This window comes from Notolepis coatsorum, assembly GCF_963971535.1.
Source record: "Notolepis coatsorum genome assembly, chromosome: 12".
Classification (NCBI taxonomy): domain Eukaryota; kingdom Metazoa; phylum Chordata; class Actinopteri; order Aulopiformes; family Paralepididae; genus Notolepis; species Notolepis coatsorum.
Window position 1 is genome coordinate 119958694 of NC_140176.1, and position 72089 is coordinate 120030782.

The 72089-nt window shown below is 44.5% G+C and overlaps 1 long non-coding RNA gene and 1 pseudogene across 2 annotated transcripts; both read right to left on the bottom strand.

The window, feature by feature from the left end:
- Window positions 1-1705: 1705 nt before the first annotated feature.
- Window positions 1706-29342, bottom strand: LOC311238477. The gene is made up of 3 exons (XR_014620368.1): window positions 29281-29342; window positions 4908-5000; window positions 1706-1818 (listed from the first exon to the last, which is right to left on the bottom strand). It is a non-coding gene; the product is annotated as an uncharacterized lncRNA (long non-coding RNA).
- Window positions 29343-38304: 8962 nt separating this feature from the next.
- On the bottom strand, window positions 38305-52764 carry LOC311238030 (heat shock protein 30-like; annotated as a pseudogene). The gene is made up of 4 exons: window positions 52384-52764; window positions 45498-45750; window positions 38991-39088; window positions 38305-38533 (listed from the first exon to the last, which is right to left on the bottom strand). The product of its transcript is annotated as a heat shock protein 30-like (transcript).
- Between the last annotated feature and the right edge of the window lie 19325 nt (window positions 52765-72089).

Consider the following 72089-nt stretch of genomic DNA (forward strand, 5'->3'; position numbering starts at 1 on the left):
AAAAACCCACCTACAACAACAACTGTTTTACAAGATGGCGCCCCCGTGGCTGAGGTCTTTGGGTCGTCCTCCTGACAACAACTTAGTTTTTTTTATTTATTAGCGTCTTAATTTGCATCCTAAATGCAAAGATATTGAATGCAACTCAACTCCTTGACATGAGGAGACAGTGGCTCAGGAGGTAGATCGGTCATCTGGTATTCGGAAGGCTCCCGGTTCGATTCCCACTCCTCCCGGGCAGCATGTCGAAGTGTTCTTGAGCAAGAAAACGTAACCCCTAATTGCTCCCAATGAGCAGGTTGGCACCTTGCACAGTCAGTGTGTGAAGGAATGGGTGAATGTGAGGAAAGAAATCATAAAGCGCTTTGGATAAAAGCACTATATAAATGCACCATTTACCATTTAACACACATAAGAAAGAGACATAAATAGATGAAGTAACACTCTTATCCGACCCATATTTTACCGTTGGGCTTTAAAGATAAAACCGCTGATTTTCTAATTCTCTCAGACACAAAAGTCAAAACACCACTTCAGAACCCTGACTTGTATTGTTATTAAAAGTAGAAGTGTTTACACTCACCAGAACATATATTATGGCTAGATGATGCTGAGGCATGACAGGGGGGGCCTTGAGATAAAAAAAAATTTGGATTACAGAAAATTATCACTAAAGTGCTATCTGTTGCAGCTGCACTGTTCTCCATGAAAATACCATATTTGGATAAGTTTGACCATTTCTCAAAATCTGAAAATCATTATTTAATAACAAAAGATTACCAAGTTACTCTGGATAAAAAAAAACTTTACAGACAACATTGAGACAAAGCTTCCCGACACATCTCCATCCAAACTCTAGGAAGAACTCATTGAAATCTCATCTGATACCACCTGGAGAGCTAGTTTCAGAGTGTGGTGCTGAGTACCAAGTATCTCATGATGCAGCAGTTAAGGTGTTGCCAAGTGGCCAAGTTGAGCCTTGAGGATGACATGCGTGTTGCCTTGTCAAAGACTGACAGCAATAAAGACTGTTTGCTTATTTCCTATGTTCGCTTTGTAAATTCCCAGTCACTGAGTGAAGATCTGCTGTTTTGAAAATATGTCAAAAACAGAGCGACAGCTGATGATCATCTAGATGATTTATTTGGATGTATCTTAGCTAACTGACTAATGGTCCAAGAATCAGGAATAATCCAACACCAATCTCTCTGAGCAGGGTTTTTACTCACACTAGTCTGAGCAGGGTTTTGGTCTGAGATTTGTTAAAAAGGGTACACAACAGGGGTACATTGTACATCCCACTATCAAAGTCTGCTGCGCAAACTAAACTGAGTGTGTTTGGTTAGTGTCTCTCTCTCTCCACACCTCTCTCTCACCAAGAGACAGTAGGCTACAGACAGACACCCAGCCAAGCCCAACTCAGTCAGGAACAAGACATGGCAAGCCTAGTTAAGCAAGACCCAGCAGAGAACAAGACATGGCAAGCGTAGTTAAGCAAGACGCAGCCAAGAACAAGACATGGCAAGCCTAGTTAAGCAAGACCCAGCAGAGAACAAGACATGGCAAGCGTAGTTAAGCAAGACCCAGCCAAGAACAAGACATGGCAAGCCTAGTTAAGCAAGACCCAGCAGAGAACAAGACATGGCAAGCCTAGTTAAGCATGGATTATGCTAATCAACTCCCAATGTAATTTTCTTCCCCATCTTACCGCTGACAATCTCTTGAGCGGGATTTCCAAGAGTCTCGTCTGTAGTTTAGCTCCACTTTTCTCTCCAAACTCCTCATAACCTTGGATTACAAACCAGTCTGTGTGCTTTTCTGAAACCGAGAGAACCATCTTATTTGTATTTGTTTATTAAAAAGGATCCTCATTAGCTGATGCCAATGGCACCAGCTAGTCTTCCTGGGGTCCGAAGTCCCACATATCAATATATACACATACAAATATACATATATACATACATACACACTATATACATACATATTCAGTATATAAACAAAACAACAACCTAACTTATTATTACAATCATACAAAAAAAGATATAAAAAAAACAATATTGCACATGAAAGATGAAGAGATAATGCTTGCCTGTAAATAAGAAAATAATAAGAACAAATCATTCAAAACAAAAATAAATAACCACTGGACTACTGCTCACTAGCTAAGTTAAGATAAAACATTCTGAATTTATGTTTAAATGATGATTTGCTATTTAATTGACGTATGTGTTCTGGGCAGCTATTCCAATAAGTAATGGCTAGATAAATTACAGATTTTCGTATGACATTCAATTGTGGGCGAGGTAACATGGTTTTACCTTCTCCTGCCATTCTAGTTAAATGATTGTGTAAGTGACTGCATCTGATAATTTGACTATATAAAAACTCAGGCTTAGAGGCATGGATGCTGTTATTGTAGATAGGGATGTCCGATATTATCGGCCTACCGATATTGGCATAAAAATGTGATATCAGAAAATACCGGTATCGTTTAAAAAAATAAAAAGATATATATATTAGTGCTGTCAAACGATTAAAATATTTAACTCGATTAATCGCATGATTGTCCATAGTTAACTCGCGATTAATCGCAAATTAATCGCATTTTTTTTTTTAATTTTTTTTTTACCTTAAACAGATCTTTTTCAAGTTCCAAGTTTTAATACTCTTATCAACATGCGAGTCAACAAATGCTTGCTTTGTGCAGCCATTTAACACAAAAGGATGACCCTCATGCATTGCAAATTTGCATCAAATTCAAAACAGAGTGATGCACAAAATAACTTAAAAGAAAATAATAATTTAAAACAATGAATAAAGTGTGCATGAAATAATAGGGGAAAGAAAACGTTAGGAACTTGTTACATTCACACACACAAGGGCTGATTAATCACACACCCCCCTCTCTCCCTCACACACACTCTCCCAGCTCTCTCTCTTTTGCCCCTTCCTCATCTCTCTCACCCCCCTCTCTCTCTATATCTCACACACACGCACACACACACACACTTCAGAAACAAACATAGTATCAATGAGAGCATCAATAATACACCCGAGTGAAGTCTAGTAAAAGAAAAAAAATAAAAATAAAATGTTAGTTAATCTTGAGTTAAAAAAATTAGTGGCATTAATAGAATCGGGAGTTAACGCGATATTAACGCGATATATTTGACAGCCTTAATATATATATATATATATTTTTTACATTTATTTAACCTATATTTACCCAGGCAAGCAAGTAAGAACAAATTATTATTTTATGTATTGTCAAAGTATGCATAATGTTGTGTTAATTACACAACGAGATATGTAATGTTAATTACCTGAAATTATTCCGTTTTTGGGGGGGGGGGAACCCTGCATATATCGGTATCGGTTGATATCGGTATCGGAAATTAAGAGTTGGACAGTATCGGTATAGGTAAAAAAGCCAATATCGAGCATCCCTTGACTGTATTTAAGACAAGCCTTTTATCTACCGATAACCACAAGAGTTACCTATGCATACTGTTTATGTCCGTTGTTATGGGGCAATGTAAGACTAGTCTGGCAGCTTTGTTCTAGTCAGATGCAGAGGACAAAACAGGTGAGCAGTAGTACAGGTGGCTTAAAACGCATGACTTAAACGACCTGTCCCAGAATATGTGCTGGAACATAAAGATGGCATTTTCTTGCCATATAAATGCCATTACCCATTTTCTTAGCCACTGTGTCAATGTGCTCTACCCATGTCAGTCGACTATCTATTATGACTCCCAGTAATTTAACCTTATCAACCTGTTGTATGCAGACTCAGTGTAGTATTGGCTAATAGTTTGTGACAGTGTGGAATCGTCCACGTACATTTGTATACTTGCTTTACACAAAGCAGATGGTAAGTCATTTGTGAATATAGAATACAGGAGTGGTCCAAGACAGCTGCCCTGTGGCAAGCCTCAATCTAGCCCTTTGCAGTTAGACACATGCTGCCATTGTAATACACTTTGTCTTCTAACATCTTGGAAATATATGTTGAGGAAAATACTAAATCTATGTTGAGGAAAATACTATATCCATGTTGAGGAAAATACTATATGTTGGGGGAAATATTATATCTATGTTGGGGAAATTAATATATCTATGTTGGGGAAAATACTATATCTATGTTGGGGAAAATACTATATCCATGTTGGGGAAAATGCTATATCCATGTTGGGGAAAATACTATATCCATGTTGGGGAAAATACTATATCCATGTTGGGGAAAATACTATATCTATGTTGGAGAAAATACTACATCTATGTTGAGGAAAATACTGATTCTATGTTCCTTCAGTAAGATTAGTACAGTATGTGTACAGATGTAGTAAAGATGTCTCTGTTCTCTCAGTTAGTTTACTATGTATACAGATGTATTGAAGATATATCTGTTCTCTTAGTTAGTTTACTATGTGTACAGATGTAGTGAAGATATATCTGTTCAGAGAATATTGTACTACACTCTATACTGCACTCAAACTACAAATTATAATGTCACGATAATATTACTTAAGAGGGCTAGATGGTGTAGTGCAAGTAAGATGTTTGTGTTGACTGCAGGACTTCCATCCCAAGCTGTTTTAAGAAATCTTATGTAAAAATGTATTTGCCAGGTAAATGACTGTAAATTAGATCTTGGTTTTGTCCTTCAATCCCAGGAAACACTAAGACAGTTGTCTTTATGCAAGACTCTGGATTTTATTTTCTTATCTTTTAAACTGTTTTTTATGGTGCTTTTATATGTAATTTATTCTATGTATCGTCTTTTGTATGGACCCTGAGTCCGTAATAAAATGTAGATTGATTGATATCCATGAGGTGTTTAGGAATGATAGAAATTAAGAACAAAATTACTTTAAAGAATGTAAATGAAGTGGTAAAATGATCACCTCTGGCAAGCTTGTCTATGTCCAGCAGACCATCCTTGTTGCCACGGGTGATGGGAAGCGTGTGGACGTCTGGACAATCCATTAGGGGTTTCTCTAGACGTCGACACAAAGATGCACAAAACAAATTCATCATGGTGGGCACAGTGGATTATTTGCCAAAAAAACTAAAGGCTAACTTACAGCAGGTTAAGAGAAAAAGATACCTTTGTGTCATGGTTCATAATGTACCAACAATGGCCTACATCTGCCAAACTTTCTTCTTGTACTGTATAATGACAGATAATCTAAATGAGAAGAAGAAGAAGAAGAAGAAGAAGAAGAAGAAGAAGAAGAAGAAGAAGAAGAAGAAGAAGAAGAAGAAGAAGAAGAAGAAGAAGAAGAAGAAGAAGAAGAAGAAGAAGAAGAAGAAGAAGAAGAAGAAGAAGAAGAAGAAGAAGAAGAAGAAGAAGAAGAAGAAGAAGAAGAAGAAGAAGAAGAAGAAGAAGAAGAAGAAGAAGAAGAAGAAGAAGAAGAAGAAGAAGAAGAAGAAGAAGAAGAAGAAGAACACTCAGGCTCAACAATGCTTCACCCACGGAAAGGTTGTTGATTTGATTTGATTTTTATTTGTCTCGAACATAGAAACATAAAACAAGTTTAAAAAAGAAAAAGGTAAATAGTCAAAGACTATTTCCATACAATAAGTGTTCGAGAAGGAACAGGGGGAAGTAAAACAACTTATCAAGCCCTGCCCCTTCCTTACAATGTTTGACATTATAATTTAATAAAAATTAAAATAATATAACAAATAAAATAAAAGTACAGTTTTTTATATATTCAAATGAGAAATAATAATAGGCAGTCACATTACTGCTCAAGCTCCTCTCTCTTATATGTGTCCATAAGTGCTTGTTTGTTCCAAGTTGGTTTGTTCCAATAAGTGCCACATTGGTTCCACACGGACATTATATGTTGTTGCACTTGCTTCCAGAAGGCTCCGTTTAGGTCAGCTAGTACTGTAGCAGAGGCTCTGCCTCAGACTCTTATCATTTGGCACTAAAAGCTAAACATCGTCATTTGTCACCGGTATGGCTGTCCGCAACATGTCATTAATTGTGTGCGAGAGGTCGATCAGTTAGCCACATTAGCGTGAGCTATAGGTTAGCCACTAGCTAACGTAAGCTAGATGGAAATACAAACAATGTAACGTTACTGGTGAAAAAGTGATTTACCTTGGAATACTCCTTTGCCAACTTGCTGTACTTTGGTTGCAGGTCAGTAGCTGGATTATGAATAGTCCCAATGTAGGTGCCTAAATGCCTAGTCTGATAATTAAGAGTAATTCCAGTTAATAGAAAAGCATTTTGGACCTGTATTTCATGGTGTTTAAATAGATGGATAAATAGATATTATTACAGAAGTTAAAATGTTAAGACAATCCAGGTCTATCGGTAAGAATGATTTCTTTGTAGTTAGTTTGTTTCTTACGTGATATTTGGCTGATAGGCAGAGGGACTTTAGTTTGACAGGATAACGGTGATGTCATTGATTACTGTCAGCTGCGGCAGGGGACAGTTTTTATTTAGAAAGAAAGTAACGCAGATTGTACCGGTGGTCAGGCCAAGTGGAGCCAGACAGTTTTTAGACCTCTCTCTCTCTTTACCTATAATAAACATTGTTAATCTCGCTCTATAGATAATTAGGAAACAAGAAAGTGTAACCCGAGTTGGACATTAAATAGTTAATACTACGTCGTGGTCAGTGCTTTCTTGTGCGTGGATGTGGAACGGGAGGATTCAAAGTTTGAGAGCGTCTGAAGCTTATGGCATCAACAAGTTTTGGATACTACATTTTGTCTAAAAACTTGCTCATTAAAAACGGAACTTGGATTTGGACTGGCCTGACTGAAAGAAGGAACTTTTCGCGGAACGAAAGAAAAAAGAAGACGTCAACCAGTAAGCTGTATCTTGTATGATTTGCCTGAAAGAAGATATCAACCAGTAAGCTGTACTACTGTATCTTGTGTAATTTGCCCGAAAGTGCAGTATCCCATTGGAGCTACAACTAACGTTACAGAATATGGTCAATGGAAAAACGCATAGTAGCTTGCGTCTGGATTGAAAGTAAAAGTAATTAAACGCGCGTCTGGGTTGCGCGCTCTCCCCAGGTGATTGACATTTTACTAATTGTGGAAAGCCCGACTGCCGACTGGTGATTCAATAACTGTATCAATATGAATGGAAGTCAGTGGCAAAAGGATAGTAAAATTGACGGAGAAAGCCATGCAGGAGCAAGCTGCTAAACGTGAAAAGGCACACAAACACACATTATCAGCGCTAAATAACATGATGAAAGAAATTGTGACATTAAAGGAAGATGATGCAAACGTCAGCATTGTCAATAACAAAATGCGTGTTGATTTCAGTAATTTGCAACAAGAGCTAATAAAAGTCAACACTGAACTGGGTCGTTTTATGTCAGAGGAAGAATATGAAGATGATCAGAAGAATTTTGAGCCTAAAATTGAATCACTGAATTTATTCTTCTGGAAATGTGAGGAATGGATGAAAGAGGTCACAAAACGATCTGAACAGGCTGAAGAGGGTAACAATCAGGAAAAACCTATGGATACTAAATCTAAGTCTGGAACAGTAATAAGTAGATGCTCATCAGGCTCTCGCTCAACAAATGCAATCAGACTGAGTGCAGAGATGGAGCACGCGGCTCTACAAGTAAAGGCCACCGCTTTAAATGAAAGGTTAGCTCTTGAGCAGGAAGAAGCAGACTGGTTAGCACAAAAACGATGCAAGGAGGCTCAACTACAAGCTGAAGAAATTAGGTTTGAAGCAGAACAAAAAAGAAAGCTAGAAATACATGCAATGAAGACGGCTCTCGCTGAGTCAGATGCAAAAATGGGAGTTCTGGAAAATTATGAATGTACTCTATCAAATGACAGGACTGTCTTAGACATTGAAAAGGCAGATGAAACAGAAGAGAGGAACTCCCAACCGCTATATCAGCGTGCCTCACCACCTCCCCCCAGTAAACCAGAGGACGTGCAGCTTCCAGCAGCACCACTAACGGCCAACAAAAAGGGAATTCAATGAAGGATGGGAGCTTCATAGCCTAAGCAAGGCTATCTCCCAACAGGCGAATGTCACAGAATACCTCGTGAAGAATCACAAAGCTTCATTAGTTCCTGAGCTCACCATTCCAACATTCACTGGTGACCCTCTAGAATACAAGACATTCATCAGATCTATGGAACATGGAGTTGAAGACCGCACCAGTGACAATCGTGACCGTCTACAGTTTCTGTTGCAGTACACAAGTGGACAACCACATGAGCTGGTCAAAAGCTGCATTCACATGGAGCCTACTGCAGGCTATACCAAAGCAAAACAAATGCTGAAACAGTTCTTCTGCGACGACTTCAAGATAGCGGAAGCCTACATCAAAGAGGCTCTGGAGTGGCAGACAATCAAGCCTGAAGACGGTGCAGCATTGCAGTCATTTGCATTGTACCTCACAGGCTGCTCCAACACAATGACGGATATAAGCTACATGGAGGACTTGGAAAACGCATTCAACATAAGAGAACGATCCTAGGCTGGACAGTTAATGGACCGCTCAAAGGCGGAAGTGACGGAAGCCAGAAGAGCAAGCGGACAGCAGTGACCGCAAATCGGATCTCAGTCGCCAGGCTAGACGAGCTTTGGCAGCAGCAGTTCAAAGTAGACTTTCCGGACGCCGGACAAGATGAAGACATCGAGATGTCAAAGGACGATCACCAGTTCATGAATATGGTGTCACAACCCTCAAAACTTGTGGATGGACATTACAGTGTTTGCCTGCCAGTCAAGAACAAGACACTGTGCTTGCCCAACAGCAGATCAGTCGCCGAACAACGTGCGCTGAACCTACGAAAAAGATTGTCGAAAGACGACAAGTTTCGCACAGAGTACGTGGCGTACATGGATAATATCCTCAAGAAGGGCTACGCCGTGAGACTTGACAACGCTGATCAGGAGTCAGCAAAAGGAAGTAAGTGGTATCTGCCTCACCACGGAATCAGACATCCAGTTAAAAAGAATCTACGTGTCGTCTTCGACTGCGCAGCAAGCTTTCAAGGAACATCACTGAACCAGCAGCTTCTGCAGGGACCGGACCTGACAAGCTCCCTAATAGGGGTCCTGACAAGGTTCAGACAAGAGACCGTGGCGGTCATGGCCGACGTGGAGGCTATGTTCCACCAGGTCAGAGTCAGCAGATGAAGACACCGATCTCTTCAGATTCCTCTGGTGGCCTGAAGGGAACTACGAAAAGAAACTTGTCGAACACAAGATGTTAGTCCACATCTTCGGTGCAACATCATCGCCAAGTGTTGCACTGCAGAAATGTGCAACGGATCACGAGGAAGAGTTTGGCCCTGAAGCAGCCAAAACAGTCAAGAAGAAGTTTTACGTAGACGACCGTCTTAAGTCGACCGCCGACGAAGAGACAGCCATCACTCTTTGTGCTGGCTTAAGAAAGATGTTGGCAAAAGGTGGATTTCGCTTAACGAAATGGTCAAGCAATAGCCAAATGTTGCTCAACTCGATCCCCGAAGAAGAAAGAGCCCAAGGGTTTCAAGACCTGGACTTAGACAACCTGCCGGTGGAGAGAGCATTGGGGATCCAGTGGTGCGCCGAATCAGACCAGTTCAGGTTCAAGATCAACCTCAAAGATCGCCCGCACACTAGGAGAGGCCTGCTTTCCCTCGTCAGCTCCATCTTCGACCCTTTGGGGTTTCTCGCTCCAGTGGTGCTGCCCGCCAAGATACTCCTACAGGATATCTGCAGGCAGAAGTATGGCTGGGACGAGGAGCTACCAGACAACGTCATCCAGACATGGGAAAAATGGATCTCAGGACTGCAAAGGCTTGAGAACTTCGGAGTGGACAGATACATCAAGACGAAGCAGTTTGGAGCTCCAGTCTCCGCACAGCTCCACCACTTTGCCGACGCAAGTCTAGAGGCTTATGGAACAACAAGCTACCTGCTACTGCGCGACGCAACTGGCATAGTTCAAACTCCCCTGATGATGGCAAAGGTGAGGGTCGCACCCTTAAAATCTCCAACCATACCAAGGATGGAGTTGACCGCGGCCGTAGCTGCCGTTAAGAAGTTTCTCAAGAAAGAGCTTGAACTCGAGCTGCAAGATTCTATCTTTTGGACAGACAGCACAGCTGTGCTGAAGTACTTGAACAGCGAAAGCACAAGATTCAAGACATTTGTGGCTAATAGTCATAGCTATCCTGGAGCATTCTCAGACCTCACAGTGGAGGTATATCAATACCACTGTGAACCCCGCAGATCTCGTCTCAAGAGGACAGACTGTCGATGCATTCCTGAAAGAACAAAGCTGGCTGTCAGGACCAAGTTTCCTGCACTGTTCACAAGACCAGTGTCCCAAGAACCCAGATCGTGGAATGCTGGACGTCGATGATCTGGAGATCAAAGGAGTAGCTCAAGTGCATATCATTCAGGCGGAAGAGCCGAAAGACGCAACGGGACAGTTGATGAACCATTTCTCATCCTGGACAAGGCTTAAACGCGCTGTTGCCTGGTTTCTGAAGCTGAAGGTCCTGCTTAAAGAGCTGAAAGAAGAGAGAAAGGCACCAGATGGAAAAAGCAAAGTGAGTCGGTTCAAAAGGGCTTTCCAAGGAACAGGCCTCACCTGCAAAGATCTAGCCGTGGCGGAAAAAGAAATTGTCAAGCACACTCAGAAACGAACATTCAAAGAAGATTTGACAATGCTACTGGAACAAGGAAGGGGGAAGAAAAGTAGCTCACTCTTCAAGTTGAATCCAATACTGGAGGATGGAATCATGAAAGTAGGAGGAAGGCTGAGCCAAACGGCAATGCCTGACGAAGCCAAGGAGCAAGTAATCTTGCCCAAAGACTCGCACATCACAAGGCTTGTGCTGAGACATATTCACGACAACACAGCTCACGCAGGAAGAAATCACATGTTGGCTCAGCTGCGTCAAAGGTTCTGGATACCTGGAGCAAATGGAGCCATCAGACGTTTTTTGCATAAGTGCGTCACCTGCAAAAGGCTACATGGAACAACTGGACAACAACTCATGGCAGACCTACCTACCTGCAGGGTCCTGCCAGACGACCCCCCCTTTACAAGAGTCGGCGTTGATTACTTCGGCCCGTTCCTAGTGAAAAGAGGAAGACGGGAGGCAAAAAGATACGGAGTCATCTTTACGTGTCTCGCTATACGAGCCGTGCATCTAGAGGTAGCATCTTCACTCGACACAGATGCATGCCTGAATGCAATCAGGAGATTCCTTGCGAGAAGAGGACAAGTAAGAGAGATGTACTCGGATAATGGAACCAACCTCAGGTCAGCTGACACTGAGTTGAAGAAAGCGTTGAAGACGTGGAATACCAGAGAGATCGAGAAAACTTTGCAGCAGAAAGGTATCCAATGGCACTTCAACCCGCCAGCAGGCTCTCATCACAGAGGGAGCTGGGAAAGGATGATCCGTTCCGTGCGGAAAGTTCTGAATACAACAGTGAAGGAACAAACCTTGGATGAGGAGGGGCTTCACACTCTGTTGTGTGAAGCCGAAGCCATCATAAACAGCAGACCCATCACAAAGGCATCGACGGATCTCAACGACCTGGAGGCTTTAATGCCCAACCACTTGTTGCTACTCAAGGTCAAGCCCCAATTACCACCTGGAGTATTCAATAAAGACGATCAGTACGCTAGACGCAGATGGCGACAAGTTCAGTACATCAGACGTTTTCTGGAAACGCTGGTGCAAGGAGTACCTCACACAGCTCCAAGAACGACAAAGGTGGTCCACACCAAGAAGAAACTTCAGTGAAGGTGATGTGGTGCTGATCGTGGACGATACTTCGCCCAGAAATTCATGGCCACTTGGGAGGATCGTGGAGACCTTTCCTGACAAGAAAGGTTGTGTTTGCCAAGTGACAGTCAAGACCAAGACCAACGAGCTTCGTCGCCCAATAACAAAGCTTGTCCTTCTTCATGAGTCTGAGGACTTTTGATGAACTTTATTCCGAAGGCAAAGCCTCACCTCGGGTGGGGAGAAAAAGATGATGAACCGAAGTCAAGTCTCTGTCATGGGCAGAGCGAAGATCAAGAGCTTCACTTCTTCAGTCTAGTTTAATTTTGAGACTTTAGATTGTGATATTTAAGTTAAATGACATTTAGACGCCTTAAGTTTATATTTTGGGTAATTGTTTCAGGGCTGTTGATAACAATTAGGGGCCGGGATTGTAGGTGCCTAAATGCCTAGTCTGATAATTAAGAGTAATTCCAGTTAATAGAAAAGCATTTTGGACCTGTATTTCATGGTGTTTAAATAGATGGATAAATAGATATTATTATTACAGAAGTTAAAATGTTAAGACAATCCAGGTCTATCGGTAAGAATGATTTCTTTGTAGTTAGTTCGTTTCTTACGTGATATTTGGCCGATAGGCCGAGGGACTTTTAGTTTGACAGGATAACGGTGATGTCATTGATTACTGTCAGCTGCGGCAGGGGACAGTTTTTGTTTAGAAAGAAAGTAACGCAGATTGTACCGGTGGTCAGGCCAAGTGATGAGAGAGTGGAGCCAGACAGTTTTTAGACCTCTCTCTCTCTTTACCTATAATAAACTTTGTTAATCTCGCTCTATAGATAATTAGGAAACAAGAAAGTGTAACCCGAGTTGGACATTAAATAGTTAATACTACGTCGTGGTCAGTGCTTTCTTGTGCGTGGATGTGGAACGGGAGGATTCAAAGTTTGAGAGTGCCTGAAGCTTATGGCATCAACGAGTTTTGGATACTACACCCAACTTTAGCCAAGGTAACGTTAAGCTGTATTCCTTATATGCAGCTTATATTATTATTAAAAATTTAATAATCTACTGTAAGACAATTTATATAAAAACTCTTGGGTGTCTTAGACTTTTGCACAGTACTGTTTTCTATCCACTTTAGCTAAAAACACACACACACAATGTATATATTATATATACACACTACTGTGAGACAATAATAATCACACACAAAGGGATAATGGCTTATAGCTAGGGATGCCCCCCGGACCCCGGTTTTAAACGGGAACCGGTACTATATTAGAAAATACCGGAGTATTTATAAGCTCCGACGTCCTCGGTACTGCTATCGATACTCTAGAGAAATTATTATTATTATTATTATTATTATTATTATTATTTAAAAGTTGCAAACGATCTATCCTCTCTCTGTCTCTGCACGAGAAGCGAGCCACAGCGAGTCATTATTACACACACTCCTCGCGAGTCGCTCGCTAGTAGTGCTACATACGGGTACTCCTTAATGAAAGTTCTCCGTGCTGAAGCGCTCTGCACACAGACACAGACAGCTCTGAGTCTGCATGCACCGTGACTCGTGATGGCGGATAGAGCGAAGCGTTCTAAAGAAAGTATGGATATACAACGCACGTTGCCACAAGTGCAACAAAACATTTGCCAGTAAGGGTGGCAATACGAGCAATTTATCAAAACATCTGTTGGCAAAACATGATATTAGTGTGCAGAAATGCGCGTATTCGACTGCCTTGCGCGCAGTGTTCCATCTGCATCCACGTCCACTGCCGCCGGTAAGCCAAGATACGGAGTTTCCTAGGCTAATAACGAATTATTACAAATAGGCTAATAAACAAAATAATTGTTTAGCTACAAATACTACAATCTAAACTTTTTATAGATCGTCAAGCTGAGGCGTCAGCCACCAATGTGTCCCAGGCCAGTGAGCCCAGGGCCACCACACATCCTTCCCTCTACCTCCCTCCACCACCCAAAGTCCTTTCACCCTAGCAGCTAGAGGAAGGATGACAGAGGATAGGGTGAACGAGTGTCACAGTTCTGTTAGCCTTTTGCATTTGTTGTTTATTATAAAAAGTCTATAATTCAGAGTCAGACACATTTAAAACATTGTTGCTGCTGTTGCTGAAGAAATTATATTCATTTATTATATTTATTTATAAAGTTATATAAAAGAACATTGCTGCTGCTGTTGCTGAAGAAATTATATTTATTTATAATACTTATTTATAAAGTTGTATTTATAAATAATAAAGCAATGTTGATTCTGTTCTTAATTAATTGTCTTTTTTTCTTGCAAAAAAAGAACCAAAAAGAACCGATAAGAGTATCGATAAAGTACCGAACCGTTAAGCAGTATCGATAAGAGTAGTAGTATCGATAAAATCCTAACGATACCCATCCCTACTTATAGCAGACTTAATGATTTTATAATATTTCAGATAATGAAATTAAATGTTTATCATCAACTATCCAGTTAGTATTCATATTGTAACGTTTGGCCACTTTAAATCATTGAACGTGGAGAGAGAGAGAGAGAGAGAGAGACTTTTGATGTTCTTTATTAAAACATGTCAACTAAAAACAGTCAGTAGAGACACAAAAATATCACGGCATCTTGATAAAAACACACACCCACGCACACACACACGCACGCACACACACCCACAAACACCCCAACAAACCCCAAAAACTTCCTTCAGCACATAAAAAAACACTTGACATTCAAATGCATATGTTCAGCCCCTCCTCCCCCACAGTTAGGGATGGGTACCTTTCACATTTGAACCGATACCGGTACCTGTGAATCAGGGTTTCCGTTAGAATTTTTTTTTGCAGGTCTGAGTGTCCGGTAGATTTCAATCTACCGGACAAATGGGATAAATTCCGGTCAGAGTTTATTGAGCTTAAAAACAATTGATAGGCCTATATAAAGAATGACATCATCAAGGCATTTATAATATTTTAACTTAAAACTATGCTACTTTTGCGTATATACAGTCATTAATATATTCCAAATAAAATAAGTCCCTCGAGACTGCGTGCTGCTGCCGACTTGAGGTGTCGGTGGGCAGTCTGCCCGACCTTAATAAACAGCAGTCTGTTATAATCACATGTTTATGAGCTAACGAATTCCGTTATATTGGACATTTGTATTAATTATATCAAGCGAAGAACTGAGAAATTTGGCAGAGACGGCAACATTATCGTGGGTTTGCGCCGTGATGTATATCTCCACCTCCCAACGACTTGGTGCTGCTCATAATGTCCGGTGAAAATAATTCCCTCTAAGCACAATTTGATTATTTGAATTGTATTAAAATAGGCTAAAATTAAATAGCCTATGCGATGATCGAAACAATCATTACATTTGTCGTTGCTTCACCAAGCAGCCGGTCAATGACATCCTGTGTCAGCGAGCTGGCAGCTGATATATTTACGTGAAGCATGGAGCACTGGAGCAGGCAGAGCAGAGCAGCGGTGTCAGCAGCGCCCCCACCCAACAGCTGAATTGCCAATGGCTGAATTGGAGTACTGCACCCTGCCAAGCCATGCTTCACGTAAATATATCAGCTGCCAGCTCGCTGACACAGGATGTCATTGACCGGCTGCTTGGTGAAGCAACGACAAATGTAATGATTGTTTCGTTCATCGCATAGGCTATTTAATTTTAGCCTATTTTAGTACAATTCAAATAATCTAATTGTGTTTAGAGGGAATTATTTTCACCGGACATTATGACCGGAGAGATTAGATATGTCGGACTTCAAGAGATTTTGCCGGTCAAAAACCGGTAATTACCGGCTAACGGAAACGCTGCTGTGAATTGATACCGGTACCCAACGGTACCTTTTTTCGGTACTTTATTCTCAAGAAATGTAATTTACCTACCTCAGTCGTAAAAAAAGAATCCAAACTTCAAATAACTACAATTTCGACAGTTTTCGGCTTGTCATTGCTCCGACTGCTTTGTTGTTGAATCAAGTCAAATCCTAGGTAAGCATATATTGTGCGTGTGAACGTTGACATGGAGAAAAAAAAAAAAAAAACGGTTTCTCACTTGCTTCGATACTCTGTAGTACCGACGTGTTTTGGTTCAGTGCCTCAAAAGTACCGAATTCGGTACCCATCCCTACCCACAGTACACATTGCATTCCCCAGTCCCCAAGCATTCACGAACGTATCAACATTATGTCTCAGTGAGAAATACATGAACTCTAATCTAAGGGGTGAAGAAATCATACCCCTCAGCATAGGCACCGATTCTGTAGGACCAACGCCCCTGATCCTATTCCTACGGGTCAGCCAAATGGCTAACTTAACCTGCCCGTAAATAAAGTTCAGTAAAACGCTCACAGCCTTGTTACGTAATGAAATATGTTTGGCCGAGGATGAAACTCTCCACACAGAACATCACCCCCAGCTTCACACACAACCCTTTTAGGAACCACAACACCTTTGATCCTTTGACACTTTAGGAAAACATGGGTTACAGTCTCAGATACTCCGCAAAAGGGGCACCCATCACCCACCCACGGATCCACCCGAGCCAGGAACCGATTCGTTGCCAACACCCCATGCGCCAAGGTTAGAAATTAACGGGGGCTTGGGGCAAAATGCCCTCGAAAATTGACCAAATGCCCTCGAAAATCAGTTAAGGGGGGCAATAAAAGCCCCTGACAGTTTACTAATTATATATATAATTATATATATGCTCTACAGTGCGAGCATTTCCCCCGTATTTGCCCCTAATAATATGTGTGTGTGCGCGAACCGGAAAAATCATTTACTTGCAGAGTGAAGATTACAAAACAGCTCCGCTGTTAATAGTTAAGAAACTGGACTGAAATTCAGTTTTTGGGTGGAATGCAAAGAGGGAGGGAGGCGGGGCCCGCTGCGTGTTACAGGGTGTTTGAGAGGTGCGAACACAGACAGACAGACAGAGAGCTCTGCTCTGCTTTCAGCAAGCATGCATAGTGCTGTGTAACATTAAGTTACACTGCTATCTTAACGTTAGCAAGCTAAGCATCTGCATAGCGCGACCTGTGTAACGTTAAGTAAGTTGTGTTCGGCGGGGAAAGACCGTTCCATTTGTAACACAACTCCAAAGAATAACATCCAAATGATCCCGATGCGCATTTCCTTCATTCCACAGCACTGAGCGCGCAACGTATTTCATTGATCGATCTGACAACAACACAACTTGCCCTCAGGGACAATCATATTTAATCTATTTAGATAGAGTATGTATGTATTATTTACAGATAATTGAAGGTACCTCAAAACATGAAACCAAGCCATGTCACACATCGTGTGTGTGTGTGTTACTTGAACAATTGTCACTCTGCTCCTAAATTTCTGTGTGCTCCTAAATTTGTATTTAGATTTTATTTATTAACATTTTATTTAGGAGCACATGTGCTCCTTGGGAAAAAGGTTAGCGTAGAGCCCTATATATGGAGACATTAACATTACGTTATCAAACATAGGGACGAAGACTGTAAAAAAAAGTGTCAACAATGTTTTATAATCTTTATGTTAATTTTCATTATAAAAATTGTGTGCCCCCGAAATACAAAAAAAAGCCCCCGAAAATCAATTAACACTATGGGTGCCGGAGGTTAAATTCATGCTATACCATGGGTTGCCAGCTCTATTTGTCTATGGATAAGTACCCCTTCTTTGCATGGCTATAACTTTTTTAAATTCTATTGCTACATTGCCATTATTAGGGCCCATTCAAAGTCCTATATGTATTGTTCATTGTGTAGCAACGTTAAACTTTTTCATTCACATATTCATAGTAAAGTATGGTCTAATGTATAAGTGTTTTCAGCTCTTTCTGCAGCTTTCTCCAGAACGTGATCTATAGCCCCAAATGCATTATATTGATGATGAAATACAGTTTGATGGCAATCGGGGCGATATAAAAAATTTCAATTGGACGTACTTCTAGAATGATCTACGTATGATCTGATGATGACCGGATGGGCGGGGGATCGTTTATAATTCCGTGGGCAGCGTTATATCATTCATCTAGTGTGGGTCATATGTTCATCATAACAGTTTATATGGAACACGTTCAAGAATACCGCTGAATCTCACCGGATCTTCCTCGCGCCGTTGGACGATCAGCGTGGTGTAGACCGTTTTCGATTATGGGATGTTTATCCTGATGAACCATTTCCAGCTTGTATAATACTATATACGTCCAAATCATGTTGTTTATCGAGTTATTGGCAATGGATCGCTATTATATTGTGACGAGCCAGAGTGCCGGCAGCCAAACCGAGTGCCCGGAAGTAATATGGCACTTCCTGTTTGGCGATTGCGCTGATCGGCCACCAGATGGCGCTCCTGAACCGCCAGAGAGCTCAGTGGGTCCTCCTGGTGGATCTCAGGCCAGCGGAGGGGAAATATGAATCCGATCACAGATTTTTGAAATATTGATATTAAAGACGCTGTAAAGCGTCCTTCGGCAACTTGAGCATGGCCGGGAATGACGCTGTAAAGCGTTTCCCGGCAGTTAAAGTGTTAACAGTCTGGAATTAATGTATGCATTCAAAAGTGCTGAATAAATGTTTTATGGGCCCATAATAGTGATTATTAATATTATTTAAGTTAAGTTTAGCCATAATCATGTCTTTTGCCATAATCAGGTAGCTAAAAATATATATATATATTTATATTAATCATTTTCGGCATTCGGTTTTCGGCCAACTGTTTCCTATTTTCGGTATGGGTTTCGGCCAAGAATTTCTCATTCGGTGCATCCCTATTTATAATCTTTGTTAATTTTCATCATAAAAATTCGGTGCCCCCGAAATACAAAAAAAAGCCCCCGAAAATCAAGGGGGAAAAAAAGGCCCTTGGAAAAAAATGTTAATTTCTAACCCTGGTTGTTACAGAGCAGTGCCAACGAAAGGTGCAAACACCACAAATTTGGCAAAACACCTGAAGAACCGGCACGCGGATCTCCATAAAGAAATTAAAGAGGTTCGTGACAGCTGCTCTTTCAACGTCACGGTGACTGAAGCATTAAACCATTAATGATAGGTTATGTATATAACCTAGTTATATGAGTACTGGCTGAGCGTCCTGCTCTTCGCCATCGAGATATACCTCATCTCCAGTACCTACTGTACTTCATAAACGAACAAACAAATGCACCCAGCATCTGACCAGGCCCCGCCCCAGTGGCCTACTACAAGACACCGGGCGTGGCCACCACTCACCCTTCCTCGGAAAACAGTTTCCATCAGAAAAGTTCCCCAAGGGACCTCAGGGCGCACTAAGAGCAGGACGCTCAGCCAGTACTCATATAGTCGTACTGGCAAATCGCGTCCTGCTCTTCGCCATCGAGATATGGGGACAGAGCAGACGCGAGGACCGACAAATGCACCCCGAGGACCCGAAAGCCCACATCAGGGGGGAGGGGAGTCCCGTCACCCCTCCTTCCTAGCGAAGAGGGGGCGAGGTCCCCCAGTACTGACACGGGAACCTTAGCCGCTTCCACTTGCCTCTCACCGGGTCTATTTCCATTCTGGAAAAAAAACCACCTCCGCAACCTCCTCCTGGGGTGAAGAAGAGGCCAAGAGGGACCACGGAATGAGCAGATGCACGGACAGCGCCATAACCGTCCTAGGACGGAAGCTCCCGAGCGTGTCGACAACACGCTCTGAGAGGGATGCCCATAGCATTCCACCCGTTGACTGGGAAGAGGAGTACTCTACTTCCAGTCTACAGCAAACCCCAGGCTGGTAGGAAACCTGCCTGGTATGAGACCTGACGATCCACCTTGACCGCCTAGGACCAGAACGTCGTCAGGGCAGAATACACTTCGTAACCCCTGACGACGCAGAGGCCCCAGTGCGGCCTCCACGCACTTGGTGAAGATGCGGGGAGCCAGAGAAAAGCCGAACGGCAGCCTCTGGTACTCATACGCTAAACCCTGCAAAGGAAGTGTAGGTAAGCCCTAGGATGGAAGATCAGGATGCGAATACGCATCCTACAGGTCTATGGAGGAGAACCAGACCCCCACCTGACAGTGTTCAACAGGTAGGAGACGATCCAAAAAATGCTGAACATTCCCATGGGACAGGTCCAGCATGGGTCTGACACCCCCCCTTCCCGATTTCTCGGGCACCAGAGAATACCGGGAGGAAAACGCCACGACGATGGCTTGCTTCGTCCGCAGAGATTGGATCTCGTTGACCAGAGCCGTCACTGCTGGTGACCCTGACAATAGGGTCTGTACCAAACCCGAAAACGGGTGGGGTTGTGTAAACACAAGTCCCCACCTCAGCGTTCTCCCCATCCACCTCGACATATGGTACTGCTGTAGCCATATGTGATGATACTCCCAACGCACCCGCCGCCATTTGGCGCAGGTCCGCTAGGTACTGTAGATAGGCGGCCCGGTCCCACCCACTGTGCGTAGCCAACCCTGGACCTGTGCGTTCCGTGGAGTCGGGACATCCTGACCCTGACACTACCCACGAGGCAATCGCACCCAAGGGGGAACCCCGACAGAAAGGGCCGGCGTGATACAGGGGAAGCTGACATCAGTCTAGGTGACAAAAGTTCCCCCACTGAACACCCCTCCAGAACATGCTGAGGAGTTGTTCTGCAGCCGGACATGCAAGGTGTGAGGCCCCCATGGGTTCCTACACACCGTAGCCCTGCAGTGATATTACTACCACCCAAATCACGTGCACCTGCGAGACCACTGCCAATCTTTCAGGAGTGGGAGGCACCAACATGATACCCGACCTGGCAAAGGCAAGGTCGGGGAAGCCTGCACTGTGTGCCTCAAAAAGGTCTCGAGCCCCCCTGCTGACAACACTTGTAGTTGACAGACGTAACACCAGACTCAACCAAACACAGCTTATGGTGTGGGAGCCGCTTGACAGCACAACATTCTCACGGACAGACCCAGGCTCAGCCATCAACTGGGTGTCAGCCCCTGTCCCCATGAGAAGCGAAACATGGGGCTGCATGCGCTTCAACGAAGGCTCGCGGCCCGCAGCCAAAGGAAAACGATCAGAGCCCCTTTTCCGCTGGTGTTGGGGAAGGGAGTGATCGGGGAGCGGGCTGCTCGCGGCAGGACGGCGACGGCTTGTATATTCCAAGCCAAGCTCATCCAACATGGCCGATCCCTCGGCCGCCAAGGCTGTCGGCCTTGTGGACACCTGTTGACTCAACGCCCAGGATACCTCTGGCGGGGAAACATGGCCGCCTGTCGAGGGCCTCGCCATAGCCGCTGACGAGGCCGTGCTCTCACCTCTGGCTGTGCGGCGTGAGGCGGTGTGGGGCCTAGGACAAATACCGCCCGCGCTCCAGCAGAAGACCAGGTCAGATGCTGGGTGCATTTGTTTGTTCGTTTATGAAGTACAGTAGGTACTGGAGATGAGGTATATCTCGATGGCGAAGAGCAGGACGCGATTCGCCAGTACGACTATATAACTTTAGTTTAATACATGAGACGTTGTCTACTGATGGCTCATAATATCAACAGCTGATTCATTGTTAGTAACGTTACAGCTATTAGCTAACGTTAACTAGTCGTTCCTCCGTTAGCTTATGCTAGCTAGCTGGCCACCTTTATAATTCACAATATAATTACTTCATGGAAACGGAGTAACGTTAACGTTATGTCGAGTTCATACTACACTAGTACACGTATGAACTCGACATAACGTTAACGTTACCCCGTTTCCACGTTTCCATGAAGTGTTTAATTAGCAGCAATCTTGTTGAAAATGTAACGTTAATAAATGCTCCGAGCATAGCTCCGGAAACTGGAAGCAGTCATGAAAATTGTTGTAGTCATATATTGTAGTCTTTTAGTCTTATTAACTAAAATATTTTAACCAAATAAAAAGCAGCAGCACTATTGCATAACTGAGTCATGTTTGCTATGTATTTCTCTCTTTAGGGGAGTTTGTTTCACAGTTTTAGCATGATGTTTTATAGATGGCTAGATTAAAAAGGTTTTTGTTTTTAAGAGGGGGCCGGGTTTGATTTAGATTAGATAATTTAGTTATTTTTAAATGTCTGATCTAAAGAGAAACAAAGGGTTTTAAAAGTGTTATATTTCTCTTCTCTTATAGTACCAGAGAGAAGCTGAGGAGAATCGACCAGCAACATCACAGCCTACCCTACCAGCATTACTTGAACAACAAAGAAAGTATCATGCAAACTCAAAGGAAGCCAAGAAACTGAACAGGGCTGTAGCAGAGTACATATGCATGGATCAGGTCCCTGTCTATACTGTTGAGAAACCTGGGTTCAGACAACTGCTTGGACAGTTAAATAACAAGTATTCCCTTCCTTCACGGAACCACTTCATGTCAACTGAAATCCCCGCCCTATATAATGAAACAAAAGATAAAATCATGGAGAGCCTTAGGGGGAAACCCTTATTTTCAGCAGGGCCACATCCACATTCATGGCAGTAACTCTGCAGTTTATCACAGAATCCTGGGACATGCAGAGCTGGTGTTTGGGCTGTGTTGGGCTGCACTCAGAGCACACAGGGGACAGTTTGAGAGAGGCGTTGGAGGAGACGATACATGAACCATGGAAGCTGGACATGTCAAATATGGCTGGCATCACCACTGATAATGCCTCAAATAACAAGAAAGCATTTCAGCATGACTTCACATGGGTCCCCTGCTTTGGGCACAACCTTCACCTAGCCATTAGCAAGGGCCTGGATATAGGCTGTGTGTCTGGAGCACTGTCGAGGCTGAGAAAGACAGTGTCTGCCTTCAGCAGGTCACCAAAGATGTCCCGACAGCTGAAGCAGAAACAAAAAGATTTGCAACTGCCTGAACACAAACTGATCCATGATGAGCCGACACGCTGGGACTCAGCGTATCAAACTGATCCATGATGAGCCGACACGCTGAGACTCAGCGTATCAAACTGATCCATGATGAGCCGACACGCAGGGACTCAGCGTATCAAACTGATCCATGATGAGCCGACACGCTGGGACTCAGCGTATCAAACTGATCCATGATGAGCCGACACGCTGGGACTCAGCGTATCAAACTGATCCATGATGAGCCGACACGCGGGGACTCAGCGTATCAAACTGATCCATGATGAGCCGACACGCTGGGACTCAGCGTATCAAACTGATCCATGATGAGCCGACACGCTGGGACTCAGCGTATCAAACTGATCCATGATGAGCCGACACGCTGGGACTCAGCGTATCAAACTGATGATCCATGATGAGCCGACACGCTGGGACTCAGCGTATCAAACTGATCCATGATGAGCCGACACGCTGGGACTCAGCGTATCAAACTGATCCATGATGAGCCGACACGCTGGGACTCAGCGTATCAAACTGATCCATGATGAGCCGACACGCGGGGACTCAGCGTATCAAACTGATGATCCATGATGAGCCGACACGCGGGGACTGTTCAGTTCTAGCCGACGATCGGAAGAAATGGCACCTCATGCCTAAAGATTCAGACATTACAATTCTTGAGACTGTAAAAGATATATTGAGCCCCGTCAGCTCTTTCACTGATGTCCTTAGTGGTGAAAAGCACACCACTCTCTCCTCTGTCCTGCCCCTAAATTGGAAGTTATCTTCAACTTTGACCATTGAGGAAAGTGACAGCGTCCTCAAATGTGAACTTAAAGAAAATATTGGTGCAGATCTCAAGCAACGATATGAGGACAGGGATCTGCAGCTGGCGTTGAACACAGCCACGTTTCTCGACCCAAGGTTCAAGGACAGTTTTGTTATGTTAAGAGAAGAGGTCAAACGAAATCTGATGGACAATGTACCCGAAACAGGAAGACAAACACCCTCTCCTCCATGTGCCACTGCCATGCAACCACTACCAGCGAAGAAAAGTAAAACGGATCTGAAGGGACTGTTAACCAGCATACAAGGGAAAAAGAAGAGTCAACATGGTGGAGAGGATGCAGAGGACGCAGATGCTGAACTAAAAAACGAGTTCACAATATATGAAAAGATGCCTGAACTCAGCGCAGGAGACGACCCACTCACATGGTGGAGGACACATGAGAAAACTTTACCTCACCTTGCCCAGCTGGCGAAAAAGTATTTGTGCATCGCTGCTTCAAGCTCAGCTTCAGAACGTGTATTTAGTACGTCAGGGCTCATTTGCAGTCCAAGAAGGGCACGGCTTACAGAGGAGCACATTGACATGCTGGTGTTCCTAGCAAAAAATCTGAAAGTTGTAAAGAAACTTTAGGCTAGTCAGGGCTCTACAGTGCGACCAAATTGCTTGCATATGCCCCTAAAAATATGTGTGTGCAAACCGTAAAAGTAAATTACGCGCACGCTGTGCGAGTACAGATTATAGCCTCTCGTCTTTTTTTTCCTCCGCTGCGAGATCGTTAAAAAACTACAAGTCCCACATTGCACTCAAGCCAACGGTCCAATCACAGTAGAGTGACGTGACTGGTCATTTGCTTTCTTTCTCATGAAACCAATCGGAAGCTCTCATTTGGCTTGTTTACTTCCTGAAACGCCACCATTGCGATATGCGAGAGTTTCCCCGAGACATGTAACTTCTAGTCTTACCAATAGCAATATATTTTAGAACACCTAGATTTAGCGATAGCAATAGTAATATAACGTTAATGCAACAAAACGAATGCCTTGCTTTGTTAATCATAACGTTGATGCAGTAGCATATGCCGTTGTGTTAACTGTAACGGACATGATAACAACATAACACTGTACACATTCAAATTGCGATAATCGAGTCTAACATTTTCAAATCGATGCAGTTGAATTTTCCCCTTAGGATCGATGCATTGTTACACCCCTACACCAAAGTAACTGGCCCACTGTGTATGTGTGTGTACAGCTAACTTGGCTAGCGTTATGAACAGCAGAGGTGGGACGTTATGAGCTGCAGTGCCGGACGGCCGGAGTGCAAGCGGTGTGACGTAATTGGCAGACTCGACTGTCAATCAATGGTCTACCTCAGGGGTTCCCAAACTTTTCAGGCCGGGGCCCAGAAAATAAGGCGTCAGAGAGCCGCGGCCCAATGCACATCGTCTGGCTTTTTTTTTTTTTTTTTTTCAGGTGACCGATTTTTTAAGCCAAATATCACTTCAATCCTATTAAGTTAGTTCAAGTTAGTTATTCATTTATATGTGCTATTTATGAGAGGGCTAACTTGTTGCAAAATAATAATGATAATAATAATAGCCTCATTAAAATACTATTGTTGCTTCGGTTGTTTTCAGCGTTTTATGTGCATAATCTGTTATTTAGTTTGAAATGTTCGTTGAAATAAGTAGATTTTTCGTTTTTGTTTATTTATTAAGTTAATATAAAACCATATAGTCACATTTTAGAATACAATAGAATAGAATTTTAGAATACAACTAGAAACACTGTCCTGGCCTGCTTCTAAGTTCAGTGGCCTGACAAAAAATAAATAAATAAAAAAAATTAAAAAAAAATAAATAAAATAAAAAAAAATTTAAATCATCTCGCGGCCCACCCGTGGCTGCTCGCGGCCCACCTTTGGGTCGCGACCTCGACTTTGGGAACCACTGGTCTACCTGACACGCAAACTCATAAACAATGTTTCTGTACTGGAGGTGTACTGTATTTCAATAGGCAACCCTGAAATGATTATTTCTCTAGAAGAGCAACACAGCCAAAACATAGGCATTGTATGCATAAAAGGGGCAAAAGCTAAAGTTAAGTGACTGTTACTTTTGTAGCAGTAGTTTGATTTGATAGTTTATTTGATAGGGACAGCACATGTTAATGAACATCAAGTACAAAATACAAAATGTAAACATGCAGGGTTGTAGCAAGAGCTAATTTACACACACATGCATGCACAGTACAAATATACATTTATATAAAAAAAAAAAAAAAAAAAAAATCTTTTACTTGAAATATTTTCACTGTGCTCCTAAATATTTTTGGGTGCTCCTAAATTTATTTGTGTGCTCCTAACTTTTTTCATTTAGGAGCACCTGTGCCCCTAGTGAAAAAGGTTAGCGTAGAGCCCTGCTAGTACATTACACTACTTGCACCTTATGTGTGATTAGTCTGAGGCCGTTGAATAAGTGCACTACCTATTTAAGAAGAATTTAACTTGAAAATGCATAGGATTGCACTGTTTTTTTTACTTGCACTTTAGTGCCTTTTGAATGTGTGCTTATTGTTTTCACTAATGCAAAAAAGTTTTAATTATTGTGTACTAGTCATTCTGTTGTTAAGTTATAGCCCTAAATGCACTACCTCAAGAAGAATATTGTTTCATTTGCTAGTTGCTGCTACTTGAAAATGCATAAGATTGCAGTTTTTTTACTTGCTCCTTTTAAGTGTGATTAGTCTGAGGCCTTTGAATCAGTGCACTACCTAAGAAGAATTTGACTTGAAAATGCATAAGATTGCACTTTTTTCTTACCCTGCCTTTTGAATGTGTCCTTATTGTTTTCACTAATGCAAAAAAGTTTTAATTATTGTTTACTACTAGTAATTTTGCTGTTGTGAAGTTATATAGCCCTGTTATCTTTAAATAAAAATCGAAACTGTTACTAACTGTAATACAAACAGTTCAGTTTGTCAGGTACATGCAACACAGATTACAGTGTTTACATCTGTCTGCTTGAGAAAATACCATGTTGTGCATCTGCAATAAAAATGATTGAAGTGAGATGAACAGTTATTTTTAAATGTGTGATCTAAAGATAAACAAAGGGTTTTAAAAGTGTTATATTTATCTTCTCTTATAGTACCAGAGAGAAGCTGAGGAGAATCAACCAGCAACAAAAGCAACATTTGTTAAAAAATATATATTATTTTTTTTTTTATAAAAAAAAAAATGTGGTATAGAAAATGGTATAGAATATCGATACTTTTCAAGGTATCGTATCGAAGTCAAAATTCAAGTATCATGACAACACTACTTGGCACCACCTCTCTCTGTGTGTGTGTGTGTGTGTGTGTGTGTGTGTGTGTGTGTGTGTGTGTGTGACGTAGAGTGGGCGCACTGGGTGGGCCGCAGGTGTGTGAGAAAGGAAAGCAGGAGTCTGTACGCTGCAGCGCTTCTAGAGGAAAGCACTGCAAGTGTCCTCTCGGCCGCGGCGCCATATAAACTGACGCGACAACATATACTCGATGTTCGCGATATAGTACAGTACTACATCTCATGTAGAACAATCCGCGATACATCGAGTATACTCAATATATCGCCCACCCCTACATCACAGTGAGTGACAAAAAACGTATAAATAAAATCATTAAAAAGGCTGGCTCAGTGATTGGCCTCCCTCCTGATTCCTTGGAGATCATTATTGCCAAACGAACTAGGATTAAATTGAACACCAATTTTTTTAAGGCCACCCCCTGTATAATATATTTGATGCTCTGCGAAGCTCATTTTGCGATATGTTTCTGTTGCCTCTATGCTCTATTGAGTGATTGAGAAGGTCCTTTGTTCCTGCTGTGGTTAAATTATTTAACGGACACCGCTAGCTCTGTGTTGAGAGGCTCTCTTCTTATCTTCTTTTTACTGTGTTGTGTAATTTCTACTGTGTGTAATTGTTTCTTGTTTGTGTATTTGTATTCGCTCTGGTGGCAAACCATGTTTCCCCTCTGGGATTAAGAATAAAACCAGACCATGAATCAGGCAGGAGGCAGTACTGGGTATCAGGCTAATTTACTGGAGGTCTCTGTGTGACACACATCAGATGCATAATCATTAGGTTTGGTGTGCAGTTGCTTGGTTTCACCTCATAGGCATCCGAAAATACTGTGTTACAAATTACACTATTATACTGTATATAATAAATAAATGTATATAAATAAATATAACTAAATTTAATTCCATAAATAATCTTAACAAAAATATTAAATATTACCCATATTCACTTCTATAACAAATATGAAAATAAAACACATTATAATCACACAGTATCATTCTTAACATTCAAATACGGCTTCAGTGACCTTAGAACAACATGTAACTCTGTTGTGTTATTATAATAACAATCACAGTGAGCTGTGGTGTTCCACAAGGAAGCATACTAGGACCGCTACTCTTCCTAATTTATGCAAATGACATGTCGTCAGCCTGTGACTGCAACTTGTTCCTGTTTGCGGACGACTCAGCCCTGCTGGTCTCTGACAAGAACAAATTGCAGGTTGAAAAAACCCTCAGCACGGAACTAGGCAAAATCTGCATATGGCTCGCTGATAACAAACTATCATTACACATGGGCAAAACAGAGTCCATTCTCTTCGGTTCAAATAACAAACTCAGCAAGACCGACGGATTCTCAGTTACAGTGGGTGACAATATTGTCACAAGGAAAGACGAAATTACCTACCTGGGTTCCATCCTAGAGAGGCAAATCTTTCCTGTGACAAAATGGCATCCAATGTAATAAAAAGTCAACCAACGAACTAGATTCTTGTACCGGATCTCCTCTCTGGTAAACAAGAATACCCTGAAGACTCTGGCAGGAGCACTCATTCAAGGGTACTATGACTATGCGTGCACCTCATGGTACCAAAGCACCTCAAAGGCGCTTAAAACAAAATTACAAACATCACAAAACAAACTGGTCAGACTACTACTTGACCTGAACCCCAGAACCCACCTCACCCCTGCCCACTTTGCCAACCTAGGATGTCTTAGAGTAGACAACAGAGTACAGCAACTTGCAATGGGCCTGGTCTACAAGATACACTATACGACCGGGGTGCCCATGTACATGTCAAAATACTTCCCAAAGGTCAGTGAATACCACAACCACTACACCAGAGGAAGCTCAACAAATCATGTTAAACCCAGATTCGGCTCAAACAAGGGACTAAACACGTTTCCCAATTATGCCACAACAATGTGGAACGCCCTACCCAAAGCTGTAAAGGAATGTGAATCCCTGCCCACATTCAAAACCGCTCTTAAAGAGCACCTACGGGAGGCTGCAATTCGAAACTGGCCACCGTAAATGCCCAAAACCCCCACCACCTCCTAATAGACAGTCTCCTCCCCACCGCATGTATATATTCCCTCCCCGCCGTATGTATATTTCCCTCCCACCCACCCACCCCCTCCTAATGTACAGTCCCCTCCCCATCATATGTATATACTCTGTCAGGATCTAGGGGTAACAGTACTGTATATTTGAATACCGCTTAAGTCACAAATGTATCAGTACTAAATACCTATATGTCCCTATGCCATAAATGTCATGTATGTTGTGTATGTCATAAATGTCTATATGAATTGAAAATGGGGGACCCTGATGGAAACAAGACAAACGTCTTTCTCAGGTCTGCATCCCCTTAACAATTGTATGTATTGAGCCGTACTGTATTGTACCCATTCTGCAATCTGTTAAATAAAGTTTTCATTCATACATTCAGACTCAACTTATAATGAACTGGTGTGGATTAGCTAGAAAGCTATTAGGCCTACAGCCTTTCATTACATATAACAACGTTTTCAAAAGAAACAGACACAAACATCTCCATACCTGTGTTGACACACATCAGATGCACATCACTGGGTTTGGTGTGAAGTAGCTTGGTTTCACCTGATAAACAGAACAGAACTTTACGATCCACTCAGCAACCAACTAGCTGCTGCAGCGTGGAGCACTGGAGCTGGTAGCTAGTAGCTAGCTAGCAGTAGCTAGCTAGCTAGTAACAGACACTAGTAGTAGTTGTTGAGAGCTCCCCACTCTTCCCCAAGACAAACACCCCAAGAGAGCGACCACTCCACATAATAACGTCTCAATAATAATATACAACACATTCAATAGCTTACATAAGTCATAGACAACAGCTAGCAGCAGCTAACTAGTAATAGCCAGCAGCTAGTTCTCCAGCTATAGACCACTGCACTTCCGCGTTACATTGAAACAGCAGCAGACAGGCGCTCTCATTAGCAGATTAGCCTACTTTCTCAGAGACTAAACTAATACAAAGAATGTACACAGGATGAGTGGAATATGTTACGGAACATGTAGCAACAGGTAGATAATGTTTAAAACACGAATTACAACTTTTATAAGCGTTTATCACCTCGTAGGCATCCGGAAATACTGTGCCAGCAGCTAGTTCTTCTTCTTCTTCTTCTTCTTCTTCTTCTTCTTCTTCTTCTTCTTCTTCTTCTTCTTCTTCTTCTTCTTCTTCTTCTTCTTCTTCTTCTTCTTCTTCTTCTTCTTCTTTTTGGTGTTTTACGGCGGACGGCCACCATAAATGGGGCATTTACCGCCACCTACCGACCCGGAAATCGGGCCAGTCTTCCATTCTCCCCTCTTCTTTCTTCTTCAATGGTTTAACAAAAACAAAAACAAAACCCATCCCTAACATCGCCACCATATCCAAACCTAATCTATGAGTCCCTCACTCTAACCACTATTCTACCTAACTACCTAACCTACAACCACCTTCCTACAACCACACTGTTCACTATCCCTATCAACCTCCATCTACATTATACTACATATCCCACTCTCTGACTCACGTAAATTTCAACTTTCTATCTACCTTCCAACTCTAACACTTTCCCTCAAACCCTATCATAAACCCCCACTTCTCTCAAAAACCCCAACACCACCCTCGCCTTATCTCCCCCTCCCCCACTCAGTATTTCCGATATCCCTAGCTCCCTAACCCCCATCTCCCTCAATTTTCCCTTCATCTCTCTCCTCTGCACTGTATAAGCCCTACACTCCAACAGTACATGCCCCACTGATTCCTCCTCCTCCTCACACCCCTCACAGAGCCCACTCTGATGCTTCCCCACCAGCTTCAGGTTTTTATTAAACCCACAGTGCCCCAGCCTCAACCTCATCCACACTACTTCCTCCCTCCTATCTCTCAAACTACCCCCCTCCCGACCCCTAATTCTTCTTCTTCTTCTTCTTATTGAGGTTTAACGGCGGCCGACCACTTAGGGTATGTGCCGCCATCTACTGGTATCCTTTACCTCCTACAAAACCCAATTCCCCTCACCTTCTTGGAGTGCAACTAATGCTGCTACTTCCCAATTCTCCACTTGCACAAATTGAAAGTAGGCACTTCCGGCTGACTTCCGGTTGCCAATAGTACTTCCTGTCCCATCCAAATACATTGGTTTTAGCTACTTTTCTCCCCTTATTTAAACAACTTTGTCGGCACAGAGAGGCAATGAAACGTTTGTATTATTATAGTATAGAATGTATTTAATAAGCAAACGTTTGTCAGCAGGGTTTTTGGGCTGTATTTCATGTAAAAACGTTTACTGTTAGTTTCCTTGCTCAGCCAGCATTAGCCTTCATTAGCTAACAGAAGCTAGTGGTTAAACAGGCCGGATTAGCTTTGAGCTAACTATCTTTCCCGACCCATGTATTCATTCCATTCTAAACATAACGTTAGTTTACAAAACATGACCTGTCTATATAACGTTGAGGAACAAATTATAAGTGTGTGGGTGTGTGTTTTGGTGAACATTGGACTGCAAACAGAAAATGCATCACAGTTAGACAGTAGCTACTGTTAGCTGCCGTTCCGGATTAGCTTTGAGCTAACTATCTTTCCCGACCCATGTATTCATTCCATTCTAAACATAACGTCAGTTTACAAAACATGACCCGTCTATATAACGTTGAGGAACAAATTATAAGTGTGTGGGTGTGTGTTTTGGTGAACATTGGACTGCAAACAGAAAATGCATCACAGTTAGACAGTAGCTACTGTTAGCTGCCGTTCCGGATTAGCTTTGAGCTAACTATCTTTCCCGACCCATGTATTCATTCCATTCTAAACATAACGTCAGTTTACAAAACATGACCTGTCTATATAACGTTGAGGAACAAATTATAAGTGTGTGGGTGTGTGTTTTGGTGAACATTGGACTGCAAACAGAAAATGCATCACAGTTAGACAGTAGCTACTGTTAGCTGCCGTTCCGCATTAGCTTTGAGCTAACTATCTTTCCCGACCCATGTATTCATTCCATTCTAAACATAACGTCAGTTTACAAAACATGACCTGTCTATATAACGTTGAGGAACGTTATCTCCCGGGACGAGTATCCACGTTAGTTAGCCAACAACCAGTCAAGCTAACGTTAGCTGGCTCCAGCAGCTTGTCGATGTCGTCGGGAGCATTTAGCCTGCTGGCTACCTAGCTCCACTTCAACCAGCATCGGGGCTCCAGCAGCTTGTCGATGTGCTAATAGCCTCAGCAACCTAACGTTAGCTGGACTGGTTGCTGGCTAACTAACGTGGCTACTCGTCCCGGGAGATAACGGCGCTGCCTGGCTGGTTGTTGGCTAACTAACGTGGCTACTCGTCCCGGGAGATAACGTTCCTCAACGTTATATAGACAGGTCATGTTTTGTAAACTGACGCTATGTTTAGAATGGAATGAATACATGGGTCGGGAAAGATAGTTAGCTCAAAGCTAATCCGGAACGGCAGCTAACAGTAGCTACTGTCTAACTGTGATGCATTTTCTGTTTGCAGTCCAATGTTCACCAAAACACACACCCACACACTTATAATTTGTTCCTCAACGTTATATAGACAGGTCATGTTTTGTAAAGTGACGTTATGTTTAGAATGGAATGAATACATGGGTCGGGAAAGATAGTTAGCTCAAAGCTAATCCGGAACGGCAGCTAACAGTAGCTACTGTCTAACTGTGATGCATTTTCTGTTTGCAGTCCAATGTTCACCAAAACACACACCCACACACTTATAATTTGTTCCTCAACGTTATATAGACAGGTCATGTTTTGTAAACTGACGTTATGTTTAGAATGGAATGAATACATTGGTCGGGAAAGATAGTTAGCTCAAAGCTAATCCGGAACGGCAGCTAACAGTAGCTACTGTCTAACTGTGATGCATTTTCTGTTTGCAGTCCAATGTTCACCAAAACACACACCCACACACTTATAATTTGTTCCTCAACGTTATATAGACAGGTCATGTTTTGTAAACTGACGTTATGTTTAGAATGGAATGAATACATGGGTCGGGAAAGATAGTTAGCTCAAAGCTAATCCGGAACGGCAGCTAACAGTAGCTACTGTCTAACTGTGATGCATTTTCTGTTTGCAGTCCAATGTTCACCAAAACACACACCCACACACTTATAATTTGTTCCTCAACGTTATATAGACAGGTCATGTTTTGTAAACTAACGTTATGTTTAGAATGGAATGAATACATGGGTCGGGAAAGATAGTTAGCTCAAAGCTAATCCGGCCTGTTTAACCACTAGCTTCTGTTAGCTAATGAAGGCTAATGCTGGCTGAGCAAGGAAACTAACAGTAAACGTTTTTACATGAAATACAGCCCAAAAACCCTGCTGACAAACGTTTGCTTATTAAATACATTATATACTATAATAATACAAACGTTTCATTGCCTCTCTGTGCCGACAAAGTTGTTTAAATAAGGGGAGAAAAGTAGCTAAAACCAATGTATTTGGATGGGACAGGAAGTACTATTGGCAACCGGAAGTCAGCCGGAAGTGCCTACTTTCAATTTGTGCAAGTGGAGAATTGAGCCCCCCTCTGCGAGACACTCCTTGCCCCCTGCTGCCTGACTCTGTACACCTTGGTCACCCGCTGCCCCCTTATTCAATTCCCTAACCACCTCCTCCAATGTCAGACCTTCCATACCCAGATGTTGAACCGCTATCCTAACAATCATCTTTGTTCTATCTGTTCTACCCTCAATCTTTGCCGCAGTATTAATTACCCCTGCCACGAAGCCCACAATACTCAATTTCTCCTCCCACACCCTCTCTCTATCCTCCTGCCCTACCCTTTCTGCCAACTGCCCTTCTACAAACCCCTGCACCCTAACTTGACTTCCTTGTCCTACCCTCCTAGCCGCCTCTGCATACGATAACTTACCCTCCCTTCTAACACTCTGAACCACTACCTCCCTCTTCATCACCTCACACCCCCTAAACGCTACACTATGCTCCCCTCCACAACTACAACACCATAGCTTCACACCCTCTCCACACTTCCAATAGTCATGCTCCCCGCCACACCTAGCACACCTCTGTCCCTTCCTACATGAAACTGCTATATGACCAAATTCCTGGCACCTGTAACATCTCAGAGGACTCTGAACAAATTCCCTAACCCTATACACCCCACTCCCTACATACACCTTACTTGGAACAACCTCACCTTCAAACTTAATCACAACCGTCTCCGTCACTACCCTATCTGCCCCCCTCTTCATCCTTTCTGCACCATTAACTTTCCCATTACGCACATCTCTCCCCAACTCTTCCACCAGCTGCTCTACGCTAACCTCCACCGAAACCCCAGCTATCACCCCCTTACATCCCCCCTCCCTCTTCTCCCCTACTCTCACAACCTTAATTATACCCATCCCTCCAATGCTCCTCATCTTCCTAGCCCTCTCCACCTGATCCACACTAACACACCCTACGGCCAGATTCCCATCCTCCAAAACTCTCGCATACTTTACCTCCCCTAATTGCTTACCTATGAGTTTGGGCAACTCGAAAAATCCTAATTTCCGCACTCCCCCCTTCCCCTCAAACCTAACCACTATATGAATCACTTCTGCAACACCATTACCTACACCCTCGCCTTCTGACCCACTCGAGCTATCTCCCCTACCCTTCTTCCTCTTTATCCCCTTCCCACTGTCCCTGCTCCTCTTCTCCACCTTACTCCACCCTTCTCCCCCGCTCTCACCCCCCTCCATACTTTCACCATCTGACTCCCTTCCCCTGTCACTACCATCCACGTCCCTACCGACACCTCCCTCGCTCTCACTACCCGCCCCAGCTCCCAGCGGCGAAAGCAGTTCATCATGGATCAGCAAGGCGGCCACATCCACCTCCTTGTAACCGATAAAGCCGTCTAACACGACCCGGCACTTTTTACCGTCGATCCAGGAAACAACCCCCGGGTACCTCGCGCCTTCCCCCGAAATGTCAGCTATACAACGGGATCCCACCCTCCACTCCGGTGCCGCCTCCACTTCTCCGCATCAGCAGCTAGTTCTCCAGCGTTCCTTCCTACAAAAGGTAGCCGCATTTCCCAATAGGGTATATCTGCGGAGCCACAGAGCCCTGCGTGGACGGGTTTGAGGCGGGGCTTCGTGGCGTGGACAAGTATTGGCCTGGACAAGTATTTGCACTACTGCGCATGCGGATGAGGGGGGGGGGGGGGGGGGGGCTCTCTCGCTCGCTCTCTCTCTCATTTACGACATACACAACTTAACTTTCATCTCGTTTACATCAGGGTCCCCCATTTTAGTATTTAGTCTACTAGCCACTAGCCAGAGTATTGAAACAATTTCAGTCATAGATGGTCGTTATTGCTGGTGTGAGGTTAACTGTTTAATATCTGAGAGAGATTAGCCTTTAATACACATTTTGCTGCTGGTCTGCTGGTCATGTATTTGAACATGAAAACACAGGGTCCCTCACTAACCTGCGTCCCCAAAAGTGTCCATTTTAGTTTTCGTTTTTGAGGACTGCATACTTTTTTTGCAAACCAAAATACTATACTTTATACTTATCGCACATGCATGAGCCTCTTTTGAAAGATAACATTCTGAAGTTTATGATACAAAAAGAAAGATCACTTTTAGTGTTAATGAAATAGAGTAACATAGGTCTGAACTTGAATTGTAGAACAACTTGTTACTCAAGTTTTTCTGTAGTAGTTAGTTGTCCAGCGGTAGTATTTCCCCAGAAGGTGGTATGGCTTAAAAGGCCTGAAGCCTTATGTAGTACATGTCCAAATTTCATAAAGATCCATTCAGAAATGAGTGATTAGGAGTGATTTTGGTCAACTGTACAAATGAAAAACTCAGTTTTCTTATAGACTTCAATTCATTCGGCTTTTTTTCTCTTCCTGTTTTTGCTCATTCGTTTTTCATCCCTGATTCATACATCCCCAGGTGGGGTATCATTGGAAAGCCACACTCATTGGCTACAACCCTCCACAATCATTTTCGAGATCGCCAAATGATTGACGGAATTAGAGTCCCAAGAGTCGGGAGTGGTATTTTGCGCAATACTGTGTACTTTGCACAAGCCTCAAATACCGGCATGTAACTCGAGAACCGCTGAACGGATTTTTGTCACCTGAAAGGGCTCTCGACAGGCAACAAATGGGCCTTCAATTCGATATATATATTGTATTACAAAATATGCACACGAGCCACTAGTGGTCGCCAAAGTGCCGGTGGGAAAATCGTCCTAAAAAGGGCCCACATGTGGGCCCTTGCATGTTAAGAGACTTAAGAGGCTTTAGTGTGCACCCAATAAGTCATTTTCTCTGTAAACTGTACAGCCTTCCTCCTAATATTATTGAGGCATTGCAAGCCATTGATAAGAGGAGAACTTTGATAATTTTTCTAAAGCTATCTGCTCCATTGATTACAGAGTAAATAACACCTATTTAATCATTTAATCTCGCATAGTTTGTAGGTTTTTGAAAGTCATGACTCATTCCTTTACATAATGGTGAAGATAGAAGTTATCTCAATAATTACAGACCAATTTCCAAACTATACTGTCTAACAAAAATCCTGTAATGAATAATCAACCCAATGTAGTCTGTATTGAGCTCTCGGCAGTTAGTTTCAGAGTTAAGCACCATCTCTGTTGGTATTTAGTCTATCTGCTATGGGCAACAGAAAACATTGTGCTGTTCTGCATTTGATACAATTCACTGCTTTTAGAGAGATTACGTAGGATTGGTTTTGATTCAACAGGGATCAGCGACTGCTGCCAGACATTGACCTGGGACTAATAGGAACCCACAGAGGACAATTTACACTACCTTAGGCATACTGCACCTTATGTGGATACTGTGATACTGTGAATAATGTATATTTCAGTAGATAGTAAATTATAACACTACCTTAGGCATACTACACCTTATGTGACACTGTGAATACTGTGAATATATTTTTCAGCTAGTTAGATAGTAAATTATATTGACCTATTTGTTTACACTGCTTGTGTTGTTTTAACTACCTGTACCCCCCTTCCCCCATGCTGCTATGATGCCTGAATTTCCCCAAGGGGATCAATAAAGGAATATCTTATCTTATCTTATCTAATTGAACCCTATCTGAGTTCTTACCGGTAACTAAATGTGTTCCAGAGGGATCAATGTTGGGTCCTGTCCGGTTCAGTATTTCTATTATTGATATTGTCTCATCTCATTTTCATGCAGATGATGCTGTACTGTATTATTTACAGACTGTAGAATCAGCTGTTGAGAATCTGCCACTTTAGTGCTGAGTAAGATTATGTATTAATGTTAAACTGGTACTGAATGCAAATGTGTTTTAAGCGTCTTTGGGTACCAAGAGAAGTGATATATAAGTCGGATGTATTATTATTATTAATAAAGTTCCAGCTGTTTTCTAGATCACTGTGAATGGATCTAACATTGTAGTGTTGTGGAATATTTAAAATTAGCCAAGACAGTGAACTGTAGAAATTCAGATAGATTATCGACTATTTAAAAAGAAAATAGTTTATTTCTGTGATCACAGAAGAGTCCTCAGTTTACAATCAGAGACAAGTCAAGCGTCTGACCAGAAAGTGAGACCGAGGTCTGGTCAGACTTACAATCAAATACACAAGCTTGGAGTGACACATGAAAACAAAGATGACAAATGAAAACAAAGATGACAAATGAAAACACGTTTTTTCTTCATATCTGACACAAGATTGATATGAAACAAAAAACAAGAAAAAGATGAGGTGATTTTCTGTAAATATGTCGTATCTAAGACTAACTGTCCTGGGCCTTGGGTTGTAGTTTTAAGAACACTGTTAGACTGTCGTCCTAGTGTCCTGTCTGTATATAGTTAAACTATATTAACTAGTTAAGGCTTGTACCCAGAATATGTAGTTAAACAGAGAAACATGACATTTTCTATAACAAGAGCATTACAGAATATAAATTGCAGCAAAAATGGCCTCTTATACAGAATCAGAGCCACATGATGAAAACCTGGAAGAGGATCATTGAAGCCAGTTTCTTGGCAGTTTTGGATTACAGTGATACCTGGAGGGGGTATGGCAATCACTCCTGTGTCATTCTGTCTGTCTGTCTGCATTAGCCATAACTTCTGAGGTTCTGGTCTGATTTGGATAAAACATCGCCCAGGCAAAGGACTCAAAATCCAGAATATTTTCCAAATCTGTCAATGACAACTGACCAGCATTTTATTTGAATTAATTTCCATTCTCGTCCATTGAATAGATACGGTATGAAGTTCCACCTTTTGAACACAAGATGGTGATGAGTCGTTATGCCAATTCCCTTCCTGGTCGTTGCGTGCATTGCCCCACTGTCGGCCTGGGGAGGGTGTAAAGCTAAAACAGTGAATGAATGAATGAAAACTTTATTTAACAGATTGCAGAATGGGTACAATACAGTACGGCTCAATACACACAATTGTTAAGGGGATGCAGACCAGAGAAAGACGTTTGTCTTGTTTACATCAGGGTCCCCAATTTTCAATTCATAGTGACATTTATGACATACGGTCCTCTGCCTCTTCGATGACATCCGTCATCTCCTGGGCGGTGAGCAGGCGGGCCTTGGTGGTGTTCCTCCTGACCTTTCCAGATCTTCGAGTGAACTCTATCTGGGCCAGGAGTTGTCTCAGGTCCGCCGTGATCCTCCCTGCTGTTACAAGGGGGTGGTTGAGGTAGGGGTTGGGGGGTGAGTCCTGGGCTGGAGCACAGGGGCTGGGTGGGGGGCTAGGAGCACGGGGGCTGGGAGGGGGGCTAGGAGCACGGGGGGCTAGGAGCACGGGGCTGGGTGGAGGGCGAGGAGCACGGGGGCTGGGAGGGGGGCTAGGAGCACGGGGGCTGGGTGGGGGGCTGGGTGGAGGGCGAGGAGCACGGGGGCTGGGTGGGGGGTGAGGAGCACGGGGGCTGGGTGGGGGGCTAGGAGCACGGGGGCTGGGAGGGGGGCTAGGAGCACGGGGGGCTAGGAGCACGGGGCTGGGTGGGGGGCTAGGAGCACGGGGGCTGGGAGGGGGGCTAGGAGCACGGGGGGCTAGGAGCACGGGGCTGGGTGGAGGGCGAGGAGCACGGGAGCTTGGTGAGGGGCTAGGAGCACGGGGGCTGGGTGGGGGGCTGGGTGGAGGGCGAGGAGCACGGGGGCTGGGTGGGGGGTGAGGAGCACGGGGGCTGGGTGGGGGGCTAGGAGCACGGGGGGCTAGGAGCACGGGGCTGGGTGGAGGGCGAGGAGCACGGGGGCTGGGTGGGGGGCTGGGTGGAGGGCGAGGAGCATGGGGGCTGTGTGGGGGGCTAGGAGCACGGGGCTGGGTGGGGGGCTAGGAGCATGGGGGCTGGGTGGGGGGCTAGGAGCACGGGGCTGGGTGGAGGGCTAGGAGCACGGGGGCTGTGTGGGGGGCTAGGAGCACGGGGGCTGTGTGGGGGGCTAGGAGCACGGGGGCTGGGTGGGGGGCTAGGAGCACGGGGCTGGGTGGAGGGCTAGGAGCACGGGGCTGGGTGGGGGGCTAGGAGCACGGGGCTGGGTGGGGGGCTAGGAGCACGGGGGCTGGGTGGGGGGCTAGGAGCACGGGGGCTGGGTGGGGGGCTAGGAGCACGGGCTGGGTGGAGGGCTAGGAGCACGGGGCTGGGTGGGGGGCTAGGAGCATGGGGGCTGGGTGGGGGGCTAGGAGCACGGTATATATTAATATAGTGAGGAAGATGTAGATGTGGTGGCAATAGGGGGGGGGGGGGTGATTGTTCAGTTCAGTGATGGCTCTCTGGAAGAAGCTGTTCTGCTGCCTGGAGGTGGTGAGGGGGGGGGGGGCTTTGAAGGCCCTGTATCTCCTCCCAGATGGTAACAGGGAGAAGAGGTGGTGAGGGGGGGGGGGGGGGGGGGGGTTCATCCAGTGTGGGCAGGGGGAGGCCGAGGATTTGATGGGAGGTGTTTATGACTCTGGAGGGATTTTCTTTCATATTCTGTGCAGTTTGCGTCCTCAGTGATGTGGGTCCCTAGGATCTTAAAGCAGCACTTCCTCACCTGCGATGAGTGGCCGAATTTGGCTCTGGGCGTTCCCAGACAAAGAGAGGGACAGAGATTGGCTTATGTTCCTTTACTCAATAGGATCCCCATGTACTTATACTAAGCAGTATACTCAATAGGATCCCCATGTACTTATCCTAAGCAGTATACTCAATAGGATCCCCATGTACTTATCCTAAGCAGTATACTCAATAGGATCCCCATGTACTTATCCTAAGCAGTATACTCAATAGGATCCCCATGTACTTATCCTAAGCAGTATACTCAATAGGATCCCCATGTACTTATACTAAGCAGCAGTGGAGGTTTCTCTATGACAACACGTGAAACACAAATTCACTCATAATTCATAATTATTATTAATTTACATATACCTATATATATATAAAAAAAAAAAAAAAACTATATATATATATATTTTTTTTTTTTAATTTTTTTTTTTTATTATAAATGTTTTCCTCTGTAAAAGAAATGCCAGTGAATTTTTTTTTCTTCAAAAATGGCCAAAATTGCCAGCTCTGAGCAGGCCTGCACTGCAGTATTGCCTGCAGTAATTATTCGTGAAGAAAACTTCACAGGTGTGACCCATTGTTAAATAAATAATAAATAACAGCGAATCAAAATAGGCTATTAACTTCATCTAAGAACGGTCTGTGCAGTTAAACTCTTGCCATTGAATGGAGGATTGATTGATTGACAGCCCTTGACATCCAATACACGGAGGTTGAATATGATTGGCAGCCTTGCAAATCCAATCAGAGATTTCTGCATTGCAAAGTCAAAATGGGTCCAGCTGCATGTGAGGAGGATAGGTTTAGCTCGGGCCAATCTCAAGTTTCTCAAGTTTCTTTATTAGTTGTCATACAGAAGTACAGAATACTTTTATACAAAATGTAACATAAAGAAGCATTTTGTATAAAAGTATTCTGTACTTCTGTATGACAACTAATAAAGAAACTTGAGAAACTTGAGATTGGCCCGAGCTAAACCTATCCTCCTCACATGCAGCTGGACCCATTTTGACTATGTGAAAGTTGAGACTATGAGAAAGTTGTTGTTTAGTAGTTAGTAAGCTGTACAGCTATAACAAGTCAGGCTAAATTAAACTTTGCGCCAACATTAGGACCGAAGTATAAACCAGCAACTGAGCAACATGAAGAAGTGGATTTATGCATCTGGATCAGAAAAAACATTGTGGATGAAAAAGTAAGTAGCTACAGTGCTTGTATGCTAACAGTAGCTAGGCAGCTTAGCCTACATCACAATGATAATCACCAAGCTAACTTACTGTACACACTGTAGGGCTGGGCAATTAATTGAAACAGAATCGCGATATCGATTCATAGACCTATGCAATCTAATTTCTAAGTTATGACTATTTTCTTTTATTAAAAAAAAACGTTTTTTTTTTTTTTTTTTTTTTTTTATTATTATTTTATCTGGGTTGAACATGATTTGTGGAACTCCCTCTGGTGTTGTGGTCGTGTTATTCACTGACCTTTGGGAAGTATTTCGACATGCACATGGGTATCTTAGTGGTGTAGTGTATCTTGTAGACCAGGCCCATTGCAAGTTGCTGTACTCTGTCGTCTACTCTAAGCCATCCTAGGTTGTCAAAGTGGACAGGGGTGAGGTGGGTTTTAGGAGTAAGGTCAAGCAGTAGTCTGACCAGTTTGTTTTGTGATGTTTGTAATCTTGTTTTTAGTGCCTTTGAGGTGCTTTGGTACCATGAGGTGCAAGCATAGTCGTAGTACCCTTGAATGAGTGCTCCTGTTAGAGTCTTCAAGGTATTCTTGTTTACCAGAGAGGAGATCCGGTACAGGAATCTAGTTCGTTGGTTGACTTAGTTTTATTACATTGGATCCCATTTTGTCACAGGAAAGATTTGCCTCTATAGGATGGAACCCATGTAGGTAATTTCATCTTTCCTTTTAAGATAAGATAAGATATTCCTTTATTGATCCCCTTGGGGAAATTCAGGCATCATAGCAGCATTGGGGAAGGGGGGGGTACAGGTAGTGAAAACAACACAAGCAGTGTAAACAAATAGGTCAATATAATTTACTATCTAACTAACTGAAATATACATTATTCATTATTCACAGTATCACAGTATCCACATAAGGTGCAGTATGCATAAGGTAGTGTTATTGTCCTACTTGGGTTCCTATTAGTTCTAGGTCGATGTCTGGCAGCAGTCGCTGCCCACTGTTGTGGAGCCTGATGGCCACTGGTATGAAGGACTGTCCGAGGCGGTTAGTTGAGTGTCGGGGGGGTATGAGTCTGTGGCTTCCTTGTCACCTTCACCTAATATGTTTTGATCTGGTCAGGTGCGCTGTCACCTAAAATGTTTTGATCTGATCAGGTGCGCTGTCACCTAATATGATTTCATCTGGTCAGGTGCGCTGTCACCTAATATGTTTTCATCTGGTCAGGTCCGCTGTCACCTAATGTTAATATGTTTTCATCTGTGTCCACTGACCACTGACACACAGTGGGGGATGTTTTAAAAATATTATTTAATATATAATATAATATAATAATTTGTGCTTCACCTAAAAATTTGGTCAGCAGCCTCCACTGCTAAGCAGTATACTCAATATAGGATCCCCATGTACTTATCCTAAGCAGTATACTCAATAGGATCCCCATGTACTTATACTAAGCAGTATACTCAATAGGATCCCCATGTACTTTGTTTTATGTCGCTCCACGCCACTGCGGGGCACAGGACGATTATGAGGTAACTATCACCAGAGCCAGACTCAGAGGATTTGGAGCAGCTGTCGTGTATTAAGCCAGTGGTTCTTAAACCAGGAGTCCTTCCGGTAGTTCCAGAGGGTCCCCAGAAAAATGGGGCCAATAGTCCAATGAGAGAATACAGTATATTCTGATTATCCTGATCATAGGTTTCACTCTCTACTGTTATCTCAGCTATAGAAGCTAATCTCTGGACTAAATCACATCCAACAACAAAGATCTTCTCAGATCAAAATCAAATAGAGCAATACACTGGATTAAAGAGATTATGCAATATATCAAGCTACAGAAGATACAGAAGGGTCTGTTTTGAGATTTTATGCAATTTGGCAACCTTTCTTGACATTTGTCGAAAAGATTTAAGCAGAGAATGTAACCCCATGTTTATTTCTGTATGTGTGTGTCTCCTCATCAATTGTGTAAAATGACTTACTTTAATTGAGTAAACCCAGGAACCTTCTGATTACCAGACGACCGCTCTACCTCCTGAGCCACTGTCACCATGTTTTGATATTAACAGCAAACCCGAGGAAATTAGATGCAGTCATACAGCTGCTGCCTAGAAATGGCCTATAATATCTTTATCATAAGGGAAAGCCAATCAGGCAACATCTGTTGCTGTCTATGGCTTTATAGTACATACTCACGTGTTATTTTCATTCATCAGATAATACCTACAACGACACTAATAACCTGGACTTTCCGTATGACTACTCCTCCATCATGCACTATGGAAGGTAAGATGAGGAGAAAGGTAGAGAAAAGCCTACCGCTAGGCTAAAGAACAATCTACATGTTTCTCAATCTCAATTCACATAAGAAAGGAATGCCTGTTCTTCTCCAATCATCTTGGTCTCCATCTCTGCAGGACGGCCTTCACCAACAAGCACAGAGAGGAAACCATAACGCCCATCCCTGACGCCACCGTTCCCATTGGACAGAGGAGGAGCTTGTCTGACCTCGACATTCTCAAGCTCAACAAGCTCTACAAATGCTGTAAGTGTGACCAGTGTAGCCACAAGTACACACAGACCATGTCTAATGTCAAATGCATAGTTTGTCCCTAGTAGCTTCAAGAACACTAATAATATAATGTATACTAATTAGGGTGTAGTGGTTAAGACCCCCTATCTCTGGAACCATAAGTACAGTCCTGCTGGGCTGGCATGGAGTCCTGTCAGAACGTTGTGTCTGTGTTTCTGCCTACTCTGTCTCCCACTTCCTTAGCCTTCCAAACTAAATAGACATTGTGCAACAATAACATTCAACTTCATTGTGTATGCATGCACTGCATATAGAAGAAAAATAATGCAGAATAGTAGGGGTGGGAATCATCACGATCACAATACTAGAGTCATGATACTGTAATATCACAATGTTTTACCTTTTTTCAACTGCAAATTCAACAACTGCTGTTTTATCTAATATGATACAGTAAGGTTGTTAGTCTGTTCACCTCACTCCAATAATTCTTATTGCAGCACAATGGGATTGATACTTGCCATCAGTGTATCGATATAATATCGGCATGCAAAATATCACTGTATCAAACCCCCCCCCCCACCCCTACAGAATAGAATGTAGCACGATCCAGGACCTTATTGCCAAATGTACCTCACACACATAGTGAACAGTGTATTCTTGGTACTGTATGTTACCTGCCACTGCATGCCTGTCAGTATCATCAGAGTCCATGATCCCATTGGCTGCTACAATATTCAATATTCATTATAGCACTGCGTAATTAATTATTAATATCAAATATTTGGATTTCTCCACAGAAAGGGAGAGGAGGCAACAGAGCCAGCTGTGGATGAGATTGATGTCAACAATATCTCTGTTTACTTCAAGAGGACATTTGCCTCCTACTGTATCATAATATATAACCTTCATGATTTTTCTCTCTCTTTGATTGTGTTGTGTGATCTTGCATGGATAAATAAAGAGACATTACCATTCAAGTTGCTATTCGGTGTGACCTTCAACAACCAATTATTTGAAAGACCCATGAAAGACCCGTGAAAGACCCGTGTACCAGAAAGAGTTAACAAATGTAGTTGGTGGGGGGGGGGCAAACAATGAAAATAATCAAATCAAATTTACATATAAAATAAACAAAAAGGGTTGTGATATTTTAATAACATATTGGTTGCTGGTGTCGTCTGTATCTGTACCTCCAAAGGGAACTTATCTCCTGATACATCCAACAACTGTCCCTCCGGTTGGTCCACGGCCACAGTTGAGAGAACATTTGGATCTCAGTAGTATTACAGCTCAGCGAAATGCTAAGGTAGCAGTCTATAAGCACAACCCCTGTTAGCTGGAATACCAAACCACTACTATGATCAACCGCATAATATGAGTTTGGGTGAAAACACCATAGGTCAGAAAACAAATGCTCGTAATGTAAAGACGTGAAAAAAGTGTGTTATGACACTACCTTAGTCACGCCAATGGAACGAAGTGTCAATATTCAGTTGATCATTTGTTCAACTTTCAATCTTCTGCCGTGCCTACATCCTTATATCTGATGTAAGGCCACGACTCCTAGTCCACCTGCATAACTGTGACAGCACGACTAATTGGAAAGGCTTACAGTTTCACACATCTAGGATGTTGGAGTCCCATAAGGTGAAGCTATTTTGTTTTGTTAGAGGATTCTGTGCGACATTAGTAAAATAAAAGGAAATAGGTACATTTCCAGAACATATATTGATCAAATACAATCATATAAAAAGAAAATTATGACCATGTAGATTTTAAATTGGGACCACTGGGTCCACAGGTGGCCGCACTAACCAGCTGAGCTAAAGCGTTTGGCCCATTAGCTGATGCTGGTTGACTGTGACCAACTCCTCAGTAGTTTACAGAAGTTATGAAATACATATTTGTACAAATGTTGTCAGAGACATATAACATTACGAGTCCATCAGTGTCCTGTTTGTTGCCAGAGTCAGTCTGTGTGGTGCTTCCCTCTGTCTGTGTGCTGAGGAACTGTGGTGTTGGTGTCTTCTTCTCCAGGCAACATCTGATGGCAACCTCTCTCTCAGCCTCCTCAGCAGATGGAGGCTTTGCTGCCTGGATGTGGAGCCTCCCGTCCTGAGCCAGGGAGCAGGTGACGGCCTCAGGATCCACCCCTTCAGGCAGATCAAACTCCTGTCTGAACTCCTGCCGTCTGTAAGTGTGAGGTTTTGTCCGCTGCTCACCTACTCGCTCTGTTCCTTTAAGCCTACTCGCTCTGTTCCTTTAGTTTTCTGTTAATCAATTGCATTCTCCTATTCACACGCTTCTTCCCGTAGACGCCGTTTGATTGGTGCTTCCCCAACCACACGCTTGTCAATCTCATCCCGCAGCTGTCACAGCTTGTCATTAAGCATTCCTCTGATTATATATACCCCGATTCCCCATCAAGTGTTGTTGGATCGTTCTGATATATTATCAGCATTTGCTGTTCCTTCCTTGCCTGCTGTTTTTCCCTGTGCTTTGCCTCCCAGGATATTCAAGAAGTATTCCGCTTGGACAACCCGTTCCCCGTGGCGACGCGCTCGCCCTGTTTGATCCTGCTCTCTTTACGCACAGCGCCTGGGTGAGTTTTGCAAGGCTGTCTTTGACCCTATCGTTTTTCGTGTGTGTTAAACACTGAAGAGATCCTGCTTTTTGTCAGACTGTCACTCACCCTGTGCCTGTATTTTGGATTGTTCATTTTGGATAATATTTGCTTGAACATCGCTCACTGTGTGTATTCACACCGAAGATATTATCACTTGGATTATTATTGGGACTTCGCTCACTGTGTGTATTCACACCGAAGATATTATCACTTGGATTATTATTGGGACTTCGCTCACTGTGTGTATTAGCACCGAAGATTCTATCACGTGGATTGTTGTTGGGACGTTGCTCACAGTGTGTATTTACACCGAAGATTCTGTCACTGGATTATCTGTTTTGGGACAAGTCACCTCTCCTGTCACCTGCTCTGTTCCCAACTGTACTCTGAGCTAACCCGCTCTCTCTCTCCCTCTCTGTCACCACCTCGGGGAGCTGCCGAGAGGAATCTGCAGAGCGGCTCTGACGTCACAGTCTAATCCTCGGACGAACCATCCCGGGAGAAGCTGCAGAGCAGCAACATTCGTCTATGCTTGTATCCCAGTCTTTGTTTGTTCTCAACCAAGTTATTGCTGCTATTTTGTGAAATAAAACAAGCCCTAGTTTTTGGCAACTCTGAAACAACTCTCTTTGTGTCGTTAGCATTTGGGGTCGGTGTCAAACCATAACATTACGATCCAACCAAAATGACGACCCCAGCCGACACAGAGAGAGTCAGAACAGCACTAGCTAATCAGATCGAGTTGACCAAGGATCACAGTCACCAACTAGAGAGGGCTGCGGCTGCGGTGCATGATCTCAGGGAACAGGTCCAGCCTATTCAGGGGTCCCTGGCCGCTCTGGCAGAACAACAGTCAAGTATACTCCTTCATCTTCACACGCTGAGCGACACCGTTAACACTTTAATTGTACCCCCACTTCCTTCAGGAGCATCCCCCGCAGCCCCAGCAGGGCCCACGCTTCCCGATCCCGCACCTCGGGAACCCCGTCTCTCCGTCCCACGGCTGTTCGACGGCAATCCCGAGGAGTGTGCCACATTCATCATGCAATGTGAGTTGGTTTTCCGTCATCAACCCAGTCGATTCACTTCTAGAGGAGCCCAAGTGGCCTATATGACAAACTTGCTCTCAGGCCGGGCTGCCCAGTGGGTCACTTCCTCCTGGGCAATGGATGCAGATTTTTGTTTCTCCTATCCAGACTTCGTGGCTGAGCTCCGCAGGGTGTTCCACCACCCAGCCCGTGGTCTGGATCCTGGAGCCCGGTTGGGTACCTTCCGACAGGGGAGCGGCGGGGTAACAGACTACGTCCTGGAGTTTCGACTGGCGGCGGTGGAGAGTGGTTGGAACGACCCAGCACTTCGCCTAACCTTCATGAGGGGGCTCAGTGACGCAGTCAGGGACCAGCTCGCGACCCGGGAGGAGCCTGACTCCCTCGAGGACCTGTTCAGCCTCGCCATCCGCATCGACGGACGCCTCCAGGAGAGAAGGCGTGAGAGGACCCGACTGGTACCTCCTGAGGGACCCCGGACCCCCCGTACTCATGACGTTTCTACTGGTCGCCCTGCCCTCAACACGACTGGTGGTAGCGTACCCTCCCGTTCGGTTCGCGAGGAGGAACCCATGCAGCTGGGACGCTCTCATCTGAGCCAGGCTGAACGTGAGGCGAGGTTCAGGTCCGGTCTCTGCCTCTACTGCGGTCGGGAGGGACACCGAATCGCCAACTGCCCCACCCGGCCAAAAGATCAGGCTCGCCGAGACCCCGGGAAATCCTGGTGAGCCGTTTTTCCCATTCCCAGAGCCGCGCACCACCTGGTCATCTGATGAGTGTCACCCTGGCCTGGGCGGACCAACGGGCCACGGTGGAGGCACTCATCGACTCTGGGGCAGACGAGAGTTTCCTCGACTTCGAGTTTGCTACCCGGGCCAACATTCCACTTGAGGACCTTGTGAGACCTTTGGAGATCTTTGCATTGGACCAACACCGCCTGGCCGACATCTCTCAACGCACCTGCCCAGTCGTGCTGACCATCGCTGGGAACCACGTTGAGAGAATCCAGTTCCTTATCACCCGATCCCCTCTCGTCCCGGTGGTCCTGGGTAGGCCCTGGCTCGCGCTGCACGAGCCCCACATCGCCTGGTCCTCCGGTACCATCAAGGGCTGGAGCTCCTCCTGTCACGCCCAGTGTCTACAGGCGGCGTCCTGTCCCCCGCCCCGGAGGCCCGCTGGTGAGTCGCCTCCGGACTCTTCATCCATACCTCCCGAGTACCACGACCTCTTGGAGGTTTTCAGTAAGTCCAGGGCTCAGGCCCTTCCACCCCACCGCCCTTACGACTGCGCCATCGACCTCCGCCAAGGGGCTCCCCTTCCCGGCAGCCGCCTCTACAGTCTGACCGTTCCGGAGAAGAAGGCGATGGATCAGTACATCTCTGAGTCCTTGGAAGCAGGACTCATTCGGCCTTCCTCCTCCCCGGTGGCGGCCGGTTTCTTCTTTGTTGGGAAGAAGGACGGGGATCTTCGACCCTGCATCGACTATCGCCAGCTCAACGAGATCACCATCAAGAACAAGTACCCTCTTCCTCTCATGAACTCCACCTTCGAGCCTCTCACCCAGGCCACCGTCTTTACCAAGCTGGACCTCCGGAGTGCCTACCATCTTGTCCGTATCCGTGAGGGCGATGAATGGAAGACCGCCTTCAAGACCCCCAGGGGCCACTACGAGTACCTGGTGATGCCGTTCGGCCTCACCAACGCCCCGGCGGTATTCCAGGCACTCATGAACGACGTCCTTCGTGACATGCTGGAGGTGTTTGTGGTGGTGTACCTGGACGACATCCTCATCTTCTCCAGGACCCTCGAGGAGCACATCCAGCATGTCCGCCGTGTGCTAGAGCGCCTCCTCCACAATCGGCTCTTCGTCAAGGCGGAGAAGTGCCGTTTCCACTCCGACTCCGTCGACTACCTGGGCTTCATCGTTGAGAAGGGCTTGACCCGAGCGGATCCTCGCAAGATCCAAGCTGTGGAGGAATGGCCTGAACCCACCACTCGGAAGGAGTTACAGAGTTTCCTCGGGTTCGCCAACTTCTACCGAAGGTTCATCCGGAACTACAGTCAAGTGGCGGAGCCACTTACCAGACTGACCTCTCCCGCTCTGCCGTTCGACTGGTCCCCAGCGGCATGTGCTGCGTTCCGCTCCCTCAAGAAGAAGTTCACTTCCGCCCCGATCTTGCTCCACCCTGACCCCAAGAGACAGTTCATTGTAGAGGTGGACGCCTCGGATACTGGACTGGGGGCTGTCTTATCCCAGCGTTCGGCAACGGACCAGAAGGTACATCCTTGCGCCTTCTACTCGCGTCGGTTCCTCCCTGCCGAGAGGAACTACGACACCGGCAATCGGGAGCTGCTGGCGGTCGTGGCTGCGTTGGAGGAGTGGCGTCATTGGCTTGAGGGGGCCGAGGAGCCATTTACCATCTGGACGGACCACAAGAACCTGACGTTCATCCGCGCTTCCAAGCGCCTCAACGGTCGGCAGGCAAGATGGGCCAGCTTCCTCAGTCGGTTCGACTTCTCGCTGACTTTTCGTCCTGGTTCCCGCAACACGAAGGCCGACTCCCTGTCCCGGTTACACTCCAAGGGGGCTCCACCCTCTGAGGATCCGACTCCCATCCTCCCGGAGGCCAGGGTGGTTGGAGCCATCACCTTGGGCATCGAGGGGGTGGTTAGACGTGCCCTACGCTTCCAGCGTGCTCCAAGCAACGTTCCGATTCATCGTCTCTTCGTCCCCGACTCTGTCCGGTCCCGGGTGCTGCTATGGGGCCATACCAGCCGGTTCGCCTGCCACCCGGGCGTTCATCGCACGTTCTCCTTCCTGGCTCGTCGTTTCTGGTGGCCCACCATGCGGAACGACGTCAAGGAGTTCGTATTGGCCTGCGCGGTCTGTGCCCGCAGCAAGGCCTCGCACCAGGCACCCTCCGGGCTTTTACAGCCACTTCCCGTTCCGAGCCGTCCTTGGTCACATGTGGCGCTAGACTTCGTCACAGGTCTTCCCTCCTCCCAGGGGAACACTTGCCTTCTGACCGTGGTGGATCGATTCAGCAAGGGGGTTCACCTCGTGGCCCTTTCCAAGCTCCCCTCGGCGGCCGAGACGGCGGACCTCCTGACTCACCACGTGTTCCGCCTTCATGGTATTCCCCAGGACATCGTCTCTGACCGGGGGCCCCAGTTCACCTCCCAGGTATGGCGGGCTTTTTGCAAGGGATTGGGGGCGACGGTCAGTCTTTCCTCTGGTTATCATCCCCAGACTAACGGACAAACGGAGAGGATGAACCAGAGCGTGGAGTCTGCTCTTCGGTGTGTGGCAGCCGAGAGACCAGCTTCCTGGAGCCGTTTCCTTCCCTGGGTCGAGTACTCCATCAATTCCATGGTCAGTTCCGCCACCGGCCTCTCACCATTTGAGGTTTCCCTGGGCTACCAACCGCCTCTTTTCCCCGCACAGGAGACGGAGGTGGCAGTTCCCTCCGTGCAGGTCCACCTCGACCGCTGCCGACGGGTCTGGGAGATCACCAGGACCGCGCTGCTCCGGACATCTGAGCGTGCCTGTCGTGGGGCCGACCGGCGCCGGGTTCCCGCGCCGACTTACCACCCTGGGCAGAGGGTGTGGCTTTCCGCGAAGGACCTCCCGCTTCGGTCCTCGGCCAAGAAGCTTAACCCCCGTTTCGTCGGACCTTTCGAGGTTCTGAAGGTACTCAGTCCGGCGGCCCTGCGTCTTAAACTTCCTGCGTCCATGCACATTCACCCCGTTTTCCATGTCTCCCGGGTTAAGCCCGTCTCCCTCAGTCCCCTGATGCCTCCAGCTCCTGATCCTCCGCCTCCCGAGATGGTGGATGGTCACCCCCAGTGGCAGGTCCGCCGGTTGATGGGCGTTCGACGGCGGGGTCGGGGGTTCCAGTACCTGGTGGACTGGGAGGGTTACGGCCCGGAGGAGCGGAGCTGGGTCTCCCGACAGCTCATCGTGGATCCCGGCTTGATCACTGACTTCCATCGTGCCCATCCTGACGAGCCGGGTCGGCCTGGTCGCCGGGTGGCTCCCGTGGAGGGGGGGGTACTGTGAGGTTTTGTCCGCTGCTCACCTACTCGCTCTGTTCCTTTAAGCCTACTCGCTCTGTTCCTTTAGTTTTCTGTTAATCAATTGCATTCTCCTATTCACACGCTTCTTCCCGTAGACGCCGTTTGATTGGTGCTTCCCCAACCACACGCTTGTCAATCTCATCCCGCAGCTGTCACAGCTTGTCATTAAGCATTCCTCTGATTATATATACCCCGATTCCCCATCAAGTGTTGTTGGATCGTTCTGATATATTATCAGCATTTGCTGTTCCTTCCTTGCCTGCTGTTTTTCCCTGTGCTTTGCCTCCCAGGATATTCAAGAAGTATTCCGCTTGGACAACCCGTTCCCACGTGGCGACGCGCTCGCCCTGTTTGATCCTGCTCTCTTTACGCACAGCGCCTGGGTGAGTTTTGCAAGGCTGTCTTTGACCCTATCGTTTTTCGTGTGTGTTAAACACTGAAGAGATCCTGCTTTTTGTCAGACTGTCACTCACCCTGTGCCTGTATTTTGGATTGTTCATTTTGGATAATATTTGCTTGAACATCGCTCACTGTGTGTATTCACACCGAAGATATTATCACTTGGATTATTATTGGGACTTCGCTCACTGTGTGTATTCACACCGAAGATATTATCACTTGGATTATTATTGGGACTTCGCTCACTGTGTGTATTAGCACCGAAGATTCTATCACGTGGATTGTTGTTGGGACGTTGCTCACAGTGTGTATTTACACCGAAGATTCTGTCACTGGATTATCTGTTTTGGGACAAGTCACCTCTCCTGTCACCTGCTCTGTTCCCAACTGTACTCTGAGCTAACCCGCTCTCTCTCTCCCTCTCTGTCACCACCTCGGGGAGCTGCCGAGAGGAATCTGCAGAGCGGCTCTGACGTCACAGTCTAATCCTCGGACGAACCATCCCGGGAGAAGCTGCAGAGCAGCAACATTCGTCTATGCTTGTATCCCAGTCTTTGTTTGTTCTCAACCAAGTTATTGCTGCTATTTTGTGAAATAAAACAAGCCCTAGTTTTTGGCAACTCTGAAACAACTCTCTTTGTGTCGTTAGCATTTGGGGTCGGTGTCAAACCATAACAGTAAGAGTAGGAGCTTTTCCCCTCCCCCTGCTTCTTCTCTGTCTTCCCACTGACTCTCAGCTTCCTGCCCACCTGCTTGACAGACAGCTCCTCTGGGCAGAAGTCTTTAGTGTCCAGGGTCAGGGCAAAGCTCTCTTTCTCTTTCTCCAGCTTGTAGGAGACTGGCTGGATGGCCACAGAGGCTGGACACGCTCCACCTCCAAGATCTTATGTTGAAGTTTGTCCAAAAGCTCCAGACTGCTGTAGAGCGTCTGCATGTTTCTCTGCAGTCTCTCCCGCTGGCAGGGAAGAGGTGAGACCTCTGGCCAGAGACTGCTCACAGGCCAATAGAAGTCCATGAAGGGGCTGAGAGAAGGCTGGAATCCACGGTAGCACAGCATCTTCACTGACTGTTGAGTCCTCTTGTTGTGATGGAAGGCTGGAGTGTGTTCAGTGTTGCTTGTGTTGCGTTGTGTCTCAGCAGTGGGACTGTCTCAGCTTTTATATTCTGCCTCTGGGAGTTCCAGTGTCTTCAGGAATGTTCCTGTCATTACCACAAGTCTCCACTGGGTGGCAGCCTCACTGCAGGTGATGTAAACAAACCACTCATCGTCTAAAATTGGAATGGTCCAGAATGACCTAGTCAAGTATATCATATAGATTGTGTACTAGCACATAATGTTTATGCTATTATTAGTGGTGTGTGTGTGTGTTCAAAAGTGTGTGAAAAAGATGGCGCCGCTATGCCCGGCCGCCTGTCTGTGCGCTCCGTTAAAGAAACTTGAAAGAAACTTGAAACTTGAAACTTTTTTAATCACAATATTGAAGACCCTGTGTGACCAATTAGTCATGATGTCACAGTTATACAGTTGGACTAGGAGTCATGTTCTTATTTATTTAAAGCAGTTATACTTACAGCATGATGACTGTTCTATAAATGTGTAACCTTAGTATGAAAAGATTAGCCAGATGTATAAACCTTCTCATTGCACACAGTCAAAACCTTTTACCCCTGCATTCTAAGTTCTCTTTCACTAAACAGTAAATGTGCCTCAGTTATTAATTACAGTGAGTAGTTTATTTAGCAAACATTTCATTATGAGAATTAATATCCAACACTCTTTACGCTGCAAGACTACTGACTGATGTGGAGACGGAAGAGAGTTAATCTGAAAGAGAAGAGAACAATCCATCACTCCATCTTCAGCAGGTTAAGACCAGTAAAGTAAAGAAGCCTAACCTTCACTCTACCACCAGTTGACAAATGAGGACCATCAGATATAACGATGTAGGCACGGCAGGAGACTTTGATTAGATTAAGACCAAGTTATCCTACAATATATTTGAAGATCAGTGTTTAAAGGAACACTCCAATATTTTGGGGAATAGACTTATTTGCCATCTTCCTCCGAGTCAGACAAGAATATGTGGATTTCATCTCTGTGTGTCAGTTTTGGAGTTGTTGGAAGTTGTATTTCTTCACTTTTGATTGAGCTAGGCTAGCTGCTCCCTACAGCTTCCAGTCATTGTGCTAAGCTAGGCTAGCATGCACATGTACCTCTCTTGGGCTATTAGACACACAGAGATATAACTGATATCAATCTCCTTGTCTGACTCTGGGGAAGATGGCAAATAAGTGTATTTCCCAAAATGTTGATGTGTTATTTTAATATTTTATTCAGAAGTTTTCTCTCACCGCATTGTTACTCATTCTAATTAGTGTATATAATTTACCACATCTCCCAGTTGTACAGCCCTGGCCCATTCCTATTTTATTTTTTACTTATGATTGTACTATATTCTATTGTGCTATATTTAATTTAGTTTATATCCCATATAATTTTATTCAACCTCTTATTTACTGATTCTGATGTAACTCTAACCAGTTCATTCATTAGTCTCTCCATCTATGTAACTAACCAGTTAATTCATCTCTCATCTATGTAACTCTAACCAGTTCATTAGTCTCATCTATGTAACTCTATACCAGTTCATTAATCTCTCATCTATGTAACTCTAACCAGTTCATTAATCTCTCATCTATGTAACTATTTTTTTTAATCCTCTTTTTCTCCGCCTGATTTTTCTATTTTTCTCCCCATCCCAATTTTTTGTCGTTATGCCAATTCCCCCCCTCCCCTACCTGGTTGTTGTGCGCATGTTCCCCCTACTGGTCGGTACAAGGGAACCCTGAAGTCCACCACATGCTTCCTCCGACACATGTGGAGACAGCCAGTGGCTTTTTTTTCACCTGGCAGCGAGGACTCTCATTGGTGAAGCGTAACGCGTCGGAGGTCACGCTGCCTTCACCATTTCCTGCCTTTCGCTGAGCAGGCGCCCAGACCTGACCTGTAGGCGTCGCTATCCACAACGCCAGATTACCACCCACAACTTCCCTCCCCCTAACTCAGCCAAACGAGTTAGTATGACGACCGGCCCAAGCCGCAGGGCAATGCTGACTCCGGGAGTCGAGACCGCAGCCTCTTGCATTGGTGACGAGCGCAATCTCCGCTATGCCACCCGACCGCCTACTCATCTAACTCTAACCAGTTCATTAATCTCTCATCTATGTAACTGTTACAGGTACCAGGATATGGCACCTGATAGCAGATATATGTTTAACCTATGAAACAGGTTGTAGTTAATCATTTGACAAAGGAAGGTGCAGACACGATGTTATTGACTCTGGTTCCTCCCGGTTGTCTATTTCAACAACATTTATTCATTCAACAGAATAATCAATCAATCATCATCATCATTGTATCATCATTGTATCATCATTGTATCATCATTGTATCATCATTGTATCATCATTGTATAATTAGTTACATTACTTTAATACATTCAATTATAATCCCATACTTGTTATTAATTCAAAAGCATATTCATCATTGCAACACACATTCTACCCTTTTAGGATACCCTGGTTCACTTCAATAGCATTTTCCTTTTAAATGTAGTTATCCAGTATTATATACTGTACATTGTGATTACTTATGTCTTTATACATATTTGGCGTCTTAAATATAAGCACGTGAGAAGAGAAACATTATCCTGTTAACCTCTGTCTAGACATGTCTAGGCATGTTGGAAGGGACCATCGTATGTCTTTTAACCAACACTGTCATTCTCATTGTCTGTCAAACAATTCCTTAAATCACCAATAAGTGTTACCTTTATCATCAGTCACTTATCATCAGTCATATCCACTATTCTCTAGTATACCGAAATACCTCCACACCTCAGTGTTATCCATAGTTGTGTTCCGGTCTCAAGTTCTATTGAAACTCAAATGTGCACTGAAAGTACATTTATATATATATATGTATCGGGCCGTTCTCAACCCTACTAGGAATTTGCTAAACCGTGACCATGGTATAACTCAAGGGAATAGATTTATATTTACATTTAACGGAGGGCACAATAGAGAGAGAGAGAGAGAGAGAGAGAGAGAGAGAGAGAGCATGTGGTACAGCTCCGGTGTTTAGCTACCTTCTAGGTAGGGTAAGCTAAAGTAATTTCCCTCTAACCATCTTGTACACAATATACACATTTACTACACAGCAATTCAACCCAACACAGTATGTATTTCAAAACATAAACCTTTATAATCCCCTTGGAGATACTTAACTTCGACACGTTAGTGCTTAAATGGACAATTGTGTTCCAACACTATTTAAATGTACCAACGAAACGTGGCGCCATCAATAGACGGTCTGCTTCTCAACCACGTTACTTGTCGTCTTAAACTTCTTAAACTTGACTCAAACATCGACAATAGTTACTTAATTTGAACCCTCGACATTGCATGTATCCTTGTTAACCTTTATGTGTGTTTTGTAGTATATTACCCACCTATGAAACAGGTTGTAGTTAATCATTTGACAAAGGAAGGTGCAGACACAATGTTATTGACTCTGGTTCCTCCCGGTTGTGAGGCTGAGATCGCCTCGTGCGTCCCTAAGCACACAGTACGGGTCCCTGGAAGGCGAAGCCACTAAACACCAGTCCTATACCGCCACCTATTGACCAGATTATGTTAATGTCTCCCATTACATATAAATGACTGTTCTAACTTGTTTCTGATGGAGGTAATCCTGTACCAATATGTTCACACTGTTTTGACACATAATCTAAAGATATTAACATGATACCACTTCTAGTGGGCATCACACACTCCCTGACCTTAAAAAAATGGCTCCTGACATTTCCGAAAATCACTAAATACACCCATCCAATATCACCCTCAGGCGTGAACCCCTAACAAACTCCCCATGGGTGGACCGTGGGTGACGGCTGGATGGTAAGCATACTGGCCATGTTGTGGAAGGCTGTAAAAAATTGAATGCAACCATGGCATTACGAAGGGTATCAATTGATGTGGTAGTGGACTGTGGTGTGGTGCGGGCACCATCGGTGGCCACTGTACTACTGAATTCACGGTCACCTTGTTCTGCACTGACGGTTCACCTAGCATATCATACGTGAGACATTGTTTAGGCCTTCTGTCACGGGCAGACCTCCTAACCTCTGACTGGACTTGTTCTACCGGCGAGAGTGGAGGGGTTCGGAGATTGAGCTGGGCTACGGGGGAGTGAGCTTGGGGTTGGGGTTGGGCTATTGGAGAGTGAGCTTGGGAGTGGGGTTGGGGTATTGGAGAGTGAGCTTGGGGATGGGGTTGGGGTATTGGAGAGTGAGCTTGGAAGTGGGGTTGCGGTATTGGAGAGTGAGCTCGGGGGGTCTCCCTTTCTTCTTCTTCCCCTGATTCACTAACATCTCCCTCCGGTCTGGCCAAGACAGGCACATTTCCATCCGTGTTTCCTCCCCTGTCGTCTTCACTCTCAGGGCGCAGGCCTGGCATGACTTCAGGTCGTCGTTCACGGTGTCCAAGTGATCTTTCCTCTGTCCTTTCAACAGGTATCCTTAGCCAGTATCCTCTGTCACTGTCATCATCCGAATCACTGTCATTGCTGTCCCTTGTCTCTACTTGTCTTTGTGTGTCTGACATTCTTCCTTGTCTTGGTCTGTCATTCGTTTTCTTCGCAGGGACAGTTCTGGCTGGTGGTGGAGTCATTTCCACGGGCAAATCATTTACCAGCAGTAAGAGATTTCGGTGTAGTGTTCTGGTCTTTTTCTGGTCTCCATGTTCAGGGCAGACAATGTATACTGGACTCTCAGCGAGCTGGCTTTTGACCACGTAGATCGCCTTCTCCCAGTACGATCTCAACTTGCCTGGTCCTCCACGCTGATTGAGGTTTCTCACCAGAACTCTGTCTCCTGACTGCAGTACTACTCCTTTCGTTTTCTTGTCATAAGTTACTTTTCCTCTCGCACTGGACTTTTTGCTATGTTCGCAAGCAATCCGATAGGCTTCAGACATCTTCTCAGCCCATTGCTCCGCGTATCCTCTGGGTGAGTACGGTTCCTCTTTCTTCGTTAACCCAAACAACAGGTCAACGGGGAGGTGTGGATGACGACCGTAGAGGAGGAAAAAGGGTGAGTAACCCGTTGATTCATGTTTGGTACAGTTGTACGCGTGTAACACATGCGGGAGGTGGTCCTTCCACCGCAATTTCTCATTTTCAGTCAATGTCCTCAACATCTGTAGTATGGTCCGATTGAGCCGCTCCGCTGGGTTGCTCTGTGGATGGTAGGGTGATGTTCTAGAGTGGCCGACCCCAGACAGCCGTTGCAGTGCTTGGAACAGTTTATTCTCAAATTCTCTACCCTGGTCGTGATGTAATTTCGAGGGATAACCGAATTTGGGTATAAAGTCATTAAAGATACGCTCTGCAGCTGTTTTCCCACTCTTGTTCTTGGTGGGGTATGCCTGGGCGAACCTAGTGAAATGGTCGATCACCACTAGGATATATTCATACCCTCCACGACTGGTTTCCAGATGTAGATAGTCGATACACACAAGTTCTAATGGGAAGTTGGAGGTAATGCTGCCCATGGGAGCTCGGACATGGGTGACCGGCTTCTTAGACTTGATACAAGGACATCTTCGGGTCACATATTCTTCAATCTCTCTGGACATGAAAGGCCAGTAGAATCTTTCTCTTGCGAGGTGGATCACTCTTTCTGTTCCAACATGACCCATCTCATTATGTAGATGTTTCAGGGCAAGTGTTCTATACTTTACAGGGAGGACCAACTGTTGGTATTGATTGGTCTTTCTGTAAAGGAGATCATTTTCAATATGTAATCTGCTCCATTCATGAAGTAGCTTTCGGGTTGCTGCGCTTACGGTTCTTCGTACGTCGTCTGACAATTTCGTGTTCGACTCTTTCAACTCCCTGATCGTGTTGATGGCTTGGTCCTCTTTTTGGGCCTTCACCAGTTCATCGTGACTGATTGTTTGTAGGTGTGGGTGAGACTGTTGGTTTGAGTCTGGGGACGCGATGTTGAGCGCCGCAACCCATGCCACGTCTTTCCTTTCAGCTGCTTGGCTTCCTTCCCACGTTGCTCGTACTGCCTCATTAGAGAGCTCTTCTGTGCAGGTCCTTTCATATCTCTCCATATCCAGGGGAAGGCGGGAAAGAGTGTCTGCATCTATGTTGGACTTTCCGGGTCTGTATTTGATGTCAAACCGGAAGTCTGCCAGTTCTCCAACCCACCGATGACCGACTGCATTGAGCTTGGCAGTACTCATTACATAGGTCAACGGGTTGTTGTCGGTGTAGATAGTAAAGTGTGGGGCATAATACAGGTAGTCACGGAATTTCACACACACAGCCCATTTCAATGCAAGGAACTCCAGTTTCCCACTGTGCATATGGTAATTTCGTTCGGCTGGTGACAATGTTCTTGACCCGTACCCGCTGACTCTCAGTTTTCCATCTTGATGTTGATACAGAACAGCTCCCAGGCCTTGGTCGGAGGCATCCGTGTGCAACCTGAAGGGTAGGTTGAAATCAGGATATGCCAAGACAGGGGGGTTTGTGAGAAGGTCAATCAGTTGTTCAAGTGCTCTCTGCTGTTCCGTGGTCCACTCTATGGGCTCTTTGGAGGGCAACTGGGGGCGTTTGATGTTCTTACTCCACGCTGGGGCTGGGGTCTTTCCTGGCTTGATTTGGAGTAGCTCATAGATGGGTCTGGCAATTCGGGAAAAATCCTGAATGTATGAACGGAAATATCCCAGGAATCCTGTTATTTTCCTCACTTCGCCGACAGTTCTGGGTGTCTTACTTGACAGGGCTTTCACGGCTTCAATGTCTCGTGGGTCTATCTTGACCCCTTCTGCTGACACAAGGCGACCCACGTATCTGACTTCTTGCTTGAAGAGGTCACACTTCTCAGGTCTCAATTTCACTCCGTGACGTTGAAGGGCTTGGAGAACCTTGTGGAGGGTCTCTACATGTTCTTCAAATGTCTTTGCGTAACAGAGTACGTCGTCAAGATACGGGATACAGCATTCGTCCCTGAGGGGACCTAGCATCTCCTCCATGCTCCGTTGGAACGTTGCAGGGGCATTCGAGAGTCCAAATGGGATGCGCACCCACTCGTAAAGACCCCATGGAGTGATGAAGGCGGTGAAGGGTCGTGAACCCTCGGCGACGAAGCCCTGGTGGTAGGCTTTCCCTTGGTCTAGGATACTAAACCAGGTATAGCCTCCAAGCGTGTCAGTCAGGTCTTGTATTCTAGGTAGTGGATGACGATCGGGCACAGTCTTTTTGTTCAGGAGGCGGTAGTCGATACATAGCCGTAGGCTGCCGTCCTTCTTTCTGACGCAGACTACTGGGGCAGAATATGGAGACTTTGACTTGACTATCCAACCTTTCATTAACAGTTCCTGTATGTACTCTTTTACTTCTTTAAACAGTGGCTTTGGTACTGATGAGTACGTCTTCTGGACCGGGACAGTATCATGGAGAGCGATTGTCATCTGCAGGCTCGGGATGCACCCAATGTCACCACTGTCTTGTGCAAAGGACCCAGCCTCTTCACAAAGCATCCGGTTGACTATTGTCTGTTGTTCGTCGTCGAGGTGACTGAGATCGACGGGGGGTTTGAACAGGATGGAGCTGGGCACAGCCGACGTTGTAGCAGCACGGTTGGGGGGTACCGTAGGCTGGGAGATTTCAGGTGAGTAGGTTGGGATGGGGGTTTGCCGTGGGGAGTCTGTCGTGATGACTTTCCCAACACAATGGATGCTGCCCAGAGCTGTCTTCCTGGAGAGAGTGACGTTATGCCTTGTGTTGTTTCCCACAGGCACGGTGACATACGGCTTCCTGGGGTTTTGCGCTTGCAGCAGGCCTTCTCCAACATCCAGTTCTGCCAGCGCTAAACTGCTGTCATCTGGTTCGAACAGGAAGGTGGGGTCAGACAGGTCCACGTGGGGGGGGATTTGGCACTTGACCCAGGCCACTTGACCGGCGGGGATGACAGTGGCTTGTTTACCTGTTCGTAGGCGACCAACCTGGACAGGGGGTCTGTCAGTCTGGATATAACTCACCAGGAGTTCTGCCTTCTCGGCTGGTATCACCATGGCGTTACAGAGCAGGCTGGTGAGAGTTGGGATCAGTCTTCCAGGTTGTTCCTGTATCATCACTTCCAGCACATTAAAACCCAGTAGGGGTCTCTCAAGGACAAGGCTGCTTACAAGGAAAGGCACAGTGATTGACAGGTTAGGATCTTCATTCCCCTTTAAGTTCACTGTAAGGGCCACCCAACCATCAAATGGGAGGACCTCACCGTTTACCGCGTAGACTTTCAACTCCTCTTCTTCTTCGATGATTTCGCTAAGGGGTCTGACTGGCATGTCAGGTAAGTATCTATTCTTCCAAGTTCTGTCAATCATGCTTACTTGGGCCCCTGTATCAAGCAGGGCTTGGACTGCTAAACCGTTTAGGTTACAATGGGTGAGAGCTCTTCTCCCTACGAGCTTGGCGAGGCATTCACTCTTAGTGTTTGGTAAATTAGGGGGGTCTGTGTGCTTCTGTATCTGGTTTACCGTCTTGGTTCCTGTTCTAGGTGCAGTCTTCTCCTCTCTTACTCTTTCCTTCTCAGGCTCACTAGTACGACGGTTGTCAGTTTGGGACAGTAAAGGGGAACCGGTCAATGGTTGTCCTCTTGCAGTGACCGGCCTCAGTTTCCCTGACGTGGTGGTCTCTTTTGGCAGCCTAACGCTCTATGGCCTTCTTCGCCACAATGGAAACAGTGAGGGCAATTAGGTAAATTCTGTGCTACACATTGGCTACAGCCATATGGCCTGTCCCTCTGCCTATTTATCCTCCCTGTTCTGACCTGGGGTGGTTGTTGCAGGAGATCCACTAGATTGGTAAGTTTCTCTACTTTCTCTGTTAACTGCTGGATCGGGTCTAGTTTAAGTTTCTTTCCTGTATTTTCTTCCCTAGTGGGGGGGGGGACACTGTGCTCCCTTCACCTCAGCACCTGCACTATGTACATGGGGGGGGGGTCTATTGCGATTGGTAGGCCCTAACCGTCGCTGTCTTTCACTCTCATCGCTCATGACCTTTTTCATCTGTCTGAGAATGGCCTCATCAGGTACTCTGTCTTCAAGTAAGGGTTTGAGTTCCCTACGAATGTCATCATGTTTGTGTCCTAAACCTTGATATACAGTGTGGAGAAAGACATCCTGAACGGTTCGTTCGTTGTACTTAACGTCAGTAGCAGCATATTTTGATGCTAGTAAAATCTTCTGCTTGAGTCCTATGACTCTATACAAAAACTGCTGTGGTGTTTCACTATCCTTTTGCTTTGTACACATGAGTTCTTGAAACAACTCGGTATTACTTTGTTCACCGAGGTGAGAATGGAGAAAACCCTTCAGCTCATCGATAGTCAAATCGTCTTTTACCATTAACATATCCTTAAAGCTGCCAGCTTTGATCACTCTCAAGACTGCTCTAACAACCTCTGCATCGCTGAATTGCTCCTTCAGACCTTCGTCGATCTGTTTGCAGACACTGTTGTAACTAATGTCTGATCCCTGGTCTCCTATCTGACCTCCCTGGAGCTTAAACTCCCTGCGGTGAAGGTACGACAGTTCTCTTAAAGATATTAGTTTATCTGGCGACACACCAGGGGTTTCCTGTTTACTTTCGGTGTCTGTTACACTCTTATTCAATGGCACAGCCTGAGCTGTGGGTGGTAGTACACTGGGCAGGCACTGTAAAACCTGGTTGCTTACTTTTGGAGTGGGCACACCCTCAATGGTTTCACTTACATCATAAAAGACGCTAACGGGGTCGACTGGTACTGCATCACTTTGACTGGTGGACCGTAGGCCCTCGGTTTTACCCTCTTCTAGACCCACCACCTCACTCTGCATAAGTCCATCAGTTACATCTTTTATCTGTAATAAATAAGACAACCCTGTATCCTCTAACTCCAGTAAAACCTTACTGTACAGGTAGTCGTTGATAAAGTTGAAGCACCCCTCCACGTCGTCTACGGTAAGGTGGGTTCGGTCAGACGTCTCCAGTCCTGGTATCAGTTCCAATGCCTCGGCAATGCGAAACAGTTCATCCGCAGGTAGAGTGAGCTGGCTCTTCTTGATGTCCCACACCAAGCTTTTCCTCTCACTGTCTCCCATGGCTGCTTCCCGATTCCTCGCACTTGGCTCTCAGTTCAGGATCACTGTGACGACTTTCCGTGGTGGGTGGATCTCCTCTACACGACACCGGTCTTCCTTCTCGTCAGGTAGAGTAGTGGACGCAGCTCTCGTTGTCGTCTGGCATCAGATGAGGCACTTCACTGCTGTCGATACTGCGCAGATCAATCCCTCATTCGACGACCTTTACACCGGGCGTTGCTTCCTGGTTCATCGGGTCGCGGTTGGTCCAGGTGTCAAGATCTCTGGATCAGCTCCCATCCAGCAGGTGGCGCTGATCCCGGACGAGCCCCCAATAAACTGTTACAGGTACCAGGATATGGCACCTGATAGCAGATATATGTTTAACCTATGAAACAGGTTGTAGTTAATCATTTGACAAAGGAAGGTGCAGACACGATGTTATTGACTCTGGTTCCTCCCGGTTGTCTATTTCAACAACATTTATTCATTCAACAGAATAATCAATCAATCATCATCATCATTGTATCATCATTGTATCATCATTGTATCATCATTGTATCATCATTGTATCATCATTGTATCATCATTGTATCATCATTGTATAATTAGTTACATTACTTTAATACATTCAATTATAATCCCATACTTGTTATTAATTCAAAAGCATATTCATCATTGCAACACACATTCTACCCTTTTAGGATACCCTGGTTCACTTCAATAGCATTTTCCTTTTAAATGTAGTTATCCAGTATTATATACTGTACATTGTGATTACTTATGTCTTTATACATATTTGGCGTCTTAAATATAAGCACGTGAGAAGAGAAACATTATCCTGTTAACCTCTGTCTAGACATGTCTAGGCATGTTGGAAGGGACCATCGTATGTCTTTTAACCAACACTGTCATTCTCATTGTCTGTCAAACAATTCCTTAAATCACCAATAAGTGTTACCTTTATCATCAGTCACTTATCATCAGTCATATCCACTATTCTCTAGTATACCGAAATACCTCCACACCTCAGTGTTATCCATAGTTGTGTTCCGGTCTCAAGTTCTATTGAAACTCAAATGTGCACTGAAAGTACATTTATATATATATATGTATCGGGCCGTTCTCAACCCTACTAGGAATTTGCTAAACCGTGACCATGGTATAACTCAAGGGAATAGATTTATATTTACATTTAACGGACGGCACAATAGAGAGAGAGAGAGAGAGAGAGAGAGAGAGAGAGAGAGAGAGAGAGAGAGAGAGAGAGAGAGAGAGAGAGAGAGAGAGAGAGAGAGAGAGAGAGAGAGAGAGAGAGAGCATGTGGTACAGCTCCGGTGTTTAGCTACCTTCTAGGTAGGGTAAGCTAAAGTAATTTCCCTCTAACCATCTTGTACACAATATACACATTTACTACACAGCAATTCAACCCAACACAGTATGTATTTCAAAACATAAACCTTTATAATCCCCTTGGAGATACTTAACTTCGACACGTTAGTGCTTAAATGGACAATTGTGTTCCAACACTATTTAAATGTACCAACGAAACGTGGCGCCATCAATAGACGGTCTGCTTCTCAACCACGTTACTTGTCGTCTTAAACTTCTTAAACTTGACTCAAACATCGACAATAGTTACTTAATTTGAACCCTCGACATTGCATGTATCCTTGTTAACCTTTATGTGTGTTTTGTAGTATATTACCCACCTATGAAACAGGTTGTAGTTAATCATTTGACAAAGGAAGGTGCAGACACGATGTTATTGACTCTGGTTCCTCCCGGTTGTGAGGTTGAGATCGCCTCGTGCGTCCCTAAGCACACAGTACGGGTCCCTGGAAGGCGAAGCCACTAAACACCAGTCCTATACCGCCACCTATTGACCAGATTATGTTAATGTCTCCCATTACATATAAATGACTGTTCTAACTTGTTTCTGATGGAGGTAATCCTGTACCAATATGTTCACACTGTTTTGACACATAATCTAAAGATATTAACATGATACCACTTCTAGTGGGCATCACACAACTCTAACCAGTTCATTCATCTCTCATCTATGTAACTCTAACCAGTTCATTAATCTCTCATCTATGTAACTCTAACCAGTTCATTAATCTCTCATCTATGTAACTCTAACCAGTTCATTAATCTCTCATCTATGTAACTCTAACCAGTTCATTAATCTCTCATCTATGTAACTCTAACCAGTTCATTAATCTCTCCATCTATGTAACTCTAACCAGTTCATTAATCTCTCATCTATGTAACTCTAACCAGTTCATTAATCTCTCCATCTATGTAACTCTAACCAGTTCATTAATCTCTCATCTATGTAACTCTAACCAGTTCATTAGTCTCATCTATGTAACTCTAACCAGTTCATTAGTCTCATCTATGTAACTCTAACCAGTTCATTAGTTTTATATATGTAACTCTAACCAATTCATTAATCTCTCATCTATGTAACTCTAACCAGTTCATTAGTCTCATCTATGTAACTCTAACCAGTTCATTAGTCTCATCTATGTAACTCTAACCAGTTCATTAATCTCTCATCTAAGTAACTCTAACCAGTTCATTAATCTCTCATCTATGTAACTCTAACCAGTTCATTAATCTATCATCTATGTAACTCTAACCAGTTCATTAATCGCATCTATGTAACTCTAACCAGTTCATTAGTCTCATCTATGTAACTCTAACCAGTTCATTAATCTCTCATCTATGTAACTCTAACCAGTTCATTAATCTCACATCTATATGTAACTCTAACCAGTTCATTAATTAGTCTCTCCATCTATGTAACTCTAACCAGTTCATTAGTCTCATCTATGTAACTCTAACCAGTTCATTAGTCTCATCTATGTAACTCTAACCAGTTCATTAGTCTCATCTATGTAACTCTAACCAGTTCATTAGTCTCATCTATGTAACTCTAACCAGTTCATTAGTCTCACTAAACTTCAGTGATCCTCTCCTTGTCTTGCTGCACCGTCCTGCTCCTGAGAGGCAACAGACAATCTATTTTAAAAGAAGCTGACATACGATGGCATCTCCCTGTTATATCTCAATGTGTTTTACACAAGGTCACTGATTATGAGGAATTCATATTTTAAAAGCCTCACTCATGATCAAGGTGGCGACTATCAAAATATTTTTGATAACATTGCAGGCTTGCCATTAACCCTTTCTGTGCCGAAAACAGAGATCTACGTTTCTGTGGCCCAGCGCTTGAGTGCCGTTCACATAGATCGACGTTTTTGTTTCGGTATTTCTTTTATTCGCTATTGCCATTCATAATTCATCGGGGCACCTTGTGCATGCTGTACTGAATGTGTCTGAGCTGGCAGACGGCAAATACCGCCCTCTAACGCCTTCGGCCGCTATCGCACTCCATTTAAAAGGATGTAGTTTCATTTCTCTACCGAGCTACGGCGCGGGGGCGGGTCCTAAACACTCCGGCAAAACAAGCGCTTGTAGGGATGGCTTGGTCAACTGACCCCGCCCGCCCGTTCATGTGCAATACCGAATAATGTCGGAGACAGGATCGCTGTGGATAACTGGAATGGCGATCAGATAATTGGATACTTTTTTTTGCATTACATCAGAGACCAGGTAAGGACTCTATATTACCGATCTTGCGTTGATCTGATATTTTTTTCTCCCGTGATTGAAGCTGTCTTTGTGGAATGTGTATGTGCTGTGTACCGTTGGTGGGGGGGTGGGGGGGTGGGAGCGCCGCGCTCCAAGCCCCATTTCATGTATGCACGAGGAGACATAATACCAATAATCTAGCGTTGATTTCAGGATGATTAGATAATCAGGCGAAAAATGACAACGTGATTACTGGATTTCACTAAAGGGCTATTTTCGCGTCTTTTCCTGGGATTAGAGAATCACCCAAACTATACTCATATTCAAAACGGTATAAAACGGAAATGTACGGATGAAAATGTTTTCTGTTTTTTGCATGTTGACCAGAAGCAACTCACTGACAATCGACAGCGTTATTAGATCCATAGCTGGTGGTGTAGAGCCAGGCTCCAAGCCTCCTTTCATGTAGCAGCCTCATAATTCCCTGGACAGCGTTTTGTCCAAGCAGGGCCTAATCACTCTTCACTGATGCTTCTAGTGCGATCTGGTATAGTTTATTAGACTGAATTTGGTAGTGGTTTATTAGGCTGGATTTGGTAGTGGTTTATTAGGCTGAATTTGGTAGTGGTTTATTAGGCTGGATTTGGTAGTGGTTTATTAGGCTGGATTTGGTAGTGGTTTATTAGGTTGGATAATTAGGATAATTAGGTAAACAATATAACAAATCAATATAATTAACTAACTGAAATATACAGTATTCACATAAGGTGCGGTATGCATAAGGTAGTGTTATTGTCCTATTGTGCTTATCTTTTATTTTACTCCATTATCTGTTGGCTAATGTTGCACCAGTAACACGTAGCGAGAGAGAGAGAGAGAGAGAGAGAGAGAGAGAGAGAGAGAGAGAGAGAGAGAGAGAGAGAGAGAGAGAGAGAGAGAGAGAGAGAGAGAGAGAGAGAGAGAGAGAGAGAGAGAGAGAAGAGAGATGGAGAGATGGTTAGGTGGATAGTTGAGGGATGTGGTGGGCAGTAAAGGGGTGCAGGATTTGGTTTTGGGGTTTGTGTTTTCAATTGGTTTGGGGGTAGGAATTGAATTTTATTTCATTTCTTTTGTTTGTGTTTAGGTTTTATTTTAATTTAAATTTGTATTAGGTTTGTATCGGGTGGTGAGTTAGGGTTGGGTATTTACTTTTGTTTGTTCTGGGTTTGTTGTTTTTCTTTATCGTTTTCTTTTCTTTGCGGGTTCTTGCCTTATCAGCAAGACCGACGGCTTCTCAGTTACAGTGGGTGACAATATTGTCACAAGGAAAGATGAAATTACATATAGGCTACCTAGGTTCCATCCTAGAGGCAAATCTTCCTGTGACAAAATGGCATCCAAGGTAATAAAAAAAGTCAACCAACGAACTAGATTCTTGTACCGGATCTCCTCAAGAATACCCTGAAGACTCTGGCAGGAGCACTCATTCAAGGGTACTACGACTATTCTTGCACATCATGGTACCAAAGCACCTCAAAGGCGCTAAAAACAAGATTACAAACATCACAAAACAAACTGGTCAGACTTCTACTTGACCTTACCCCTAAACCCACCTCACCCTGCCCACTTTGACAACCTAGGATGGCTTAGAGTAGACGAGTCACAGAGTACAGCAACTTGCAACGGGCCTGGTCTACAAGATACACTACACCACACAGGTACCCATGTACATGTCGAAATACTTCCCAAAGGTCAGTGAATACCACGACCACAACAAATCATGTGCAACCCAGATTTGGCACAAACAAGGGACTAAACACATTTCGCAATTATGCCACATCAATGTGGAACGCTCTACCCAAAGCTGTAAAGGAATGTGAATCCCTACCCACATTCAAAACCGCTCTTAAAGAGCACCTACGGGAGGCTGCAATTCGAAACTGGCCCCCGTAAATGTCCAACCCCCCCACCCCCTCCTAATAGACAGTCTCCTCCCCACCGTATGTATATATTCTCTCCCCACCGTATGTATATTTTTTCTCTTACCCACCCCCTGCTAATGTACAGTCCCCTCCCCATCATATGTATAAATTCTCTGTTAGGATCTATGGGTAACAGTACTGTATATTTGCATATCGTATATGTCACAAATGTAACAGTACTATATACCTGTATATCATGTATGTCCCTATGCCATAAATGTCATGTATGTTGTGTATGTCATAAATGTCACTATGAATTGAAAATGGGGGTCCCTGATGTAAACAAGACAAACGTCTTTCTCTGGTCTGCATCCCCTTAACAATTGTGTGTATTGAGCCGTACTGTATTGTACCCATTCTGCAATCTGTTAAATAAAGTTTCATTCATTCATTCATTCATTCATTCATTCATTCATTCATTCATTCATTCATTCATTCATTCATTCATTCATTCATTCATTCATTCATCCGCTCCAGTTGCTGGGTTGTACAGTAGGTGGCGGTATGCGCCTTTCTGTGGTTGCGACCCGCCATTAACTCCAAAGAAGAAGAAGAAGAAGAAGAAGAAGAAGAAGACTAAAACACACGTAGTTTCTGGAGTCTCCTCGTTGGTTTTGTTGGTAGTGCGAGGAGAGTCGTGGCGGATTTGGTAAGACTGATTTGTGACTGGATCTGGATTAGATTTAGGATAGGAATGAGTAGGATATGGAAGGGGGAAAGAACGGGAGGATGAGGAGGATGTGCAGGACGGTAGGGATGTGAGAAAGAAGTCTGAGCAGATGGGGAATTTGAAGGTACTAGTTAAGTTTAAGGAAGGAATTGAGTTAAGTGATATAGGGGTTATGGAGTTAGCTGGGGGGGTGAAGAAGGCGTGTGGGGAAGTCGAGTGGGCAAAGCGGTTGAGAGATGGAAGGTTGTTGGTAATGTGTAAGGACAAGGTGCAGAAGGATAGAATGATGGGAGTGAAGATGATTTGCGGGCGTGGGTTAGAGCAGTGGTTCCCAAAGTCGGGGTCGCGACCCAAAGGTGGGCCGCGAGCAGCCACGGGTGGGCCGCGAGATGATTTAAAAAAAAAAAAAAAAAAAAAAACGTTTTTTTATTTTTTATTTTTATTTTTTTTTATTTTATTTTTTTTGTCAGGCCACTGAACTTAGAAGCAGGCCAGGACAGTGTTTATAGTTGTATTCTAAAATTCTATTCTATTGTATTCTAAAATGTGACTATATGGTTTTATATTAACTTAATAAATAAACAAAAACGAAAAATCTACTTATTTCAACGAACATTTCAAACTAAATAACAGATTATGCACATAAAACGCTGAAAACAACCGAAGCAACAATAGTATTTTAATGAGGCTATTATTATTATCATTATTATTTTGCAACAAGTTAGCCCTCTCATAAATAGCACATATAAATGAATAACTAACTTGAACTAACTTAATAGGATTGAAGTGATATTTGGCTTAAAAAATCGGTCGCCTGGCAAAGAAAAAAGAAAAAAAAGCCTGACGATGTGCATTGGGCCGCGGCTCTCTGACGCCTTATTTTCTGGGCCCTGGCCTGAAAAGTTTGGGAACCCCTGGGTTAGAGGAGGTGAGAGAGTTTGCTGAACGAGGCGCAAGAGGGGTTATCTCAGGGGTGCCCCTGGGAGAAGATTTGAAGTTTCTTCAAAGAACACTTAAAGGAGGTACAGTTGTGGGTGTGAAAAGACTGATGGCAAGGCGGGATGGGGTGAGGGTGGAAAGTAAGTCGGTGATGGTGGAATTCAGTGAGAAAACGTTGCCAGAGAGAGTAAAGGTAGGGTTCATGAGCTTCACAGTACGTGAATATATCCAGCCGCCTACTAGATGCTTCAAGTGTCAGAGGTTTGGTCATGTGGCCGCAGTATGTAGGGCTAGACGGAGGTGTGGAAAGTGTGGGGGTGATCATGAATATGGACAGTGTGAGGAGGGGGCAGTGAGGAGATGCTGTAATTGTGGTGGGGATCATACGGCTGGATATGGTGGATGTCTGGTCAGTAAAAAGGCGGTTGTTGTGCAACAGGTGAGGGCAGCTAATAACTTGACGTATGCTGAGGCTGTGAAAGTAGTGGATCTAGAGAATAAGAAGGAAAGTAGTGAGGTGGGAAACCAACGGGGGCAAGAAGTGGTTCAAGCAGGGATGGTGGTGGATCAAGGGGTGATTAACCCGGAGAAGTTGGTACTGTTTATAGCGTATGTGATCAATTGTACTGAGCAGGCTAAGAGTAGAACTGAGAGGATCAAAATCATTGTGAAAGGGGCTGGTAAATTTCTAGATTTGGGTGGCCTGTCTTGGGAAAAGATCGATAAAGACCTCAGTAGAATGGGTGAAGCTCCGGAGTCTACCTCTATGCCAGCATGGATAGGTCCAAGTCAACCCTAGTGGTTTTGCAGTGGAATGCACGAAGTCTAATTGCGAATGGTCAAGAGTTTAAAGGGTTTGTTCAAGATCTGAGTACCAAACCAGATGTGATTTGCATACAGGAATCCTGGCTTAAGAGCACATTAGACTTTGTAATATATGGATATGTGGGTGTTAGGAGAGATAGGGAGGGGGGTAATGGAGGAGGGTGTGTTACCTTTGTAAAGAGAGGGTTGCAATATAGGGAGGTGAGAATAGGTAGGGAGTTGGAGTACATTAGTATTGAAGTTTGGGTTGCAGAGGGCAGTATTCAAATTATAAATTTTTATAATCCATGTAGGCAGATTGAGATGGGACAGCTAGATGAAATGTGGGAAGGGGTAGGAGGTAAAGTAGTTTGGTGTGGGGATTTTAATGCGCATAGTTCATTATGGGGAGATAGGAATGATGCAAATGGTGAAGTGATAGAGGAATTTTTGGAGGGGAAAGGACTGGTGTGTTTGAATGATGGAACGGGTACAAGGGTGGATGTCGCAAGAGGGAATGAGTCTGCTATAGACTTAACAGTAGTTACGGCTACGTTAGCAGATAGGTGTAAGTGGGAGGTGTTGACTGGTAGTACAGTTGGCAGCGATCACTATCCTATAAGGTTGGAGATGGAGATGAACCCTATTAGGGAGAGTGTTTTGGGAGGAGGGAGGTGGAAATTGGGTGTGGCTGATTGGGAGGCTTATGCCGTATTGAGTGAGCGTGGGCTTATGGGTATGGATAGTGAGAGTCTAGATAGTGAGTGCATGTGCAGTGAGGTGACTAATAGTATTATTGTAGCGGCAGAATTAACAATTCCTAAGACTGGGCAGAAGAGGGTGAATAGGATGGTTCCTTGGTGGTCTAAGGAATGTTATGAAGCAATTAAAGTAAGGAATAGGGCATTTAGAGAGCTAAAGAGGACTCATAACTTTGAAAAGTTAATAGAATATAAGAGAGCGATGGCAATAGTGAGGAAAGTAATTAAGAAAGTGAAGAAGGAGTACTGGAGGAAGTTTTGTGATACTTTAGGAAGGGCTACGCCAATCCAGAGGGTTTGGGGTATGATTAAGAAGATGAGAGGGGTTGGGAGGGAGCTTGTGTATCCTGCTCTGGTAGTAGAACAGAGAGTTGTTACTAACAGTGTGGAAAAGGCCGAGGCAATAGCGAAGGCGTTAGTTAAAGTGTATAGCTCGGATAATTTGACGCAG